Source organism: Cantharellus anzutake (assembly GCF_015039405.1).
Source record: "Cantharellus anzutake strain C23 chromosome Unknown EI90scaffold_28, whole genome shotgun sequence".
Taxonomy (NCBI): Eukaryota; Fungi; Basidiomycota; class Agaricomycetes; order Cantharellales; family Hydnaceae; genus Cantharellus; species Cantharellus anzutake.
In genome coordinates this window covers 28350-99048 of record NW_024066978.1, presented here as the reverse complement: position 1 = coordinate 99048, position 70699 = coordinate 28350, and the positions used below count along the sequence as shown (strand labels likewise).

General features: G+C 49.2%; 9 protein-coding genes across 9 annotated transcripts; 8 read left to right on the top strand and 1 right to left on the bottom strand.

Annotated features, from left to right (window-relative positions):
* Nucleotides 1-14591: 14591 nt before the first annotated feature.
* Nucleotides 14592-15096, top strand: EI90DRAFT_3124555 (uncharacterized protein; the record flags this gene model as incomplete). The annotated part of the gene is made up of 2 exons (XM_039063730.1): nucleotides 14592-14873; nucleotides 14929-15096. 2 exons carry the CDS (start codon nucleotides 14592-14594, stop codon nucleotides 15094-15096), a joined length of 450 nt encoding a protein of 149 aa, XP_038915319.1.
* Nucleotides 15097-19316: 4220 nt separating this feature from the next.
* EI90DRAFT_3124554 (uncharacterized protein) lies at nucleotides 19317-20167 on the top strand (the record flags this gene model as incomplete). Its single annotated transcript, XM_039063729.1, has 3 exons — nucleotides 19317-19412; nucleotides 19473-19714; nucleotides 19900-20167. 3 exons carry the CDS (start codon nucleotides 19317-19319, stop codon nucleotides 20165-20167), a joined length of 606 nt encoding a protein of 201 aa, XP_038915318.1.
* Nucleotides 20168-20368: 201 nt separating this feature from the next.
* EI90DRAFT_3124553 (uncharacterized protein) lies at nucleotides 20369-20708 on the top strand (the record flags this gene model as incomplete). Its single annotated transcript, XM_039063728.1, has 2 exons — nucleotides 20369-20425; nucleotides 20481-20708. 2 exons carry the CDS (start codon nucleotides 20369-20371, stop codon nucleotides 20706-20708), a joined length of 285 nt encoding a protein of 94 aa, XP_038915317.1.
* Nucleotides 20709-25818: 5110 nt separating this feature from the next.
* Nucleotides 25819-26393, bottom strand: EI90DRAFT_3124552 (uncharacterized protein; the record flags this gene model as incomplete). The annotated part of the gene is made up of 3 exons (XM_039063727.1): nucleotides 25819-26019; nucleotides 26077-26275; nucleotides 26332-26393. 3 exons carry the CDS (start codon nucleotides 26391-26393, stop codon nucleotides 25819-25821), a joined length of 462 nt encoding a protein of 153 aa, XP_038915316.1.
* Nucleotides 26394-34250: 7857 nt separating this feature from the next.
* On the top strand, nucleotides 34251-35598 carry EI90DRAFT_3016873 (uncharacterized protein; the record flags this gene model as incomplete). The annotated part of the gene is made up of 6 exons (XM_039057039.1): nucleotides 34251-34301; nucleotides 34324-34653; nucleotides 34718-34921; nucleotides 34942-34971; nucleotides 35027-35212; nucleotides 35272-35598. 6 exons carry the CDS (start codon nucleotides 34251-34253, stop codon nucleotides 35596-35598), a joined length of 1128 nt encoding a protein of 375 aa, XP_038915315.1.
* A 6319-nt stretch (nucleotides 35599-41917) lies between these two features.
* On the top strand, nucleotides 41918-42571 carry EI90DRAFT_3124548 (uncharacterized protein; the record flags this gene model as incomplete). The annotated part of the gene is made up of 3 exons (XM_039063726.1): nucleotides 41918-41999; nucleotides 42051-42155; nucleotides 42210-42571. 3 exons carry the CDS (start codon nucleotides 41918-41920, stop codon nucleotides 42569-42571), a joined length of 549 nt encoding a protein of 182 aa, XP_038915314.1.
* A 1844-nt stretch (nucleotides 42572-44415) lies between these two features.
* On the top strand, nucleotides 44416-46574 carry EI90DRAFT_2838148 (uncharacterized protein; the record flags this gene model as incomplete). The annotated part of the gene is made up of 5 exons (XM_039053673.1): nucleotides 44416-44489; nucleotides 44551-44758; nucleotides 44811-44965; nucleotides 45644-45687; nucleotides 46357-46574. Coding segments are annotated over 5 exons (699 nt in total), but the record flags the coding sequence as incomplete, so codon positions are not given.
* A 19758-nt stretch (nucleotides 46575-66332) lies between these two features.
* EI90DRAFT_2836740 (uncharacterized protein) lies at nucleotides 66333-66560 on the top strand (the record flags this gene model as incomplete). Its single annotated transcript, XM_039053661.1, has 1 exon — nucleotides 66333-66560. A coding segment is annotated over one exon (228 nt), but the record flags the coding sequence as incomplete, so codon positions are not given.
* Nucleotides 66561-69494: 2934 nt separating this feature from the next.
* Nucleotides 69495-70318, top strand: EI90DRAFT_3155042 (uncharacterized protein; the record flags this gene model as incomplete). Its single annotated transcript, XM_039065969.1, has 5 exons — nucleotides 69495-69513; nucleotides 69568-69602; nucleotides 69648-69737; nucleotides 69787-70203; nucleotides 70262-70318. Coding segments are annotated over 5 exons (618 nt in total), but the record flags the coding sequence as incomplete, so codon positions are not given.
* Nucleotides 70319-70699: the final 381 nt, after the last annotated feature.

The following is a 70699-nucleotide window of genomic DNA, read 5'->3' as shown; positions in this document are numbered from 1 at the left end:
CCTAATCCGCAAATCAAGCAGTCCAGATGGACTTCGTCGAATTGGGGACCTTTGCATCCTTGTGAGGTGAGGAATCCGTGAACCACTGCCAGAACAACTCCATGTCATTCTCCCCTGACCATTTCTTGTCAGGGAAAGCCGGCCCATTCTTTAGAGCTTCTGGCTTCACTCCCTCTGGGTAGGGGGTGATGTCAGGGCCCGGCCTCAGACTCGGAGGCTCCCTGACCTCAACCCCCATCTGACCTGACCTCACACTATGCAGGGCATGAGATGTATAGTAAAAAGGAAGAGAATATATACACTTGCCTATGTGGGGCATGAGATGAGAAGAAGGGTAAAGGTCTCATCTCCCCGCATGGTTGCTATATAAAGGAATGGGTCACATGCCCACAACTATACAGCTCCTAGAGTTGTGTAGTGTGACCCGGAGGGAACATCCAGGTGGCAGTGCCCAGTAAGCATGGGAACGTTCTGGGCAAGTTGCTTGCCCAGAATTGTGGCTGTGACCTGTGGGAACATTCTGGGCAAGCTGCTCACTCAGAAAGTTCCCATGCTATCCTGTGCATGTGTGTACACAACACACAAAGGCAACAACAAGGCAACAATCAAAGACTAAAGGGGGTAAAGTAGGTGGGGAGTCCGGGGCACCCTGAGGCAGGGTGCTGAACCCTGACAAGTGAGTATTCTCACTTCAGCCATTCTTATGGCCTTTTTGTACCATTTTTCCAGGTACTCTTCTTGCTTCCCTGCCTTCGCAGGGTCGCTATCCAATGGAGATTTCTCCTTTGGAGGGGTTTTCGCTGGAGGGAGTCTTTCTCACAGCGTTTCTTTCATTTCAGGCGATTTCACCTGAAATTGTACCGGAATTCTCTCATTGTTTTGAGAGAGTGTGGTTGTGTTACCTCTCTGTTCGAGAGGCTCGTCAAAGGTGGAGGTTTGGCTGAATGCAGGATAATCGCCCACATGCAGAGCTGGCTCAGATACCCTCTTCCACGATTAGAAAACCACTTCTATTCACGCGATGACTTGGTATGGATTTGGTATCCAAAAATAGTGCTAATTCGTACGATTCCGACGATATCAAGAACGTCCCAATCGGTGGAGATTTGATGGAGTTCTGTGTTGGAGAAGTTAGGCATGGCAGGTCACAAGTATGGGAATCTCAAGCAGCAACCCAGAATTCCAGCCTCACTCATTCCCACGGCGTCTAATAAATTGGTAAGAATGCTCATTGGCTGTGTGAGAGTTATCTCCGGCTACATTTCCAATTTCGGCTCATAATTCCGTAAATCCATTGAGAAATTGCTTATTTTCTTTTATTTTCATATTTTGCATCATTTCAGTTATTGATTGATATTCTTTTATTGTTACTGTTACTTTTTATTATTTCGCCTAATAAGGTATCCAGGTGCCATATGGTACCAATATTTGCCATCTATTCTTTCTAAAAATAATTATTAGATATAATCCTGTACATACCGGATTTTTGAAAGGAAGTTCTCCCCTCCCCCAATTCCTTTAAGGTGCTAGGACGTGCTAGAGTGGGTGTGAGTGAGTGGAATTCCAACAGTAGGAATAAGGGCAGTGATCTAGCTCACAATGAGTGAGTAGTGGACACTGTGAGCCCGGACCTTGCAGAAATCCTGGAGAACCCACCACGGAGTTAAGGATCGAGAGTGTTGTGAAGGCTAGTCAAGAATGGAGAGTTTGGCCCCATGAGCTTAGTCAGCATAGAGAGCCACGAGCCCTCTTTCAACGTGCCCATTCTCCTCCTGATTTCTGAGCAGTGCCTCCTTTTGGCATCATCTTCTCCTATCCTTGGGAGAAGAATCTCTTTTGCATCTCTGTCGAGTTGCTGATGATACTCCAATGTACTTTCACTGGTTGTTCTTTTCATGAATTTTTCATGAGTTCTGGTTTTTTCCTGGCCCATGGCCCAGGGTGCTATTATGGCTCATTTCCTCGATCTTTTTTTGGATCAAGTTTATCACATTTATTATGCGCAATTCCTGGTTTTCCAGGAGGGAGTTTGGCTGGGCGAGTAATGACTCTCCCCAGTTAACATTGCCGCTTCTGGGGGTTCCAGAAGGGGTTCTTGGAGTAAAGACTCCATGCTCGCTTTGTTTAGGCAAGGCTGTTGCAGAGGGCACTTCCCTTTCATGGAGGGGTCTGTTTGCTGGTTGTTCCTTACTTTTCCATAAGGCTTCCTCAGTGAACTCCCTCATTTCGGTTCACCTCCTCTTCATGATCTCAGAGACCTCCTCTGAGGTTGGCGACCTTGCCTTGTCTGGCATGGCGTGGGGTAGTGTAAACAGCAGAAGTTCTTTTTGAGCTTCCGTGCTCTGAGAGATCCTGCTCTCAGGGCATTTCTTTGCACCTTCTTGGGCCATTAGCCTGAGAAGAAGTTGGTCTTTGTTTTCTGTCCTCCATTCGGATGGGACCTGGAACAAGTCCAGTAGTTTGATAGCCAACATGGAGGTTCTTTCCTCTGTTTCCCTTTGTCTGCCTTTGGGGCTTGACTTGGGGAAATGGGGGAGGACTCCAGGTGATAGTGGGGCCCTGGAGTTTCCTGAAACTGTATCTAATCAGCTTTTTGGGCTGATTGTTCAGCACTTACATGTTTATCATGCAAGTCAATCACCTCCTCTGGAGGTGAGAGATCTTCCCCAGCTTGGGTGAGATCAATGTGTCATGGAGATCTAGGGGTATTGGGCCCCACACTTACTCCACATAAGTTTTTAAAACCTTCAGGGACCAGCCCTGAGGTGGTTGTTCTTTCTGGATCACATTGATCCTCGTCATCATCTGATGATGGCTGTTGCTTTGAATCTCCCACAATGGGAGATTGCGGTTTCTTTATAAACTGCTCATTCTTTTTCATCGTCGCTGCAGAAGTGACCTTGCCCTTGTGGGCATGTTTTGGCCCCATGGGTGCTACCAAGTCAAGTTATTGTGATTTGATAGTTTTGGTGGGTTGTGTTGTAAAACACACCTCATACACTTAAAAAAGTGTGAGGTCTCAGTGGGATTGCTCAGCACACAGAGCCATAAGTGATATGATGGTGTGTATATTATGGTGTGTGTAAGCAGTTAACCCGGAAGTTACTGCTTACCCACGTGACTATATGTACCTCATAATTACATATGGCTTGGGGTTCAGGGCTATTGCCCTGACACAGTGTTACAAAAATGGGGCCAGAGGTGCCCATTTTCGTCCATTCAAGGCACAGGGAAAGGGAAAAGGGAAGGGAGGTGGTTCATTAGGGTTTAGAGATGGTTTCACAGATGGTTTAACATATTGTTTAACAGGTAGTGTGGCAGCAGGTTTTTGTTGATTAATGATTGGTTCAACTCTATTACTATAACCCATAAGAGTCTAAAATGGGAAATTCCGATTTCCATACCAACCAAGGCCACTGCCACAACTCGTCACCGCCCCTGCCACCTCCATGACCACAGCCCCACGCCCCCCAGTCCTGCCACCTTGTCAGGGACAGCTCTGAAAGTGGCAAGGTCCTGGCGCAAGGGACTCAATGGGACAGGTGTTGGCTATGTGTAGTGGTGGTCCTGTCATGGGGTGAGCATCCCTGACCACTTAGTCTGAAGTGGGAAGTTGAACTATCATTAAAGGGGAGAAGCTACAGGACTTACCTGAAGTGGGAAGTTGAGAAGAAGGCTGCTGCTTCTGTTCCCACCCCAGGCACTATTATATCCATGCGGTTGGGGTCACGTGGGGGGAGCCACGTCATCTCCACACACAGCCACACCTCCCTGGGTATCTCCATGGGAGATCTTGGAGGTGTGCTGCTCTGTAGGTGGGGATGTGCGCAGCAGGTGTGGCGATTGGGGGAGCAGGGTTAGGTGTGTAATGATACACAGAGAAAGGGAAGTCGACCATGGAATAGAAATAGAGAGAAGGAAGAAAAGGGGGAAAGGGGGAACAGAGAGTGATAGTGGGGAAGCGGAGTCAGGCAGTGTGGTGGCGCGGGGTCAGGTAGGGTGTGCCCTGACAAGTTGCTGTCATATCCATACATACCTGATGTCAGAGACCAGATCGAGACGAAGGAATGTCTCCATGGTGGAGGGCTTCAGCCTCAGCGACTTATGCCAGGAGCGCTGTGCCAAGTTACACATCTGTGCCCTAATTTACTTACTGGCAACGAGAACTAAGGGGGGTCAACTCTAGTCGATTTTATTACTGAGGTGTAACCTATGTACAAGTTAAGTATATATAGTTACAGCGAGGGTGGGCCTGTGAATGACAGGGCCGAGCGGAGTGGAGCTAACGGGGTTAAACATTAGTCAATTGAATATTACTGACAAGTCGGGTTATGGGGTTAGTGGAGTGGTAGGCCCGAAGGTGGGCTTGCAAGGCAAGCAAGTGTATTGCCCAGCAGAGGTGGGAGTGCACTAGCGGACATTGGAGCTGTCCGGAAGCCTTCGGGGCTCCATACTTAGGGAGGCGTAGGTAATATATTGAAAAGAGGGGGTGGTGACCATCCAGGGAAGCGGAGGTGGTTGCAGAATACGGGAGCTCTGAGGTTAGTGAAGAAGGAGCGGAGGTAGTCCAGAGAGATTGGAGGTAGTGGAAGTCGATGGCTGTGGATGGATATTGTTAGAACGTGCGGATTCAGACGACTCCAGAATGGAATCAGAGACTTAGCATGGAAGGACCTTGGCCTCAGCGACTCAGGTGGAGCGCTGTGCCATTGCTGGTCGTCCTGGGGGTCCCTAATTTCGGATCTAGCAGAGGGAAAGTCTCTTGGGGGGAATTCAGGTCGATTTCGGACTGAGGTTACAAGTTACTATGTACATTGTATATCAGGAGGGGTCCGGAATCAAAAGGAGCGAGGGTAGGATGAAAGGAGACAAAGGGAGATGGAAAGAGGAACAACACCGAGGGTCAAGGGTTTGACTCAATGGTGTTTCTCAAAGGAGGAATGAAGGGCCAAGGCCCAAGGAAGAAGGAAGGAGGTTGGGAGTGGGGAATGGCTAGCTGACTGAATAGAAAGGAAGCAGCAGCCCAAATAGGAATGAGGGAGAATAGCGGAATTGAAATGGACAATGCAATAGTTGCAAGGTCCGGAGTAAGTCCGGAAAGTCCGAACTCGGAGGTTAAACTCCGGAATATTGGCAAACGTAATTAAATCGAATGAGCTAACCAATACAATGGGTATAAGCAGGGGTGGGGTCAAAGTCCGAGGTCGGAGCTAAGACCGGAGGTTCTGGAGACGGAGACGCAAACAGGATTCCGGAGTGGAGGTCCGGAGTCAGGAGCATAGGTGTTGCATACTCATCTGGAAGGTGTCGAGGTTGGGGTCGGACCCGGAATGTTCCGGAGTCGGACCGAAGGTGGTGTTGGAGAAGTAGGACTCCGGAAGTCAGGTTTGGAGTTCCGGGAGCCCGGAGCAGAGGTCGGGATTGTATGGATATGACAGATATGACAGTATCCCCTTCTTAGGCCTAACCCATGAAGGCCCAGAATTAGTAAGGTGAGGGGAGCTGTACTTACAGAAAGAAAAAATGAAAATGGAAGTGAGGAGTGGTGTTAGAGATGGGCGGAAACGGACGACTCCGGAGTGGAATCGGAGACTTAGCGTGGAGGGACCTTGGCCTCAGCGACTCAAGCGGAGCGCTGTGCCATTGCTGTTTGTCCATTTGGTCCTTAATTTCACAGTAGGTGAGCAGGAAGTCTCTTGGGGGCATTTCAGGTCGATTTCGGACTGAAACCAGACGAGTATGTACAAGCGCCGATATATATAAGGAAGGGGCAAAAGCACAAGGAGAAACAAAGGGTGACCGAATCGGAACGATGACATCCGAACGGGAACAAAGGGTTAGAGGGAGCGGAGCGGTACCGAAGGTCATAGGGCAAGACCTGTGATACATCCGAAAGGAGGTAGAGTGGGCGAGGCCCAGAGGGGCAGGAGGATGAGGGGAAGTGGGGGTGATGACTAACTGGCTAGAATAGAAAGAAGCAGTAGTCCAAATAGGGATGAGGGGGAATTGCGAGAAATACATTACAAACGGCGAGAGTGCCGGAGGCGGTCCGCGAAGCTCGGGGGTTGCGGAGCTTACGGAGGTTACGGAGGCGGGGTTGGAAGTCCGAGGAATATTGGCAATGGTGTTCACGTAGTATGAGGTCACCAATGCAATGGACTAAGACCGAGGTGGAGTCAAAGTCCGAGGTATGGACTATGACGGAGGCTCGGAGTAAGGTACGAACGGTGTCCGAGGGTGAAGTACGGAACAGCGGTGGATGGTCGTAACTTGGCGGAAGGGTGGCGGAGGAATGAGAGAGGGGACAGGTAAGGAAGAGTAGTCAGGTCCGAAGGTGGATATCGGAACGGATGGAGAAAGCGTAGGGGATGACGGGGGGGTGGAGGTGTGGTGAGGGGGGAGCGGAGTTGTAGGAAGGGTGGCGAGTAGGGCGATGTTCGGTCCGAGATGAGTATCGGAACGGACGGAGAAGGGGTCGGAGAGGTAAGAGGAGGGGTGTGTTGCCAAGACCGAAGGTGAGTATCGGAAAGGCAGCGGTAGGTTATGACTCCGGAGGTGAAGAGGGTGGAGGTCCGGAAGTCGGGTCGGGGTCGGGTATGCACGGATATGACAAGTGGAGAGAAAGGGAGAGATGGGAGAGGAGTCAGGGTTCCTAAGGAGCTTCGGGACCAGGCTTGTCTGGGTACCGAGAGTGGAATGCTTTGACGAGGTCGGAGGCGTGATCGAGTTTTCCGGCAAGGAGCCATTGTGTCTCCTCATCGGTCCCTTCATAGCCTAGCCACTTAACCAGGTAGAGCAACATGTTGCATCTACGTCGGTTGATCTTGGAGTCGAGTATCTCTTTGATCTCAAACTCCATCTCGCCTTCGATTTCTATGGGAGGCAGAGGTGGCTGGTGGCAGTTTGGAATGACGTTCGGGACAGAGGGTTTGATCTGCGAGACATGGAATACCGGGTGAATGGCTCACATGTTTTCCAGCAGGCAGAGAGTGAGGGAGTGGGTTCCAACGTGGGCAATGATCTCGAATGGGCCGAGGTTTTTCTCAGAGAGCTTTTTGGAAGGTTGGGTGGAGCAGAAATACTTGGCCCCTACATAGACCGAAGTTCCTACCTCAAAAGCTGGGGCAGGACTCCAACGGGAGTCTGCTGGGCCCTGATAACAGATCTGAGCGAGGTGCATTTCCTCATGAAGGAAGTGATGGAGGGAGTCAAGATCTACAGAGTACTCTTGGGCACGTACTGATGTTAGGTCCTGCTCCAAGTGAACGGTGATGTTCGGATGGTAGCCTTTGTTGGCGAAGAACAGAGAAATGCCTGTGGTGGCATTCGGAGCATTGTTGTATGTGAACTCCACGAGAGGTAGGAGTTCGGACCAATTGTCCTGCTGGTAGTTACTATAGATACACAGGTACTGCTCAAGTGTTTCATCCGTTCAGTCTGTCTGTCTCCTTCCGGGTGATAACTGGAGGTGAAGTGGAGGCAGATGTTGAGGGCCTTACCAAGTGAACGGAAAAAATGAGAAACAAACTCTGGACCCTGGTCAGAGGTGACGTGGGAAGGAACTCCATGCTTGGAGAACACATGGAGGAGGAAGAGCTTGGCCAGTTCTGGAGAGGTGATGGTATCGTGGGTAGGAATGAAAATGCACTGTTTGGACAGGCAATCCACGATGACCAAGATGGAAGTGAATCCGGAAGAGGAGGGTAGCTGTTTGATGAAATCCATGGAGATGGAGTTCCAAGGACGTTCAGGGATGGGGAGTTGTTTGAGTAAGCCGTAAGGCTTATGATGGGGGACTTTGGCATGGGCACAAGAAGTACAGGAGGAGACGTAGCTCTTGACAAAGTTACAGATGCCTGGCCAGGTATACTCATGATGTACTAGATCCAGAGTCCGGTTTTGACCGAAGTGTCCGGAAAGTTGGTGGTCATGTTTGTCTCGCAAAACGTGGAGACAAAGATCATTGGAATCCGGAACGTAGATGCGGTTGTCCAGCCTTAACAGGCCTTCGGCATCAACGGACCAGTGGGAATTGGGGAGGTTGGGGGAAGCGAGATGAGAAGAGATTGTGGTATTGGAGGAGAGGGAGGCTAGAATGTCTTGATGGAGAGCCTCTGTGTCGATGAGTACAGCTGCTTGGATTACTGTGGCAGCTAGGAATGTGGCTCGTAAGGACGCAGTGAGCTGCTCCAAAGTGAAGACTGGTCAGAAGTTCTGCAGATTGACGTGAGTGTAGTCCATATCCCCTTCTTTGGGATAGATGTCCCAGCATCTAGTCAATGCATCTGGTTTTACTCCGAGTCTTCCGGGATGGAATCAGACAGTCATGTGGAACTGGGAGAGGAACTCTGACCAGCAGGCTTTCCGCTGGGTCAAGAGTTTGGTGGTGGAAAAATACTCGAGGTTCTTGTGGTCGGTGACAATGTCGATTGGAGTTCCTGAACCTTCAAGGTAGTGATGCCATGATTGGAATGCATCATGAATGGCAAGCAGTTCCTTATCATGGGTGTTGTAATTGAGCTCCGGCACCGAGAGTGTTCTAGAGTGGAAAGCAACAGGGAAAATCTCTCCATCATTACAACGGATGGACAGGATTCCGGAGATTGCATAATCGGAGGTGTCAGTTTCTACAATGAGGGGGGCATCGGGTACCCAATGTGTCAGGATAGGGGCGGAAGCGAAAGCTTCTTTCAAGGTGTTGAAAGCAGAGCAACAGTCATCAGAGAATAACCAGGGGGCTCCTTTACGCGTAAGGCACATCAAGGGGACCACAATGTCAGAGTATTGGTGGATGAAACGCCGATAGAAGTTAGTGAAGGAAGGACTGGACATCCTTGACTTTATGGGGTTCAGGCCAATCTTGGATGGCTTTAACCTTCTTGATGGACATGGTGAGTCCGGAGGGAGAAATGCAGTATCCGAGATATTCCGTAGTGTCCATATGAAATTCACATTTCTTTGGATTGGCATATAGGCGGTGTTTGTGGAGTCTCCTAAGAACTTCTCGGACATGCTGCTGATGTGAAGCCATGTCTTCCGAGTAGGTAAGGATGTCATCTAGGTAGACTACCACAGAAACGTCCAAGAGGTCGGCAAAGATCGTGTTGACAAATTGCTGGAAGGCCACAGGTGCATTCATGAGACCGAATGGCATGACAAGCCACTCATAGGAACCATAGCACGTGCAGAAGGAAGTCTTCCATTCATTGCCTGCTGCAATGCGAACCAGGTGGTAGGCATGCTGGAGGTCGAGTCTGGTATAGACTGTGGCATGGCTAGGTGGGTCAAGGAGGTCTGAGATGCAGGGAAGTGGGTAGCGATCCTGTTTGGTGATCTTGTTCAGCCCTCGGAAGTCAACACAAAGACAGAGGGATCCGTCCTTCTTGCAGACAAAGAGGACCAGTGCCATGTGAGCAGAAGTAGTGGGACGAATAAACCCAGAGGCTAGGTGTTCATCTAAGAACACCTGGAGAGCCTCGAGTTCTGAAGTAGAGAGAGAGTACATAGTACCCAAGGGTGGTGAAGTGCCTTCCTCAAGGTCGATCTTCAGGTCATGCTCACGGTGCGGTGCCAGCATCGAGGCTTTGCTCTTACTGAACACATCCACGAACTCGTGGTACTCCATCGGAATGGCCGAGAGGTCAACAGAGTCGGTGTGGGATGAGGCAGCCCTCAAGCGGCTTTCCTCAGAAGGGATGGTTAGGCTGAAGGATACCGATCCTTCAAGTAGACAAGCCTTCGTGAATGCAGAACAGCTGACGAACTCGATAGATGGTAGCAGAGGAATGGGAGCCTGGGGCTGAGGTGCTGGCAGAACATCAGATGGTTGGATGTCAGACAACAGCAGTGGTACCGGAGATGACGGGGGAGAGCTTGGAGTAGCTGTCTTGGTAGGTTCGGAAGTTCGGAACGTAATACTGCTTGAGACCCAGTCAATGAACGGATTGTAGCAGGTAAGCCAGTTGTGTCCTAGGACTAGGGAACATGATCCATCCAGCGATGTGACAAAGAAAGTCATGGGGGTGATGTTTCCAGAAGCGAAGTGGAGAGGAATATCAACGGCACAGGTTATGATTGAGTTGGTGCTACCATCAAATAGGCATAGTTGTAGGGGTTTAATCTGATATGTCTTCAAGGCCAACATCTTTACAAATGTGTTGTTGATGAAGCAGTCTGAAGACCCAGAGTCTATGAGTGCGGGTATGTTCTCATAGGTGTGGAAGAGTTTATTTTTTGTCCTATCATCGGACGGAGAAGAAGAAGAGACAGGAGAAGAGAAAGAAGAGAAACGGAGAGAGGTGGAACGATCTACAGAAGTAGGAGGAGGGGGAGGAGAGAGTGGTACATCAGCAACACTATCTACAACGGGTAGAACATCAACCAGAGGGTCAACATTGAGAGGAGAAAATAGACCATTTGAAAGAGAAAAAGAAATGGGAATATGGAGGGAGGATAAGTCGGAGATGGAAGATGTGTTGAAATGCACTTCTTTGAGCGCACAGAGGGAAGAATCGCAACCCCTGGTCTGTGTGGAGTCCACAGGGGTGCGGACTAATTTTTTGCTTCTGCGGAAGCGGATCCTTGCTCCTCGGTCTGGGCTGTATGGGCCTTAGATGTGTGAGAAGTGTCAGAGACCGGGTCGAGACGAAGGAGTGTCTCCATGATGGAGGGCTTCGGCCTCAGCAACTTATGCCAGGAGCGCTGTGCCTAGTAAACACGTCCATGCCCTAACTTACTAACTGGCCACCAGAACTGAAGAGGGTAAACTCTAGTCGATTTTATTACTGGAGTGTAACCTATGTACAAGTTAAGTATATATAGTTACAGTGAGGGTGGGTCTGCAAATGGTGGAGCCGAGCAGAGTGGAGCTAATGGGGTTTAGACATTAGCTGATTGAATATTACCGACGAGTCGGGTTACAGGGTTAGCGGAAGGGCAGGCAATAACCCAGAAACAGAAAGGAGGGATAGGCCCAAAGGTGGGCTTTGCAGGGCAAGCGAGTGTATTGTCCAGCGGAGGCAGGAGTGCGCTAGTGGACGTCGGAGCTGTCCAGAAGCCTTCGGGGCTCTGTACTTAGGGAGGTGTCAGGGCCCGGCCTCCGTCCGGGGGCGGCCCTACCTCAAAGCTGGACACTTGCGGTGTCCCAGGCAGCCAGGTGCTGGATCCTATCCCAAGCTCCTCAAACTCACTAAGCGGGGATTGAGTTGTCATGTATTATGGAAGGTAGCTACAACTTGCCTAAGCGGGGATTGAGTTGAGAAGAAGGGTAAGTTTCCCTATTCCCCGCTTGGCTGCTATAAAAGGAAATGTACTGTACAGTTCGTAGCGTGATTATGGGTAGAAGCCGAGCATGTTCCCGCGATGCGGAAAAGGTGTCACATGGGTTAAGGCGAGTTGCTCGCCTTGACCCACGTGATTTTTCCCACGGGTTCGCATGCGGGCTGTAGTTGCGAAAGATGGGAGGATGAGGGAAGTGGGGGGAGGTTAGGGAAGGTGGTTCTGGGGTTGTATGGTCAGGTGTGGTTGCCCTGACAGGAGGCGTAGGTAATAAATTGAAAGGAGTGGGTGGTGACCATCAAGGGGTACCGAGGGGACTGCGGAATATGGGAGCTCCGAGGTTAGTGAGGAAGGAGTGGAAGTAGACTGGAGGAATCAGAGGGATCGGAAGTCGATGGCTGGGGATGGATATGACAAGGAGAAGACTTGGGACAGTCCTTGACCATGTGGCCAGACTGACCGCAGAACATACAAAGTTTCTCGTTGAGACGATGCTTACACTCTTGTGGCGTGAGCTTGCCATTGTCTCTGAGTTTTGATGAAAGGTCCGGCTTAGCGGAGCTGGCCTCGGACTTCTTGCTGTCCTTCGGAGGCTTGCTACCGGAAGCGGAGTTGAACGAGGAGGAGGAAGGAATGGGGTCGGAATGAGAAGTGGCAGTGGACTTGTTGAAAACGTTAGAGGAGGAGGGTTTTGTGTGCCATGTCACTTCAGATTTACACTCCCAATAATGTGCATCGAAAGTTTGTGACAAGGTGCGGAGTTCCGAAAGAGTAGAAGGTTTACCTACTCTGGCAATATCGTCCTTGATACATTCCGGCAATCTGTTATAGAAAAAATGACGGAGCGCGGCTTCCCCGTAACCATGAAGTTGAGAAGCGTGTCAATTGAACTCAACAACATACTTATTGATGTGGTGCCCATCCTTCATGTCCAGGGTCATTAGTTGAACTTCGGCGTCGCCCACAGGATTGTGAGGACCGAAGTTTGTTTGAAGTTTGTTGACGAACTCTTGATAGTTATTCATCCATTGCAGACAGAGTGTAGAATTTTCATCGAATAATAGATCCGGCTTGAACCAATCAAGGGCCATTCCCTTGAGGTAGGACTGCACGAAGATGACCTTGGCACGGTCGCTAGCAAAAGCAAGGGGTCGGTCCTGGAAATTCAGTTCGCATTGGACCAGAAATACTCGGAGTTCTCGGGGATCTTTTCCATCGAACTGTTCAGGCTCATGGACCTTGGTCTGGCGAGCAGAGGATGGTGGAGGTGGTGCCGCTGGGCAATTCACTTGCTTGCCCTGCAAGCCCACCTTCAGGCCTATCCCTCCTATCCGTTTCTGGGTTATCACCTGCCATTCTGCTAACCCCGTAACCCGACTTGTCAGTAATATTCAGTTGGCTAATGTTTAACTCCGTTAGCTCCGCTCTGCTTGGCCCTGCCATCTTTAGTTCTCGTTGCCAGTAAGTAAATTAGGGCATGGACATGTAACTTGGCACAGCGCTCCTGGTCTGAGTTACTGAGGCCGAAGCCCTCTGCCACAGAGATGACTCCTTCATCTCGATCCGGTCTCTAACAGTATCCCAAGCACTCTTATTGGACCCTATTTCCAGAATGAAACCCTGTCAGTCACCGACTTTCTCAAATTTAAGCCCCCATCACTCCAGGGAAATTTACAGATAATATCTGCATGTGTCATATCCATCCCTGGCCATCGACTTCCACTCCCTCCGATCCCTCTGGTCTACCTCCGCTCCTTCTTCACTAACCTCGGAGCTCCTGTATTCCGCAATCACCTCAGTACCCTCGATGGTCACCACCCCCTCCTTTCAATTTATTACCTACGCCTCCCTAAGTATGGAGCCCCAAAGGCTTCCGGACAGCTCTGACGTCTGCTAGCGCACTCCCACCTCCGCTGGGCAATACACTCACTTGCCCTGCAAGCCCACCTTCGGGCCTATCCTTCCTTTCCGTTTCTGGGTTATCACCTACCATTCCGTTAACCCCGTAACCCAACTTGTTGGTAATATTCAATCGGCTAATGTCTAACCCCGTTAGCTCCGCTCAGCTCGGCTCTGCCATTTGCGGGCCCACCCTCATTGTAACTATATATATACTCAACTTGTACATAGGTTACACCTCAGTAATAAAATCGACTAGAGTTTACCCCCTTCAGTTCTGGTTGCCAGTTTAGTAAGTTAGGGCATGGACATGTTACTTGGCACAGCGCTCCTGGCATAAGTCGCTGAGGCCGAAGCCCTCTGCCATGGAGACATTCCCTCATCTCAACCTGGTCTCTGACAGCATGTCTCAGTCATTGCCCACCATCCACCCGAGAATTGACAGAGAGTGACCTCTGTAGCATGCTCTGCCCTCCCCACCCAGTAATCAAAAGTCTAATTTATAACTATAATCCCAATGATCCCAACCCTCCTTGCTCTGTTAAAATTGGCACACATTATGTCCCTATCAACATTCTACGAATCTGGGAAGTCCTATTTCAGATACAAAGTATCCGAAAAATGTGGAAAGAATCAGAGGCACATGTTGAGGCATTGGCGGGTTGTCAGCCTACTCACCATGTTGCTGTCATCACCACCCAAAAGCGGCTCTTATCATGCAGCTGGAATGCTAGAGTCCTTGGATTTTCAAAATCAACATCGAGTTCCATTGGGGGACTGCTCCATCACCTCACCTTCTCATGCCTTGTGACCACCAATATCTTGTACCATATCCAACTTCTGGAAAGGGCCTTGGATGCCAATGATGTAAAGGCTAGACTTTTCAGCCCTCTTGACATCCAGTACCTGACAGGGTGTGCCATGCAACCAGATGGGAATGGGTTGAAAAGATATCGCCATGACCGTACCTGCACAACTCTCCACCAATTTGGCTCTGAGCTTTCATCTGGATCCATTTCTCAATTTGGTGGAATTACTCACATTAACAACCACTGGATCACATTTGTCATCTCCTCTAGGGAATTGACCATCTTCATCGCTGATTCCTTACACTGGTCAATTGTCAGGGGACGGACCCTGGGTCCCCATGACCCCTCTCTATGGCCCACAGGCTAACCTGTAACAGCAGCCCATCTCAGGGCATAACACTACTGTGGGTAAGAAAGTGAGAAGAAGGTTAACTTCTCACTTTCCCACAGTGGCCCCAATATGGCGAAAACTTCTGGGGATACCCGGAAGTCACATGAGGTGGGATCCGGGGTCGGATCATGCGGCACAGGAAGTGCGTGGGAAGTGGAGCGGGTCCGGACGCGGGTCCGGGTCCAGGCTAAGTCAGGGTATGTGCCCTGACATCAATGGGGAACAATGGGCCACCTGGCAGAGTCAAGGAGGCAGCCGCTACTCTTCAGTGGTGGCTCAATGCATTGTATTTGAGTTCAAATCAATCAGTCTCTCCATTCCAGATTGTGAGGCTGCCAATTGCTTACCAGAAGGACTTCTCCTCATGCAGCATCTTTGCACTCAATGCACTGATGCACCATTTCATTCCATCCCAATACTCCCTTGGCACCAGCAATGATATGGTGATGATACGCATCAAGCTTCTTGTGTCAATCCTTGATCATCATGCTGCACATGTAAGTGAATTGAGTGCAATGTTGACAAAATTGAGACTCACCACCTTATAACCAGGGAACACCTGGCCCTGAAGCGATCACACCAATAACAACAGCTGCCCCAGTGGTAGCAACCCCAGTGGCAGCCATTGGAGCAACAACAATGCCAGTGAGAGTGACGGTGCCACCAGTGGCAACAATCCCTGTAGCAAAGGCCAGCCACCAACAATGTTTACCCAAGTAGCAACAATGCCAATCAAGGTGATCGCGATGTCAGTACCAAGAATGGAGCCAATGGCAGTAGAACCTACTGCACAGACAGGTGCCCTGGCCCTGACGACCATTTTGCCCAACCCCAATGCCAAGAAACCAATTGGAAAATGGAAGCTGGACCTCACCTTTCAGGAGGGGAATGAGGGGCATGGACTGCTGCTGTCATATCCATACAATCCCGACCTCCACTCTGGGCTCCTGGAACTCCAAAACTGACTCCGGAGCCCTACTTCCCTTCCATCACCTTCTCCTTGCTGACTTCCAAGAGGTTATCCCACCTCCGGCTCTGACACCACCTTCGGTCCGACTCCAGAACATCCCAGGTCCAACCTCAACCTCAACACCTTCCAGACAAGCATGCAACACCTATGTATGCTCCCGACTCCGGAACCTCTGGTCTTAGCTCCGACCTCGGACTTTGACTGTTACAAAAATGGGGCTGGAGGCGCCCATTTTCGTCCGTTCTGGCGCAGGAATAGGGAAGGGGGTTGGACATAAGGGTTTACAGGTTGTTTCACAGATGGTTTAACATGTAGTTGAACAGGTAGTGTGGCAGCGGGTTTTTGTTGATTATTGATTGGTTCAACTCAATTACTATACAAATCATGTGACACAGAACCCATAAGAGTCTAAAATGGGAAATTCCCATTTCCATAACATTGACCCCACCTCCACTTATACCCATTGTATTGGTTAGCTCATTCCATTTAAGCATTGTCCTATTCAATTCCGCTATTCTCCCTCATTCCTATTTGGGCTGCTGCTTCCTTTCTATTCAGTCAGCTAGCCATTCCCCACTCCCAACCTCCTTCCTTCCTCCTTGGGCCTTGGCCCTTCACTCCTCCTTTGGGAAACACCATTGAGTCAAACCCTTGACCCTCGGTGTTGCTCCTCTTTTCCTCCCTTTGTCTCCTTTTGGAGTACCCTTGCTCCTTTTGATTCCAGACCCCTCCTTATATACAATGTACATAGTAACTTGTAACCTCAGTCCAGAATTGACTTGATTTCCCCCCAAGAGACTTTCCCTCTGCTAGATCCGAAATTAGGGGCCTGTCAGGGGACGACTCCCGGGTCCCCATGACCCTCCCCTATGGTCCACAGTCTCTGGTCTGGCCAGCCCTATCCAGGGCACAATCCTACTGTGGGTAAGGAGATGAGAAGGAAGCTAACTGCTCATCTTCCCACAGTGGCCACAATATCAGCAAAACTTCCAGGGATACCCAGAAGTCACATGAAGGGGTAGGGACCAGGCCTGGAGCATGTGGTGCGTGGAGCGTGCATGCATGCAGGAAGCACAGCGGGTGGAAGTGGGTCTGGATGCGGGTCCGGGTCCGGGCTAGTCAGGGTGTGTGCCCTGACAGGACCCCTAGGACAACCAGCAATGGCACAGTGCTCCGCCTGAGTTGCTGAGGCTGAGGTCCTTCCATGCTAAGTCTCCGATTCCACTCCAGAGTCGTCCGAATCTGCCCAATCTAATAGCTGCAGTTTTTCAGCCATGCAAGTCGTGAGGAATATGAGGGGCAATCATTGGTTGAACTCAAGAGAATTGCTGAAAGATCTGAAGAAGCATGGGTGCAAAGGTCATGTGCAGTGGAAAAGAGGGAGGAGAGGAGTCAGACATTGGCTCGTGAATGACAGCAGCGACACCGAGCGAAGGTGGTGGCAAGCAAAGTGGAGGTGGCAGCAAGCAAAGCAGAGGTGGTGGCAAGTAGGGAGAAGGTGAAGAATGTCAGTTCGCTGAGATCACCACTGTTTCTAACAAGGAGAAATTGTTTAGTGCACACCTGACAACCAGAATGCGATCTCAATTCCTGTTGCTGAGAGATGTCACAGCCCAAGCGCCGAATTCAGGAATGGCTGCAGGAGCACAAGCACCAGAAAACCATCCATAATTCTACAAATGTGGTTGGGCCTCCTGCACAAAGGGTGCACGAATTGGCTAAGGCAACAAACTGGTTCCAGCTGATCTTCTGGACAATAATAACTCAAGTCACAGAAAATATTGGCTGGCAGATGAGTCCAACTGAGATAGCGAGGGGATGTCAAACAAGAAGCATAAGGCTTTTTCAATCACTGTGTGCTGATGTTGTTGGAAAATGGATCAACTGCACTGGATCACATCCATGCTGGTCCACTGAAACACTGGCAAAGGTTGAAAAAGAGAACTGCCCAGGTGGCAATATTACACAGAAGGGGATATTAGTAAGTTGTGAACTGCTAGTAGAACTTTGTGAACTTATCTGAGCCATCTTAGGCATCATATCCTGAAACGGTTGCAGCAATCAAGCAAACATTGCAAAGCATTCAACAGGCCAGTGCTGCACTGGACGCTCAGCAAATCCATGGTGTCATCATCGCACAAATCCAATATACTCAGCCCGAGATCCTAAGAACTGTTGTGAAGAAGGATGGGTGCATTTTTGCTGTGAGCATGGCGTGGGTTAGGAAGTTTCTTGAACAAGAGATGAATTGGAGCCTGCATCAAGCGACACATGCATTGCAGAAGATTCCCTCTGATGCCACAGAGAAAATCCATGCCTCATTACTCCACCAAGCTTACTCCGTCTGCCACTATATGATCCCTTGTGAGCTCTGGGTGAACTCAGACCAGACACAAGTAATCTACCAGCAGAACTCAACTTCTACATATGAAACAAAGGGGTCTCGTCAGGTTTCCACAGTTGGTCATGATGAGAAGCGTGCCTTCACTCTCAATGTGGCCATCTCTGCAAGTGGAACCCTTTTACCATTCCAGGCGATTTTCTGAGGCAAAACTTCAGTCAGTCTCCCCTCAAAAAATGCACTGTGCTATGATGAAGCCATGGAACTTGGCTTTATTTTTGACATCTCTGTCAAAGACATGGCAAGGAGGGGCAGTGTCCCTGGACCTTTCCCCAGAAGGAGGTGTCAGAGTCCGCACGTCAGTTCGCGTGTAAGAATCTCCCCAGGAAACTAGTCGTTGTAAAAGCTGGGGGGCCAACCCAGCTGGTGATAAGGCCTTATATACATGAGTTCCACAACTCATAAGAGCGCGGCTACATTGGGAACACATGGTAGCCGATAGAGAAGCGACATGAAATAGGAGAATAGATCATGCGGATAAGGGGGCGATAACGGGTGAGGGATGACACGATAGTGGAAATAGCGCATTGAATACAGCCTGCGTTCTAACTACGGCAAATCACATGCAGATATTGGCTTACGGGTACTCAACCTATCCGGATAGGGGTCCGGGCCGGCCGGATAACCGTCCGTGCCCTGACAGGAGGCCAGAGGTGGAGAACAGGTGGAAGGACCATGGCCTCAGCAACTCAGAGAGAAGCGCTGTGCCTACATTCAGTAACGCTTAAGAGTTTGGTCCTTAACTTCAGAACGAGGGGTGCGAACTCTGGGGGATAGTCTTGTCGATTTTGCACTGAGGTGCCATCAACTACAGTACAGGACTTATATACATAATAGAAGACAAATGAGAACAAAGGGGAAAACCCAAGAGAGACTTACCCACTTTCCGGGTTGGTGAGCACGTGAGAGAATCGCCTTATTGAGCATTGTGGAGTGGGTAGGTGAAGGGTGGAATTAGCGACAGCTACTGGAAGTGGGAAAACCTTTGCAGGGGTGGCAGAGGTCCTAGGAGGTCCGTAGTAATATTGGGTAGGTAGAAATATTAATAAACATTTAAGATGAGGATAAGAGGTCTGGAGAAGGTACTGGAGATCACAGGTGGAGGTGAACCAGAGGGTATGGCAGAGGTGCGGGGGAGGACGGACCGGAGGTGGACCGGAGCTGTGGTGGAGTAGAGCGGAGGTGAGGCAGAGTTGGTATGGATATGACAATCTCCGGCGGTTATACTTACTGGGCTAACATCAAGACAAGAAAACATTTGTAAAATCTATTCTAGTTCCATATTTCCAAACTCAAAAACAACGGCTAGGTCTTGATCCACATCAGGAGTGCATCTGGCAACTTGATGTGTGGCCAGTACATGCATCTCTGGAGTTCCACATTTGGATGCACGAGAACCATCCCTGGATAATACTGGACTATATTCCAGGTGGTTGCATGGGTCTTTGACAGCCTTGTGATGTTGGTGTACAACATCCTCTGAAGCATGCTGTGAAGTGAGCACAGCAGTCTGCTGCTATAGAGGAGGTGTACTCACAGTTACAGCAGGGGGTTGGCTCATGCGATATCATGCTCAACACCAAGCTTGGCATACTAAGGGACCGTGTCCCTGAGACATTGATCTATGCTTTCCAATGTATGAATCGGAAGGATAGAATCGAGAAAGTGAGTTGATGAGAACAATCCCCCATTTCCGTGTACACAGTACTAACTACCTCGATCTAGGCATTTGAACTTTGTCAGTCAGGCGAATACAATCCATCCTGCACCAGTTTAACCAGCCGTAAACTATGCCAACTCCTTGATAATCTCCACTGGGAGAATCCCAACCTTGCAAATGCTATAACAGCCCCACAAAAGCAGCCTCATGATAGCAACACTCATGGCTCTAATTCCACCATTCTGAAAGGTTATCTTACTATTTTGGGGACAGTAACGTTCCATTCCCCCGTTCACCTCAGGCCTCAGTAGGTCTGTCTAAACATAAGCTTTGATGAGCTGTATATTCAATGGGGTAGAGGTAAAAGGCTACCGGACCTTTACAACTACTCCGAGGTATATATATCTAATTTACATATCTTGGCACAAATAAATAAAGAAATAATAGCATCACTATAATCAGAAGTAAGGTTAATCCCTTACACATTCCCAGGATGGAATTTACAAATTCTGCAGAGGACAGGCCTGATGTGACGGTGGATGAAGTTTTCAACTATATGGCAGGGAATTGGGTACCTGATGGGCTTGAGGTGGTGAACAGCAGCTTGCATGCACTACCAACCTGTGCTGAGGAAGCCGAGCCTGATACTCTTGATGAGGCTTCACCTTCCTCTAGCCTTCAGAGCCGGGATCTTGGCTGGGGAATGCAAGCTAGACAGGCATGCAATTTGGATGAAGAAATGAAGATTTTTCACTTTTGAATGTATTTAATTTACAAAAAAGGAAATTTGAAATCAATTTGCATAGCCACCGAGAAGGCAGCCCAACTGCGTGACATGGATTGCTTGACCACCTGCCCAGTGTGACACGTGATGTGGCTGTGTTTTGGGCCGGACCGGCAGGCCTGCATGATGCGTGACCGGTTGAGTATGTTAATCTAGGTGTAGCTTCAAATAATCAACATGGACTCACCTTCTCCAACTGGCTTGGATGTCAGTTGTGGATCAGACGACGAAGATGTAAGAACCAACCTATTGCTCTGCGATTTCTCTGATACCTGACGTACATTATCAGATGATCAGCCAGAAAGAAAAAATTTCCGAATTCATTAAGGATCTTGTACACATGGCTGATATCCTGACCAAGCAATCTGAGCTTGGTAGTTCCAAATGGGCGAAGGCTATTACTTCAACGCCCCTATTCACTGGCATGGCCCCTACGATCCACAATTATGTCAAAGCTATAGATCTCCATGGAGCATGCCCAGGAAGGACATGGCCGAAGAATGCTCTCGAAAAATGACAATCTCCATACACACTTTACCACCAGATCTGATGTCTGCCATGTCATGATTGCATGCTGCTTATTACTGCCTTTTGTTTTTTATTTCACACTTATTAACATTCTAACATTTGACATTTTTTTCATTTATCCTCTTCCCAACCACTTCATGCTCGAGTATTGCCACCGATGTACCATCTAGACTCACTGAGTCGCACCATAATAGGTGGGTTCTGTTGTGTTTTGTTCAAGGATACAAGGATTGACAAAACGGGGTTTCAGCTTGATTGCTAACAATCCATTTGATACAGGCTGTGACGCCATGCTCGAGTTCTTCTTGCCTTTGATACAACAAAACCTATCATCTCCTACTTCACCCACTACAGCACTCTTCCTCCACATCATCGGCTTGCTCTTCACACGAATTGATCTGGACTAGGGGTGCCACGGTTCTGTTCTGTTCTGTTAGATTGGGTGGATTCGGATGACTCCGGAGTGGAATCAGAGACTTAGCATGGAAGAACCTTGGCCTCAGCAACTCATGCGGAGCGCTGTGCCATTGCTGGTTGTCCTAGGGGTCCCTAATTTCAGATCTGGCAGAGGGGAAGTCTCTTGGGGGGAAATCAAGTTGATTTCAGACTGAGGTTACAAGTTACTATGTACATTGTATATAAGGAGGGGTCCAGAATCAAAAGGAGCAAGGGTACTCCGAAAGCAGACAAAGGGAGCTGGAAGGAGGAACAACACCGAGGGTCAAGTGTTTGACTCAATGGTGTTTCCCAAAGGAGGAGTGAAGGGCCAAGGCCCAAGGAGGAAGGAAGGAGGATAGGAGTGGGGAATGGCCAGCTGACTGAATAGAAAGGAAGCAGCAGCCCAAATAGGAATGAGGGAGAATAGCGGAATTGAATAGGACAATGCAATAGTTGCAAGGTCCGAGGTAAGTCCGGAAAGTCCAAACTCGGAAGTTAAACTCCGGAATATTGGCAAACATAATTAAATGGAATGAGCTAACCAATACAATGGGTATAAGCGGAGGTGGGGTCAAAGTCCAAGGTTGGAGCTAAGACCGGAGGTTCCAGAGACAGAGACGTGAATGGGATTCCGGAGTGGAGGTCCGGAGTCAGGAGCATAGGTGTTGCATGCTTGTCTGGAAGGTGTCGAGGTTGAGGTCGGACCCAGGATGTTCCAGAGTCGGACCAAAGGTGGTGTCGGAGCCGGAGGTGGGATAACCTCTTGGGAGTCGGCAAGGAGAAGTGACGGAAGGGAAGTAGGGCTCCGGAGTCAGTTTCGGAGTTCTGGGAGCCCGGAGTGGAGGTCAGGATTGTATGGATATGACAGGTTCGGTTCTGGAGCGATTTTTTGAGAACCGGAACCGGAACTGGCTTGAAATTTGATGATAATGCCGAACCAGAACCGAACCAGTATGTGAACCGAACTGAACCATTATTTGGTTCTCTTGCAGTTCGGTTCAGTTCTGGAATGGTTCGAACCAACTTTGTTAAATGTGATAATTTCAATGAAATATTATATTTTTGGCGGAACATTCTAAGTGTCCATAATGAGGCCCACCCGCTCTGTGCGTTCCATCATGAGATTTGCCTCATAACCCTGCCACTCTCAGACCTTTGCTGCATCTAATGCCTTCCTTGCCTCCCTCTCCTTGAAGTAGTTATGCTGCATATCGGCCTTTGCGATTTGAATAGCCCTGAGATGCTCAGGAGTGAGACAGTTCCGACTGTCAGTGTCAGTGTGTTTAGCGGCAGAAAATGCCCTTTCACATGGAATAGAGGATGCTGGGACTGAGAGCAGATTTCGGGCGATGGAGGTTAAGACAGGATATGTAGCGCCTTTTTTCTGAAAATTAATATAGATAAGTTCGAACTTAAAGCGTAGTTGAGACAAAATACTGGTGCCGCTTACCATCCAAAAGTCGAGGATGTCTGTTCCAGGCAGTTCAAGTGGGTCGTTGAGATAGCATTCAAGTTCCCCACAAGGATCATCACTTGATACTTCCTGAGCCCATCAAGCTTGGCTGGCTGCAAGACGGCGAGAGAGACCAGAAACTTCATCAGCTGAAGTGGCAACTGGCAGTGCATATACACCCTTGCCCTGGTTTTTTCCAGCTGTATTGAAGGCAGCAGACCAGGTTGCATATATGGAATGATACTCAAGAAACTGGTAATAGTCTGTGACAATCAATACTCTGGATGAATGGTGCGACTCACAATGTTGTGCACGCTCTGCATTGCAGTGGCTCAATATTGAGGTGCAAAGTAATGGTTGATGTATGAATCCTTTGTCATTGGGTCGATAACTGGAGTGGAGTGTACATAATGAGTGAATGACATTATCCTATGACCATATTGTGCAACATACCTGTGCTGAGAACAGCGAGAGGTGACACATCTGTTTCATCATAGTACTTCCCCAAAAGAGCAATACCGGCATTGAGAGCATTGTAAATATGAGTGTACTTACGCCCTTTTCTCATTCCCTCCCAACTTGTAATGAGCCCCTCTGTTAGAATGCGGGGATTTGGACGACTCCGGAATGGAATCGGAGACTTAGCATGGGAGGACCTTGGCCTCAGCGACTCAGGCGGAGCGCTGTGCCATTGCTGGTTGTCCTGGGGGTCCCTAATTTCGGATCTAGCAGAGGGAAAGTCTCTTGGGGGGGAATTCCAGTCGATTTCGGACTGAGGTTACAAGTTACTGGGTACATTGTATATAAGGAGGGGTCCGGAATCAAAAGGAACAAGGGTAGGACAAAAGGAGACAAAGGGAGATGGAAAGGGGAACAACACCGAGGGTCAAGTGTTTGACTCAATGGTGTTTCCCAAAGGAGGAATGAAGGGCCAAGGCCCCAGAAGGAAGGAAGGAGGATGGGAGTCGGGAATGGCTAGCTGACTGAATAGAAAGGAAGCAGCAGCCCAAATAGGAATGAGGGAGAATAGCGGAATTGAAATGGACAATGCAATAGTTGCAAGGTCCGGAGTAAGTCCGGAAAGTCCGAACTCGGAGGTTAAACTCCGGAATATTGGCAAAGGTAATTAAATGGAATGAGCTAACCAATACAATGGGTATAAGCGGAGGTGGGGTCAAAGTCCGAGGTCGGAACTAAGACCGGAGGTTCCGGAGACGAGACGTGAACGGGATACCGGAGCGGAGGTCCGGAGTCGGGAGCATAGGTTTTGCGTACTTGTCTGGAAGGTGTCGAGGTTGGGGTCGGACCCGGAATGTTCCCGAGTCGGACCGAAGGTGGTGTCCGAGCCGGAGGTGGGATAACCTCTTGGGAGTTGGCAAGGAGAAAGTGATGGAAGGGAAGTAGGGCTCCGGAAGTCGGAGTTCGGAGTTCCAGGAGCCCGGAGCGGAGGTCGGGATTGTATGGATATGACAGTATCCCCTTCTTAGGCCTGAACCCTTGAAGGCCTTAGAATTGGGGGCTGAATGTCAGGGACGCGTCCGGGGTGGAGGGGGCCCGGCTGTAGCGCCCGGCGGAGGGACCCTCTCGGGGGACAAAGCGGGCACGCGTACTGACGGGCCCGATCTGGGACTATAGTCCCTGGCCACTTAGACTGAAGTGGAAAACGTGAATTGTTATTAAAAGGAAGAACTACACTACTTACCTGAAGTGGAAAACGTGAGAAGAAGGTTACTTCTTCAGTTCCCACTTCAGGTACATTTATGTACATGCGGCTTGGGTCACATGACGAGTGCCATGTCATCTGTGGGGAGAGCCGCAGCCATCCGGGTATCCCCGCAGGGGATCCCGAGGGCGTCCGCTGCGTAGTGGGAAGTTGTCCGGGGTGTCCGAGCCGGACGGGTCAATAGTACAATGATACAAGGAGGGTGGTCCATGTAAACAGAAAGAATAAACAGAAAGGTGGTCCGTGTAAATAGAAAGAATAAACAGAAAGGGAGAGTGAAATAAAGGAGGAAGAGAAAAGAGGGGAGGGGGAGGAAAGGGAGGAAGGATGGGTAGTGGGGAGCGGGTGAGCGGGTGAGGTGGGCCCGGGTGGGACCGGGTCAGGCGGGTGTGCCCTGACACTGAATGTTCTGACTACAATAGCGACAGAGGGAGTGGGAGAACACAGGAGTGAGATGAAGGCTGCCAGGTGTTAGCAAGCTTTTGTCAATCAACTCAAAGAGATTGGGGAGAGTGTTCAACCAACGAGAGATGGAGGAGAAGGGAGGTCTGGAAGGGTCCGGAGGCCGGTGGAGTCAAAGTCCGGAAGTCGGGTCGGGGTCGGGTATGCACGGATATGACACCCTCATACATACACTGAGAGCAAGCGCAGTGCACTTGAAACTTTTGATGTCCCAGAGAATGACTGCTGCACATGAGCAGCAACCTAATGTGTGAAGGCAGTTACAATATACTGGATAGAAGATAATATGAGTGAGAAAACACACCTTCAGTGCATCTATGATTGTTTCCATATTATTCCAGTCACTATCGCTAAACACCCATGCACCGTATTTGGGTGTACAGCCTTTTGCTCTTGGTACAGAATCTTTGTGATCTGCATGTTCAAGGAAATGGGTAATAGCCTATTGTCAAAAAAGTAAGATATGTGGAATACTTAACAATGCTAGTGTTCTCATACTGGTCACAATTCAGTAAATCGGTCCAGAAGCATTAGCCATGACCCCCAGCACGTGTTTCCATACATCAAGAGTTCCAGTGTCTTAATAGATACTTTCATGCAGCATTCCTTTAAATAGAGCTTTGCACCAGGGGACCTGCGGATCTGTCAGAGACCAGATTCAAGACGAAAGAGTGTCTCTGTAGCGGAGGGCTTTGGCCTCAGCAACTTCTGCCAAGAGCGCTGTGCCTAGTGACACGTCCGTGCCCTAACTCTAGTTGATCTTATTACTGGAGTGTAACCTATGTACAAGCGGGATATATATATGGTTACAGCGAAGATGGGTCCGCAATTGGCGGAGCCGAACAGAGCGGAGCTAATGGGGTTAAGCATTAGCCAACTGAATATTACCGATGAGTCAGGTCGCAGGGTTAGCGGAAAGGCAGGCGATAACCCAGAAATGGAAAGGAGGGATAGGCCCGAAGGTGGGCTCTGCAGGGCAGGCGATTGTATTGCCCAGCGGAGGTGGGGGTGCGCTAGCGGACGTCAGAGCTGTCCGGAAGTCTTTGGGGCTCCGTACTTAGGGAGGCGTAGGTAATAAATTGAAATGAGGGGGTGGTGACCATCGAGGGGTACCAAGAGGATTGCGGAATACGGGAGCTCTGAGGTTAGTGAAGAAGGAGCGGAGTTAGACCGGAGGGAACAGAGGGACCGGAAGTCAATGGCTGGGGATGGATATGACAGGATCTGCCATTGTCCAATGTTAGATTGAGATGTTGTCACTGTAGCCAAGGAATAACTCACATGAAAAATTAGAGCACGAACACGAGTCAGCAATGGCCCAACTATAGCACCTTCCACCAGGGGGATCTCAAGGCCAGTAAGGTTGATCTCATTGTCATTCATGGTATCACTCTCATGAGGTTCCACAAGATTGTCAGTGTTGCTGATAAGAGCACAAATGAATGCTTGTTGTGCCAAGTTCACGATGTGGCCCATGCATCTGAGTGATGTGTGATGTAAGCTAAAAAACCTGGTAGGCTGCAAAATGTCACATACCTGACACGATAATGGGATGCATCCCATCGGGTGTTGTGTTCCTCGCTGAGAATCTCGCTCATCACACACATTGCTGCATCGTTTGTAGATGCATTGTCAGAAGCAATATACAGTCATTTGCCTCCGAAATGCACACACCTCTGATGTACACACTGGCAATTTCTCAACGACAACTGGGCCGTTTCACTCCATTTTTTTTGCATAACATTCCACTAGATAATGCCTTCACAGATGCCGAATATTAACTACATTGGCTTCATGGTTATTTCAGGAAACACTGAAATATGCATTTTTAGCAAATTAGCAATTCAATTGATCCGTGCTACAGTGTACTTGAGCCTCACTTGTGGCATTGTTGAAGAAGGACAGGAGAACAAGTGCCAATGGGAGTGGATAAATACTTTGTTGAGCATATTTGATCTGAAATGGGCACTACATGCAGCATAAAGTCACAGCAGCCATAGTGCAGCATATAAAAACAGAAAGCGGGTCATGGAAGTACAATAACAAGATGTGGGGCCCAATTCAGCGTCTACAGTGGTTCCATATGCCTGATCAATAATTAGCAATGATAGCACGCATCAGCAACTTGGGCAATGGCCTTTTCCACACCTGTGCACTTCAGAGGTCATGCCTCAAAATCATCCCCCTTGGAAGATTCATTATAACGCCATGGAAACTCCATATTTTCTTCCCAAAATTTGCCTGCACGGAGATGAGATGATGGTCTTTCCCTTAATAATTTTTATTATTTTTATATATATACGAAATTCTATCTAGGTGCTAAGCATGAAAAGTGTGCATTTCGGAAGCAAATGACTGTACCCAATCTAATCAGATTGAGTCATCAGTAGGGAATGGGTCGATTGGGCACTTGCCTTTATTGTTGGTATCATTTTGGTAATCTCTGCCAATAAAACTTTTGCGATGTTTTCACTCATGTGAGGTTCATCAAGCTCACGGAAGGACATCAGCTCTGAGTGAACATTCCATTCATTATCCAAGAAATGACATGTCACACCAAGGAAGCCTTGCATAGTCACGGAGGTCCATGCATCAAATGCAAAGTGGATAAGGCTGGGGGCTTCCTATTACTGAACAATATATAACTTTTAAGACAAAAGACCCAATGGGGTGTACCTTGAGTTGATTCTTTGTGACCACCTTTGACCATGTGATAACAAGCTGGGTCATTTTCGTTCGGTGAGGAAGGTCTTTGTCCTTGTAGCATGGTGACCCATCAATGCCGGTACAAGCTTGAAACTTCATCAGATCACGAAATGAGTCTGAGTCGACTAAATCAAAGCCCTGAATAGCATATGTCTTAAATAATCAATGTTGATCAAGAATACTCAAAATATACACACAAGGTCATGCTCAATGATCAAATCTTCAATTTGTTGCACTAGGCTTCCACAGACCATGAGACCTCATCCCCAGCTGGGCGATAGAAGTGGGTGATTCGTCTTTGCCTGTTCCTAGGATACATAGTAGGTTGGACCCGAAATGAATTAGAATTCAACTGAACACACACTCACTCATTTGTGATGAAAGCGCTCCTTTGCTCCTGCTGTACCACATCAGGTATTGCTCTCTCATCAGGTGGGATTCCAAGAGTGTTGCACTGTTTCAGATAGAGTTCCCAGTGTTCCCCCCCACAACGACTAATATGTTTGTGGAGTGTGCTTGAAGCAGAACTGGCTGAGAAACGTGGTGTCAATAGTTTTGACTGGCCCCCTTTGTCGTAAGCAGATCTATTGCATGTATATTGATCCCTAGTTTGGAATTATAGACATTTTGGGACTCACTGGCACACCCGGCATATCCGGTAACTGTCTTGTCCCTCATGAACAACCTCAGTAAACACGGTTTTGAGGTCTTGTGTCTGCCGTGCTTTCTGGGCCAGCTGGATTGCTTGCGCAACATGTGCATCTTCAGATGCAAATTTCTCCTGGTCCTCAAGAGCCCCAGGTGCAGCCTCATCATCCCCATCTGTTCTGACCAACTCAATTTCAGGCCTGGACATGGGCACTGAGCCCTTTGCTGCACTGCTAGTTCGGGCCCACTTCAACGCCTTCTTCCCCTGGCTGGACTTGTTGCGCTTCTTTGGGCTATGCTGTTGCTCTTCATCTGATGCTGATTCCCTGGATGTTGTGACATAGCCAAGCTCCACTGTCTTTGTGGGCTGTCTCAAGTTCCCCAGTAGCCCAAGATTGTTTGGTTGACATCCGACTGAGAATGCTTCCAGGGTCCGTTGCCTCAAACCAGGCTGGTTGGAGGAGGGTTAGCCCTTCGTTGTCATCCTTCCCTTTCAGGTGGTCAGCACGACGGGAGAGTGCATCCGGTTTTCCCATGAGCTTCCCGGGACGGTGGACAAGGGTAAAGTGGAAGCGAGAGAGGAAGAGGGACCACCTAGCCTGGCGTCGATTCAGCCTCTGGGCCGTCCGGAAGTATCCCAGGTTATGGTGGTCGGTATAGACCTCGACTTTCTCCTCCGCATCTTCTAGGAAGTGTCGCCACTCCTCAAGAGCCCGGACAATCGCGAGCATCTCCTTGTCGTACACCTCGTAGTTACGCTCCACGTCCGTGAAGCTTTTGGACATGAACGCCACCGGGTGGAACTCCCCATTGGGTTGGAGCTGGGAGAGGACTGCACCGGTTGCGAAGTTGGAGGCGTCACACTCGAGCCTGAAGCAGCCCGAGTCAGTGGGGAAGGAGAGGACTGGGGCAGTGGTGACAGCTTCCTTAAGGGCTCGGAAGGCATTGTCTTCGTCCGTGCCCCAGTTCCAAGCCTGGGTCTTCCGGGTCAGCTTGTGGAGTGGGCGTGCCTTTTCAGAGAAGTCCTTGATGAACCGGCGGTAGAAATTTACGAACCCCAGGAAGGACTGCACCTCCTTCACCTTGGTTGGGGTGGGCCAGTCAAGGACTCCACGGATCTTTACAGGGTCCATCGCAACGCTACCCTCTGAGATGACGAGGCCGAGGTAGTCGATCCGGGTCCGTTCAAATTTGCACTTCTCCGGCTTCAGGAACAGCCTCCTCTTCCGTAGCGTTTCCAGGACCTCCCGGACGACCTTCCGGTGCTCCTCTAGGGTAGCCGTGAAGATGAGGATATCGTCCATGTAGCAAATGACGACCTCCCGGTCGATGAAGTCCCTGAGGATATCGTTCATCATCGTTTGGAAGGTTGCGGGGGAGTTACACAGCCCGAAGAACATTACCATGGGCTCGAACAACCCTCGGTTGGTTGCGAACGCTGCCTTCCACTCGTCCCCATCCTTGATCCGGACGTTGTTGAACCCCCAGCGTAGGTCCAGGGCAGAGAAGTACTTAGCACTCCGGAGGCAGGCGAGGACGTCTGAGATCAGCGGGAGTGGGTACGAGTTTTTTATGGTAATCTCGTTCAGCTTCCGGTAGTCCTGTACTAGGCGTAGTGACCCATCTTACTTTTTGACAAAGAAGACTGGTGCCCCCATTGGGGACTTGGACGGTTGTATGCGCCCGTTCTGCAAGTTCTCGCACAGGAACTCGTCCAGCTCTTTCTGTTCCGGCTGCGAGAGGGGGAAGGTCTTTCCCCTGGGCAGCTTGGCGTCTGGTACCAGGTCTATGGCGTGGTCCCAGGGCTTCCGGGGGGGAGCTGGTCGAAAGCTTCCTTCGAGAACACGTCCCGGAAGTCTTGGTAGTGCTCTGGCACTAGCGTCTCAAACGACGCGGGTTCTGCACCCGGGTTGCGGGCCTCCTGGGCCATCCGCTGAGAGGGGGTCGTGGTGGCTCTTAGGTCGTGTCCCCAGCCTGGGGGGATGATTGCAGCATAGATCCCGTCCCCAGGCTCTAGGGCAGGGTCTTGGTCCTCTTGTGCTTGTGGCTGTCTGCAGGAGGACGGGCAGTGAGACATGACGACCTTCTGCCATGCCCAGTCCACCTCTGGGTTGTGGTGTAGCAGCCATGAGTGACCAATGATGAGGGATTGCCGCCCGAGGTTTGCGACCACGAAGCGGGCTCGCTCTGTGTGCCGCCTGAACGTCAGGAGGGCTTCCAGCTCCTCAGTTATGGCTCCATTCTCGTTCGGGGTCCCGTCGACGTTACGGACGGGGATAGGTTGCAGGAGTGGGGTTGTCTCAAGCTTGTGCTTCCGGACGAATTTGGGGCTCACGAAGTTCCCGGTGGCTCCTGAGTCCAGGAGGGCCAATACAGACACGGACGCGAGTGAGGTTAGGGTGGTCAGTTTGACCGTGAGGTTAAGCGACCAGGGGGATTGCTTGGAGAGAACGTAGATAGCAGGCGGGGATACTGCCACTTCGGGCATTCCCTCTGCGGTCCTTCTACTCTCACGGGTTGAGGATGCGGTTTTCCTCTTTTTCTTTGCAATAACTCGGTGAAGTTTTGGCATTGGCGCTGACTTACGCACGCTGTGGTATTTACACGAGCTATCCTCTATGGGCGGCCGGGATGCATCCCTCACCGGTCGCCTTCCTGAAAATCCCCCTGAGTCTCTGTTTCCGGCTCTGCTTCCTCTGCCTCTGGTCCTTCAGTCAACTGCCTTTTCAGCCCTTCCATCAGCGCCCGAAGGTCTTCAGGGTGGAGGCATCGTGCCCGGTGGACCTTGGGGTGTGGGCAGTCTCGTTGGATGTGCCCTGGGGTGTTACAGTTGTAGCACCGCCTCTGGTCAGTTCTCGAGCGGTCGAGATCCATTGGCTGTGGGCCCGCTCCCGTTGTGGGGCAGGCTCCTGGGGTAGGAGGTGGAGGAGCGGGTGCGAGTTGAGGGGGCGTGGGTGTGGGTCGTGCGTGAGGTGGGGTCGCGGTCAACAGGGGTCGGGTTGACGGGAGCGGGGGTTTGGGTGGAAACGCACGCAGTTGGGTGGCTTGGAAGCGTCGCCACTGGTTGTCTAGGAGGGTGGCCTCGCGTTTCCACTCTGCCCAAGTAGTGGGCATGGGGCGGAGCCGGTATATGCTCTCCCGGAGGCGGGAGTTGATGGCCTGCTCGAAACGGTCAACCAGTCCCACATCGCCTAGCCTCGAGGCAGGCCCCAGTATCTCGAACTCTTGGATAACCTTGTCCACAGAGTCGCTTCCCTGTCGGATGGCTGCCAGCTTCTGTCTGGCCGTGGCCTCCCGGTTTGGGTCCTGGAACATGGCATCGAGTTCAGTGTTGAACTCGTCCATGGTGAGGGAGGGGGATCCAGCTGTCAGCAACGTGATTGTGCGTTGCATTGCCCATGCCCCTGCAGGTCCTCCTTTCATGTAGGATAGCACAAAAAGGATTTGGGAGAGGGCGGTGGGGAATTCAGCCGCACGAACGTGGAAGTAAATCCCGCACTCGGCCTTGAAGCGGTCCAGGTCCTCGCTGGCTCCTGAGAAGGGAGTGGGGGGGCGACCTTGGGTGGTTTGGGTCTGGGCGCGGGAGCGGGTGCAGGGGCTGGCGCGGGAGCGGGTGCTGGAGCAGGTGGGGGTGGGGGATGGTTGCGGGCCTGGCTCTCCACAATGGCTTGGAGCTCCTGGAAGCGAGCTAGCAGCTCCTCATACTGCTCTTCTGACACCATGGCTGGGGAGGCAGGGGAGATAGGGGAGGCGGGGGAGACAAGGTTGAAACCTTCTTCTGCTGTCAGGGACACGTCCGGGGTGGAGGGGGCCCGGCTGTAGCGCCCGGCAGAGGGACCCTCTGGGGGGACAAAGCGGGCGCGCATACTGACGGGCCCGATCTGGGACTATAGTCCCTGGCCACTTAGAGTGAAGTGGAAAACGTGAATTGTTATTAAAAGGAAGAACTACACTACTTACCTGAAGTGGAAAACGTGAGAAGAAGGTTACTTCTTCAGTTCCCACTTCAGGTACATTTATGTACATGCGGCTTGGGTCACATGACAGGTGCCACGTCATCTACAGAGACGGCCGCAGCCATCCAGGTATCCCTGTGGGGGATCCCGAGGGCGTCCGCTGCAGGTGCACATGCTGGGCGTAGCGGGAAGTCGTCCGGGGCATCCGAGCCAGACGGGTCAACAGTACAATGATACAAGGGAAGGTGGTCCGTGTAAATAGAAAGAATAAACAGAAAGGGAGAGCGAAATAAAGGAGAAAGAGGAAAGAGGGAAGAGGGAGGAAAGGGAGGAAGGGGAAGAGGGAGGAAGGATGGGTAGCGGGGAGCAAGTGAGCGGGTGAGCGGGTGAGGTGGGCCCAGGTGGGCCTGGGTGGAACCGGGTCAGGCGGGTGTGCCCTGACACCCTCTTCCTTCTCCTTTCTTTATTTCATTCTTCTCATCTTCCTCTTCCTGTTTATTTCCTTCTATCTACATGGACCATCTTCCTTTGTATCGATGTACTATTGACCCATCCGGCCCACACACCCCAGATGGCTTCCTGCTGTGCCCAGCACGTGCGCATGCAGTGGACGCTCTCGGGATCCCCCACAGGGACACCCAGATGCCTGTGGCTGTCTCCGAGGATGATGTGGCACTCGTCATGTGACTCAAGCCGCATGTACATAAATGTACCTGAAGTGGGAACCGAAGAAGTAACCTTCTTCTCACATTCTCCACTTCAGTCTGAGTGGCCAGGGACCATTGTCCCGGATCAGGCCCACCAGTACACACGCCTGCTCCACACCCCACGACAGCCTCAGTGCCAGGCATTACCCCCGGGCCCTCTTGACCCTGGATGCGTCCCTGACAGAACCCCTAGGAAATTGCAACAACCTCGTCCACTTAGATGAGTACCTCACATTACAAAATGTAAGGGAACCGGAAAATCTCCCTATCAAAGAAGATAGGGAACTCTCAGCATCACTACGTCCCCAAAAATGGAGATGGAAGAAGTGAAGCCAAAGGGTGATTGCCCACAGCCAAGAGCATGGGAAGATTCTGGGCAAGCAACTTGCCCGGATAGCCACACCATGTGCTAGACATCAGATGGGCTAGGAGTAACCTACCTAGATCACATGAACCACAGGTTCATGTGTAAAACAACACACACTTGTGGCGGATCCCATGCACACAAGAACCTAAACCCCTCCCACCACCATGAGAAACAAAACAACAAAAATGTGGTTCTCTGGGGGAGGCAACCCTCGATTTGATCCGAACAAGCTACCAGACATTGAGATACAAAGCAAGGCTCCCCAGAACAACAACAACACCAGGCACAGATAAGCACCATGGACTATACAACGCAAGCGGCACAAATGAGTGCCACAAACCAACAACCATCCACGATGCCAACAGGCACTGCATACCCCCAGCCTCCTCAAAGGGGCTTCCAACCATATGCCCATGGGTCTAGGTTGCATTTCGTACTATCAATCTATCTCCAAGCCAAACACGGAGTGTTGCAATAGTTTCCTTTGCAACGACAATCTGGTTTGCTCATTGATGCTTTGTGCCGCTTTGTTAGTATGATTATCAAATTTACATGGGATTTAACACCTACATCGCTTCCTGACAGCTCATGTCGCTGTCCAACTGGGACAAAGTATCTCTCAATGAATTCAAACCGACTTTGGGCACAATCCACTAAGGGTAACATTCTGTTCGAATTTTAGTGTAGTTGGGTTGGATGTAGTTATGTGCTCAAAGATCTCTGGATCCTTAAGCTTACTGAGGAACTGTTGGAGGGAAGTCAGGGATTGAAGGAAGGTAGTCTCTTTCTGCTTCTGCTGTGAATCTTTTTGCTTCTGTTGTGCATCTTTTTTCTTGGCTGTGAGCTCCATGTTGCATGTATGGCAATTTTTTAATATTTTGGTGGTGGAATTGTTGGAGATGGTAAATTCTTCAATAGTCTTCTTTAGGCCTCATTTTGTGCAGTGCTTTGTAACCTGATTAGAGGACATGGAGAAAAGAGGTGAGAGGTGATGGATATTTAGTGGCGATAAATTTCTGATTTTAGATTACATGTGGGTTGAGGGGGTCCTAGTGATTGTCTTGTCACCTGATGTTTAATGCAGAGTCCACCAAAGACACATCTTGGCTGCCCCATCTGAAAGTTACTGACACTCGCTGATCAGACTCCCATCAGCCCCGATACTACTAATGAAGCTGATGATGGGACTGATACTGATGAGGCTCTCCCTGGTGATGCATCCACCATCAAGAGCATTGAGGCTGCGATTAAGAAACATGCAGCTCTTTATGCATTGCTTCATTCACCATTTTTGTCCAAAAAGTCCATCCAAGCAGAACTTAGTGGTGATTTCCATTCTTGGACAGCTGAGAAAACATTTTCGTCCAAAGACAATTTCAATCAATTTTGTGTCCACAAAATTCTTGAATTGAGATACCCAATATTGACAAAGGAGCTCCATACTGATTCCGGAGCTATCCCTTGGTTGGCTAAGGTATGTGACATCCTAATGACCTTCCTTACAACTTCCTCTAATTAAACACTTTCCATGCAACTAGTTTGTTGCCGATGTTGGGGCATGGAGGTGCCAAATGTTGGACTGCTTGCACAAATCAAGCTACCAGTTGTTTGGAAAGGACTTAAGTCCATCTGTGCTGAAATCAGGGCATGGTCCAACAGCTGAAGAACATCAAGAATTTCTGGGAATGATTTTGGTTCCACCAACCCTATGGATCATTTACCCTTATTTTTATTCCCAGATAGTGATTGATCTCATTGCCAGCATGTATTTCATTCACAAGTAGTTGCAGCTGTGAGCACTTTGCTTGTGCTTATGCTAACTATTACACTGACATTGCCACAATAAGGCAATTATTGTCATTATATTTGGTCCTTCTGCACTCAATGATGTGGTGTCTGCTATTCCACTTCCAGGGTCTCCTTTGCTGGAGGATTGGGAACCAGCAAAACTGTGTGCATCACCAAAGGCATTGGGTATCATGTATAACATAACCAGTATAACCCCTGGCACTATTGCCATTGTTTCAATGCTGGTGTGGAACCACTAAAATTTTGCTTGACTATCTTACACTGACCAATTATCTGAAAACAGGTCTATTGCATATTGTCTGGTGACACAGAAATGGTATCTGGTCATGGGAAACCAAGCAGAATGAACTACCTTGAGATTCTTCTGAACTTCTATAAGTTCATCCACATGGTGCTTAAACGAGAAGAAACTGCCATGACCCGTCCAATGCATGAAACCATTCATTGGTTCCAGTATATGTTGTTTGGTTCTTCTGTAGGGGAAGAACCAAATGTGTTGATGGAAGCTGGGAGCATCTCTGTGGGCCTGAATGCCCTTCTTGCTGAAATGGATCTTAATGATAGTGAGGTGGGCCCACCAGCTGAATCCCCTGTGAGATTTTCAATATAGGGAGTCATATTATGTGAATGCTAAAATTTTCCATAGGAAGCAGACCAAGTGCCACCCAGTGCTCCTTCTGAGATGCCTTGTGTGTTCATCCAAATATATATATACATGTATTGGTGCTGACACTGTTACGGATACAGAGTCCCCAACAACCATATCCATCGCATAGTCAAAGGCTTCCCCTCTCTATCGCTTCCCCTCTCTCTCTCTCCTTCGCCCTCTATCCCGATACACTACCCTCCTTACTCATTCTACTCTTTCCCCCCCCTCCCCCTCGTGCAAAGCTTTCCCCATTGGGGTTTTGGTGCTGGCCGAGGTTACTTGTGTTTCGCAGGATTTCCCACAACCTTTCCATTTGTAGATAGTCATGCGTATTGTACGGAAACTGCCGAAGGCGGTTCCTGCTAACTACTACTCTCAACAACTGTCTTGCATGTCATCCCTGTAACAACCCCTTCTTGTGACTCAACTGAACCTGTGTGACTGTACATCTCTCAACATGTCCTGTAAGTCTGGTTATGCCGAGTCCTCTAACAGTCCTCGCCGTGAGAACTCGAAGTCACGAGTCAAAGACTCGCGACTTGTATATCATCCTATGGAACTTGTATCCTATGGGACTTCATCGCTCAGCTTTCCCCCCAGTGCTTGATGGACAACATCATACCACAATCTTAGGTATCGTGAATACTCCGAGGCCCACACTCCCATGATGCCGGTATGCTCGCTACGTGAGCGCCAAGTAGCTGTCCATCCACCGTCTGTTCCCACCCTCGTCAGCCATCATATTCCCTTGCCAACGGTACGTTCCCTTTTGGAATGCCAAGTCACTGAAGGTCCCACTAGTCAGTCCTCGTTGTATGCTCATGGCATCAACCCGCCCCTGGTACATTCGCACTGTGAACGCCAAGTAGCCGATGGCAACTATATGAGGTTCTCACCCACCTTGCGAGTCGTGACCTCACACATGGTACGCTCCATTGAGGAGCACCAAGTACCCGTGGCTGACCCATCCCTCCTGATGTCTCCGACTACCTGCCATCAATTCCTTAATAGCTCACTGCATCACGAACCCTGATTGATGGGAATTCGATCATCCACTCCCATGCAAGACTGGGAACACTCATCAATTACATATCCCGTTATGGTACAGACTAGATATGACGATTGTCGTCCCTCTATAAGAATGGATCAAGGAAAGGGGAATTCTCCCCATCCTTGTAACAGACACTCTTGCAGAGAGCCAGGATCCAGATCCCCAGACTGAAGTTGTGGAAAGCTCTGGAGTTGGATTGGATGAGGGGGGTGTGACAAGGCATGGGCACAGTCATAGGAGGAGAGGTCAGAGGCGAGGTGGTGTCAGGGGCCGTGGAGGCCATAGAGGCCAGAGTGCAGGAACTTGGTAATGAATAGCCTTCTTTCATAAGGAAACCTTTGTTTGTTTATGTCTGTAAAGTTTGAGTTTGTGTTTGTGATATCTGTGTTTGCTCCAATCTTTTGTGTGCATGTATATGATCATTCCAAGCTCATGACTATGTCAGGAGATTGTCAGGGACAGGTCCAAGGGGGAAGGTGTCCCAGTATAGTGGTGCTGGGGACCTGTATCAGAGATGTGGATTCGAAAAGAGGGAGAGTGTCAGAATTGCATGAAGTCTCACCAATGATAGCTGTAGGAGCATGGCACCTTGTTCTTGACATGGTCCTGATACTTCAGAGGGCAGAGGTCTTACAGGGGATGGAGGCGAGCTAGGTGTCAGGGCACACCCACTCACCTGGGTCCACCTGTGTCCACCTGCCCCCAGACCCAGCTCCACCAGTGCCCCTTCCCCTGTTTCTTCTTTTCTTTCTGCTTCTCTTTCCCTACCACTCCTCCATCCCCTCCCCCTTTCTTCACTTCACTTCACTTCATTACATGGACAACTTCCTCTGTATCAATGTACTACTAACCCACAACCCATGTGCATGATGTGCCCAGCCTCAGGCACACCAGTCAACCCGGGTGCACTCTCATCATGCACCCACAGCAGATGCCCCTGGGACCTCCCACCGAGGCACCCGGATGGCTGTGGCTGTGTGCAAGAGTGACATGGCACTCCACACATGACCCTGGATACATGTATATAAACACAGCCGAAGTGGGAACCGGAGAAGCAACCTTCTTCTCACCTTTTCCCACTTCAGGCAAGTATCCTAACTTAATTTAGCTTTTCTTTTAATAACAATACACCTTTTCCCACTTCAGTCTAAGTGGCCAGGGACAGCTGTCCCACATTGGGCCCACCAGTACGCATGCCCGATCCACCCCCTGCTGTCAGGGGACATGTGTCCTTGTGCAGGTTGCTCCAATAGCCTAGTTTAGTTGTGTAAAGCTGGGGGAAAGGAATGTCCCCATCTTAGAGTCAGCTATATACATGTAGAGTCTGGCAATAAGGAAACCAAACAGATTGCCGATAGAATCACATGATCATAGAATGTTCCAGAACAATGCCAGAGATGATCCAGGCTACCAGGGCTGAGGTAATTGGAGTAGACAGGAATTGCCAGCATAGGGTCCAGGGTCATTGCTGATCCCTGACACCCATGAGGTCCTCAGTGCCAGGTGCTATACCTGGACCGCCTCAACCCTGGATGCGTCCCTGACACTAGGGGGGGTATTCTAGTTGATTTCGAACTCTACAAGCAATGGGTACAAGCTGTATATAAGCATTAAAGGGTTGAATAGAAAATAAGTTGCCAGATCTCATGGAGATTGTGGGTGGAGAAAAGAAAAGGAAAACAAACAAGCATGTGGTCAAGACAGTGAAGGTCAACCATGACCTTTTCCATGAGATAAAGGGGTGCAGTGAAACATGGAACAAGAGGGCATGGCACTCTGCACCGCTAGGTTGTTCAACAACAATTAGGGGAGGGAACGTCAAGACATGGTGGGGAGTAGTTGGACAGTGACAGGTGGCGAGCAGAGTGTGTGGGGAGTGTTTGGGCATGGGAAAAGGTCAGGGAGGAGGTCGTCTGACCCCAGGGAACACTGGGTCATGACAGAGAGACTCAGTTTTGGAGGGCTACAGCCTCAGCAACTCAGCCAGGAGTGCTGTGCCAAGTAACACATTGGTGCCCTAATTTACAGATGGGAGAGTCTTCTTAGGAAGGGGGAACTCTAGTCAATTTTCTGACTGAGGTTTCCAGTATCTACAAGTTTGGTATATATAGATACATGGGAAGTCTAGGTGGGGACCTGTTAGAATGGTGCTGGTATGGATGGTTCTGGAGTGGAATCAGAGACTTATCATGGAGGAGCCTTGGCCTCAGCAACTCAAGCAGAGTGCTGTGCCATTGCTGTTTGTCTTGTTTTCAGACTGTCATATCCATACAATCCCGACCTCCGCTCCGGGCTCCTGGAACTCCGAACTCCGACCTCCGGAGCCCTACTTCCCTTCCATCACTTTCTCCTTGCCGACTCCCAAGAGGTTATCCCACCTCCGGCTCGGACACCACCTTCGGTCCGACTCCGGAACATTCCGGGTCCGACCCCAACCTTGACACCTTCCAGACGAGTACACAAAACCTATGCTCCTGACTCCGGACCTCCGCTCCGGTATCCCATTCACGTCTCGTCTCCGGAACCTCCGGTCTTAGCTCCGACCTCGGGCTTTGACCCCACCTCCGCTTATACCCATTGTATTGGTTAGCTCATTCCATTTAATCACCTTTGCCAATATTCCGGAGTTTAACCTCCAAGTTCGGACTTTCCAGACTTACTCCGGACCTTGCAACTATTGCATTGTCCATTTCAATTCCGCTATTCTCCCTCATTCCTATTTGGGCTGCTGCTTCCTTTCTATTCAGTCAGCTAGCCATTCCCCACTCCCAACCTCCTTCCTTCCTCCTTGGGCCTTGGCCCTTCATTCCTCCTTTGAGAAACACCATTGAGTCAAACCCTTGACCCTCAGTGTTGTTCCTCTTTCCATCTCCCTTTGTCTCCTTTCGTCCTACCCTTGTTCCTTTTGATTCCGGACCCCTCCTTATATACAATGTACCTAGTAACTTGTAACCTCAGTCCGAAATCGACTGGAATCCCCCCCCAAGAGACTTTCCCTCTGCTAGATCCGAAATTAGGGACCCCCAGGACAACCAACAATGGCACAGCGCTCCGCCTGAGTCGCTGAGGCCGAGGTCCTTCCATGCTAAGTCTCCGATTCCATTCCGGAGTCGTCCGAATCCCCGCATTCTAACACAGACATAGCTTAGGGTGAAGTCTCAAGGGGGAGTTTCAAGTCAATTTTAGACTGAGGTACAAACGAGTATGTACATAGCCTATATATAAAGGGGAGACGGGAGCACAAAGAACAAAGGGGGTCCAAAGGTGTCCAAATGGAGACAAAGGGAGTAGTGGATTGGTGTCATATCTGTACATACCTGATCCTGATTCGACTTCCAGACCCCCCTCTCCACCACCTCTGGAGTCCTACCCTATCCCTGTCCACTCCAACATCCACCTTCAGACCTGACATCACCTCCCTCTCCTCACTCCTCTCACTCCTCTCCACCCTCCTCTCCTTCTGTTCCTCTTCTACCAACCTTGACGAAGCTATGACCTTCCACCACCATCCCATACTGTCAGGGATGCATCCGGGGTCGAGAGGGCCCGGGGGTAATATCCGGCACTGAAGCCATTGCGGGGTGTGGAGTGGGCGTGCGTACTGGCGGGCCCGATCCGGGACAGTGGTCCCTGGCCACTCAGTCTGAAGTGGAGAATGTGTTATTATTATTAAAGGGGAGAACTATACTACTTACCTGAAGTGGAGAATGTGAGAAGAAGGTTACTTCTTCAATTCCCACTTCAGGTACATTTATGTACATGCGGCTTGAGTCACATGACGAGTGCCACGTCATCCTTGGAGGCAGCCGCAGGCATCCGGGTGTCCCCGTGGGGGATCCCGAGAGCGTCCGCTGCATGCACACATGCTGGGCACAGCGGGAAGCCGTCCGGGGTGTGTGGGCCGGATGGGTCAATAGTACATCGATACAAAGGAAGGTGGTCCGTGTAGATAGAAAGAAATAAACAGGAAGAGGAAGATGAAAAGAAAGAAATAAAGAAAGGGGAAGGAGAGGGAGGAAGGAGGGGGGAGGGGGATAGACAGTGGGGAGCGGGTGTGGTGTGGCCAGGTGGGTCCGGGTGGACCCGGGTCAGGCGGGTGTGCCCTGACACATACCCCATACTTGGACACTGCTTGTACCTTCACTCCAAGATCCCATCATGGTTCCAACCTTGGACTTTGACTCAGATCTGAAGGTGGGGATTGGAATGGACAGGAATAGGGGTAAGACTCTGGAGGTGGTGGAAAGGGTCCAGGAGTCAAATCGGGATCAGGTATGTACAGATATGACACTTTCATTGTCAGGGCACAGCCCTCAACCCCACACACCCTCAGACACCCTTTCCCCCTCCTAACCACCCTTCCCCCATTTTTCCCCCACTGTTCCACAATGGTACCGGTATGTGAACCCGTGGGAACGTTCTGGGTGAGCAGCTCGCCCAGAATCTTCCCATGGTACCTAATGTGGAAACTTGGGAAAGACCCGACAACTGCACAGTTCCCAGGCTCCCTTTGTAGCAGCCTCACAGGGGGTTGAGAAGGTTACCCTTCTTCTCAACTCATTCCCTGTGAAGGCAAGTGTAATTACCTATTTCCTAATGCACCACAACTCATTCCCTGTGAAGCCCAGGGCAAGTCCCCTCAGCGACTTTGAGGAATTAGTGGCTGGAGAAGACTCTCCAGTGCCGCTCCTGGACCTCATTGCTACGCCCCCTCTGGACGAGGGACGGACCCTGACATTCATCCAATGCATGCTGCATGCTGCGTTGCTGCCTCCAATGTGGATTTCTAACCACTGGATACAGATTTTGTTTCAAACCTCTAAAAATCCATGGATTCTGATCTGCTAGGAGCCATAGCCATGCTGTGTTTGATCTGATGATCATCCTATGATCTGTTCTGATGGCCATGCTGTGCACTGATCTGATGATCATTCCTGTGATCTAGTTACAATCCTTGATCCAATTCCCCCAGCTATACAGTTTAGGTAGCTGTGCTGTGTCTCTATCATGTATTTAAGGGTGTGTGGGAAGAGGTCCAACCCTCACCTTTGACATCAACTGGACAACACCATCACAAAGAAACACACATCTTATTTGTTAATATGTCATCATCCATACATGACCACACCAACCTCTACTGCTCAGTGACCAAAAAAAAATTTGACCCTCAGGGCTGGAAGAAACATGTAACTGCAGGAGAAAATGGTAATGAAACACATGGGGAAGAAGATGGCAAATACAGGGAATCACCTAATTGAGGGAAAAGCTGGGCCATCTGAAATGAGTACAACACCAATTGCTGGTATCCCAGGTGTGTTGGCTCAACATGACTTCTAGTGCTTTGCTCACCTGGGTTGCTCAGTACAAACAGTTGTAGGATCAAACACTCCTGAAGATGTGTCTTCAGAACCATTGGGACCATTAGAAGATGCATCACCTTCAGAGCCATTAGAACTGGTAGCTCAAGGTATGCTGTGCCATGGTATTCCCATCACTACACTCTCATGACAATTATGAGCAGTGGCTCCTTCACAGTCACTAAAAATCGAGTTTCACCACAGTTCTGGCATTGCACCAAAGATAGCCCCATTTGAAATGGGAACATCACACTTTGATGCAAAGACTACTCCAAATACCAACCCATTTTCAAATCCTTGGGCACCCTTTGTGACCAAGGCAGACTTTGAATTCGCAGAGCTGGTGACTGGGGATAACTGCTCAATTCACTCAATAGAAACACACATTAAAATCCATATGCAAAGTCCCCAGCCAGCCATCACCTTTACTACTCATAAAGAATTTGAAAAAACACTCAACAAAGCTGCAGAGCTTCTTACAAATGTGTGCCCCATTCCAAACCTATATTTCTCACAGCTGATGTGATCCTAGTTTGAGGAGTGTACTGTGATGGTCTCAGTTGCTCCATCAGATGAGAACTCTGAAATTCGGCCTCATGTCCTCTTTCACAAAAATGTGCATCAGTGCCTAACTGACCTACTTTGTGATCCACTATACATCCATGAAGTAGAGTGGATACTTGTCAGGGCACACACCCTGACTAGCCCGGACCCGGACCCGCATCCGGACCCGCTCCCGGACCCGCATGCGTGCCCCGCCCCACATGCTCCGTGCACCGCATGCTCTGGGCCCGGTTCCCACTTCTCATGTGACTTCCGGGTATCCCTGGAAGTTTTCGCCATATTGGGCCACTGTGGGAAAGTGAGAAGTTAACCTTCTTCTCACTTTCTTACCCACAGTAGAGTCATTGCCCTGGACAGGGCTGTTCATAGGTTAGGCTGTGGGCCATAGAGAGGGATCATGGGGACCTGGGGTCTGTTAGAATCGGGCGGACTTGGACGACTCCGGAATGGAATCAGAGACTTAGCATGGAAGGACCTCGGCCTCAGCGACTCAGGTGGAGCGCTGTGCCATTGCTGGTTGTCCTAGGGGTCCCTAATTTCGGATCTAGCAGAGGGAAAGTCTCTTGGGGGGAATTCATGTCGATTTCGGACTGAGGTTACAAGTTACTATGTACATTGTATATAAGGAGGGGTCCGGAATCAAAAGGAGCGAGGGTAGGACAAAAGGAGACAAAGGGAGATGGAAAGAGGAACAACACCGAGGGTCAAGGGTTTGACTCAATGGTGTTTCCCAAAGGAGGAGTGAAGGGCCAAGGCCCAAGGAGGAAGGAAGGAGGTTGGGAGTGGGGAATGGCTAGCTGACTGAATAGAAAGGAAGCAGTAGCCCAAATAGGAATGAGGGAGAATAGCGGAATTGAGTAGGACAATGCAATAGTTGCAAGGTCCGAGGTAAGTCCGGAAAGTCCGAACTCGGAAGTTAAACTCCGGAATATTGGCAAACATAATTAAATGGAATGAGCTAACCAATACAATGGGTATAAGCGGAGGTGGGGTCAAAGTCCGAGGTCGGAGCTAAGACCGGAGGTTCCGGAGACGGAGATGCGAATGGGATTCCGGAGCGGAGGTCCGGAGTCAGGAGCATAGGTTTTGCGTACTTGTCTGGAAGGTGTCGAGGTTGGGGTCGGACCTGGAATGTTCCAGAGTTGGACCGAAGGTGGTGTCCGAGCCAGAGGTGGGATAACCTCTTGGGAGTCGGCAAGGAGAAGGTGATGGAAGGGAAGTAGGACTCCGGAAGTCAGGTTCGGAGTTCCGGGAGCCCAGCAGAGGTCAGGATTGTATGGATATGACAGGGTCCGTCCACTGACAATACCCCAGAAGACATACAAGTCAACAGGTGGAGGTTGGATGTGATTTATTAGTCAGCCCTGGACTGCTAATGAATTCTGGGACATCACAGTATGCTTCTTATTGTTGGCAATTATCTTGCAATAACCATTCCCTGGTAGAATGATCTCCCAGAACAGAATGATGGAACACCTTCAGTGTTGCTGGCACTTTCAGTGTATTCTGACAAATCCCAACTGTCCAGCTTTGGGACAGTCAAGGCATATCCAGTCATCTTGCATGTTCTCAATGTCCACAGCAATATCAGGAACACAATTGGATTTGGAGGTGGCCACTTAATTGGACTCCTTCCTCATGCAGAGTATATCTAAATGTCTTTTTTTGGCTCTAATTGTATCCTTCCAGGTTGAGGAAAGAGCAGAAGATAAATTTGAATTTGCAACATATCGCTGGAACCTGGTCCATTGCAGCCTTGCTGAGGTGTTTGAATCTCTCAAAAAACCCAGTCAGTTTGGGACCCGGCTCCAGTGTGGTGATGGGAAGATGCATCATATTCATTTTTACCTGAAGGATGCTGCTGCTGATGGGGAGGAGCAGTGAGTGACACTCCATGATTACAATTGAAGCTAATATATTGAGGGTGCTCCATTTGTTTAGAACCATGTTGACAGGCACATTGGGGTCAAATGCAAATTATCCTTGTCCCCACTGCAAGGTTCACACAAGTAAATTATCCTCCCTGACAGTCAAATGGCCTGCCCAGACATCAGAAGACAGTCACTCACCATTCCAATCTGCAATGTCTGCCTCCACAAAGAAAAGGGTGACTGAAATCCTCTCAAGTGCTGGCTTGGCTGGGGTTCCAGTATGACTCAAAATTATCCTGAATCGTTTTTTCCCTAATAAACTGAGTCTAGAATGCTTTCTGGGCTCTAGGGAGTGATCCTCATGCAATGGTTTCATATGATAAACTTCACTTCAATGATTTAGGCCTCTGGGGTGACCACATTTGGCCATTATGCCAGGGAATCATTGAAGGATATCCAAAGTTTATTAGAGCAAAATTTGAGCAGTGGTGAGCTTCTCAAATGGATGATAACTGCAAGTCACTAAAATCAGGAATTTTAGGATATCAGAGATTCCACAGTGGCCAGAATTGAACACTGCCTTTCAATGTCATTCTCAGATGGCACAAAATATAGTCACCTTCTCAAGGTGAGGAAGTATTATCCTAATATTATGCCAGGCTAATATGGTGTCAGGTTGTTCTGCATGGGCTCCATGATTTGAATGAAGCACTATATCCCCTTTCAACACTTATTCGCACTCTTGCTGTCAAAAACCCGTCGGTTATGGAAGAGGGGGTAAATGCATGAGTCCGAATGCAGGCAGGGCTCAACTAGAGGGGGGTCCGAGGGCTCCGGTAATGAACCGAAGCTTCTCAGGGAGCCCGGTTCTGCTGGATGGTACAAGAGGCTCTAAGAAGGACGCGGCCTCAGCGACTCGGAGGGAGTGCTGTGCCTCCGTTACGTCTCTGTTAGTCCTTGTATTTCTTATGTCTGAGGTGTCTTGTAGAACAGGGACAGGAATCACTCAGAGGGACTTTTGGGTGGCATTTTAGTCGAGATTAGAACTGAGGAACTACAGGTTCTAATCTACGTGTATTTATAAAGGAGGATGGGGAGGACTTTAGTCAAAGCCCGAAATGACAAAACGGGGAAAACACCGAAAGGTACCGAATGATACCGAGAGGTACTGAAAGGTTCCGGACGATATCTAAAACGGGGAACCGAGGTGTCGGGCCAAGGAGGGCGGAGTTGGAGGCTGGAAAATGAATGGGGAAGACAAATGGGTAAGGGGGGTTAGCCGACTGAATGGTAGTAAGAAGGTAGTCGTGCTAAGAATGGGAGATGACTAATAAGTGATAGCGTGAAGGAGATCACCGAAGGATGCGGTTAGCTCCGAAAGCGGAGTTGCATGTCCGAAGGATGTTGGGTGACTCCAATAAATGAAGTGGGTGAGGGAATGGTTTAAGGGCATGTCATGGGATGTCGGAGGTCCGTCAGGATATCAGAGCAAATCCGGGGTCTCCGAATGTTCCGACTCGGGACCGAGGTTCCGGGATGGGAGTAGCCAAGGTTCGGTGTGCTGCAACCAGGCCGGAGCTGAGACAGTCAGGAGGGAAGGTGACTTGGAGAGTGGGGAGGCATGGTGTAGGGGATGGTGAAGTTGTTAGGAAGGTGTGATGCAGTGGGAGTGTGTGGGGTCGGGATTCCGGGATATGACACTTGCAGAGTTCTCAGTCCTTATTTCTCTTGAGGTGCATACTGATGAAACTCTTGAGTGGGGCCATCAAGTTGTGCAGCAGCTTGAAGATGCAATGAAACAGGTATGAACTCAGCTCAAACACAGCTGACAACAAGTCTCACTCTTGTTAGCCATTTATCATCCCTGAAACGCTAGTGGGGACAATTAAAAAGGTGTACACTAAGCCACTGTCACCCAATGGGCAGAAATCTTGGTCCTTCCCCAAAGCCCATGCTGTATCCCATGAATTTGATGATGTTTTCCAGAAAGGTGCCCTCATCCATGTCAGTACCAAACCAGGTGAAAAACATCATGGGGAATACCAGCAGGTATATCTGTCAAGTAACAAAAAAAATGTCAACCAGCATGTATGTAAAGTTTCTAGCAGTATCTTGGGTTACTTATGTTATTTTGGATCCAGATTGTACTCAAGGACCAACTAAGGCAGTCCTAAAATTAGTGAGGTGGAATGTTGAGCATGCAGAAGAGTATGATGCTCAGCAGCAGATGCACATGGAGTCCCATGAAGACCACCACCCTGAGGAGATAGATGAGAACAATGAGGTTGTTCATATTAAATTATGCAGCCCATGCAAATGCCTCTATGGCCTCACTCTTGCCATGGTTGAACAGGAACAAAGCATGGTGCAGCCTGCCACCTTCAAGGATTTCCGGCAGAAGACACTCCATTTCCTTGAAACAGTGTATGGGCTGACAACCATAGTTCCTAGTGCTGAGAATGTAATTTCCATCCATTTTTGATGGCCTAATACTGATTCATTCCATAGATCACAGAGTACCGCTTGCTTGAAGTTGCATATGAGTCACAAGTTCACTGGTATACCAATCATGACCTACTCCGGACCCATCCAGATTTCCATGGGGCCATCTTTTGCTTGGCTGGTCCTGATGTTTTCCGTCACACCTTCAAGTAACATTGGTAAGGTCCAACTTGCCCTCATTCACTACTACATCCCTGTCCCCCCAAGTTCCTGCCCACCTTCAGATAGAGCTGCAGGTTTCAGGCGATTCAAACTCAGTTAAGAAGGTTCCTCTGCCATCATTTCATTGGAATCTGTCATCTGTGGAGTGTTAATGGTTCCCACATTCTCTGACTCTGGCACTGCAGCGAGCACGTTTTTTGTCAATGACCTCATTGATGGTGACATATTCATTTGGATGAAGCATTTTTGAAGATGTAGGCTATGTAGATTAATTCTAATATCAACTAGATCTTGACCTCCAGTCTGTCCCCCTAACAAGGCAACCCAAACTAATGTGAAATGTGGGCCAAGGGACAACTAGGGTGTTATGAGGATGGGGAGAACTTCTCCCTTCTCGAACCGTTCTTGTAGCTGGAAGACAATCACAAGAACTTGTCTGTACCTTAACGGGATGTGTAATCGATGGGAGGTCCCAGTCATGTATGTGTCATATCCATACATACCCGATCCCGATCCGACTCCCGGACCCCCATCTCACCACCTCCAGAGTCCTACCCTACTGCTGTCCGTTGTGATACTCACCACAGACCGAACACCACTCCTCTCACCACCACTCCTCTCACCCCTCTACCCTTCCATCCCTCTCCTACCTTATCTCTGTCCGCTCCGATACTCACCTCAGACCAAACACCACTCCTCTCGCCACCCTCCTCCTCTTACTCCTCATGACACCTCCACCCTTCCGTCACTCTCCTACCCTTCTCCTGTCCACTCCGATACTCACCTTTGGACCTGACACCTCTCCTCTTCTCCACTCCTCTCCCCGTTCCTCTCTCCCCTCTCCTTCCTCTGACCCTCTTCCGCCCTGTACCCAGGCACCCTTCGCTCCAAGATTCTGTCATAGTTCTGACCTCGGACTTTGACTCCACCTTGGCTTAAGTCCATTGCATTGGTGACCTCATACTATGTAAACACCATTGCCAATATTCCTCGGACTTCCAACCCCACCTCTGTAACCTCTGTAACCTCCATAACCTCAGAGCTCCATGGATCATATTCGGCACTTTTGCCATCTGTAATGTATCTTTCGTATTTTCCCCTCATCCTTATTTGGACTACTGCTTCTTCCCATTCCAGCCAGTTAGTCATCATCCCCACTTCACCTCATCTTCCTGCCCCTCTGGGCTTCGCCCTCCCTATCTCCTTTCAGATGTACCACCGGTTCTGACCTATGACCTTTGGTACCACTCCGCTTTCATCTTCCCTTTGTCCTGTTCGGACACCTTTGTTCTGATTTGGATCCTCCTTGTTTCCTCGTGCTTTTGCCCTCTCCATTATATACTGGCACTTGTCATTGTTATAGGAATGGAGTCTCTCGCAACCATGTTGACTGAACATCAACCACAGCAGGTCCTCCTTGTCCACATCCTCCCATCTCTTTCTTACATTCTCCCTGTTCCCCCCTTCTTATACACTCACTCCGCACTAAGCTTTCCCTTATTGGGTTTTGGTGCTGGCCAGATTATTTATTCCATTTCGCAAGACTTCTCATGATCATTCATATTCAATAGTTAGCGTCACGTTCATGTACGGCTACTGCCAAGAAAGATGGAACTTAACGAATAACACACTCCTACCTTCTGTGCAATAACTGTAAACCTCCTTGTGCCAACATTGTAACGTCTGTGTAAGCTTGTATATGTCTTGGTCACCATCTATATGGGTCATCCCTACCAAGGTTGACAACTCTAGCCATGGATTGTCAAGTTCATGTCATATCCGTGCATACCCGACCCCGACCCGACTTCCGGACCTCCACCCTCTTCACCTCCGGAGTCATAACCTACCGCTGCCTTTCCGATACTCACCTTCGGTCTTGGCAACACACCCCTCCTCTTACCTCTCCGACCCCTTCTCTGTCCGTTCCGATACTCATCTCGGACCGAACATCGCCCTACTCGCCACCCTTCCTACAACTCCGCTCCCCCCTCACCACACCTCCACCCTCCCGTCATCCCCTACGCTTTCTCCGTCCGTTCCGATATCCACCTTCGGACCTGACTACTCTTCCTTACCTGTCCCCTCTCTCATTCCTCCGTCACTCCTCCGCCACCCTTCCGCCAAGTTACGACCATCCACCGCTGTTCCGTACTTCACACTCGGACACCGTTCGTACCTTACTCCGAGCCTCCGTCATAGTCCATACCTCGGACTTTGACTCCACCTCGGTCTTAGTCCATTGCATTGGTGACCTCATACTACGTGAACACCATTGCCAATATTCCTCGGACTTCCAACCCCGCCTCCGTAACCTCCGTAAGCTCTGCAACCCCCGAGCTTTGCGGACCACCTCCGGCACTCTCGCCGTTTGTAATGTATTTCTCGCAATTCCCCCTCATCCCTATTTGGACTACTGCTTCTTTCTATTCTAGCCAGTTAGTCATCACCCCCACTTCCCCTCATCCTCCTGCCCCTCTGGGCCTCGCCCACTCTACCTCCTTTCGGTTGTATCACAGGTCTTGCCCTATGACCTTCGGTACCGCTCCGCTCCCTCTAACCCTTTGTTCCCGTTCGGACGTCTTCGTTCCGATTCGGTCACCCTTTGTTCTCCTTGTGCTTTTGCCCCTTCCTTATATATATATCGGCGCTTGTACATACTCGTCTGGTTTCAGTCCGAAATCGACCTGAAATGCCCCCAAGAGACTTCCTGCTCACCTACTGCGAAATTAAGGACCAAATGGACAAACAGCAATGGCACAGCGCTCCGCTTGAGTCGCTGAGGCCAAGGTCCCTCCACGCTAAGTCTCCGATTCCACTCCGGAGTCGTCCGTTTCCGCCCATCTCTAACAGTTCACGTGTGACTCAACTCAGGTATGCACGAACACCTTCTGTTACGACTCATGTCACTCACCCAGGTACCGGGCTCTCGTCTGTCTCACCACACGGTGAGACTCTGGTTAACTCTATGGATGGATTAGTATTCGATACAAGCCTGTTCCCTTCGTCACCAGTATGCTCACATGAGCGCCAAGTAGCCACCGATCCCACCATGTGTCATTTGACCTATGAACGACTAACCCCTCCATCACCGGTACGCTCATACAAGCACCAAGTACCTGTTGACATGAACACAGACCATTCTCCAAACGAACGGTCTTATACCCCATCGCTGGTACGCCCATCTGGGTGCCAAGTATCTGTCAACCCAACCTCAAGAAGCTCCCTCAAGGAGCTGGAATCCCACTCGTTGCTGGTACACCCGTCTGGGTGCCAAGTACCCATCAACCCAACCTCAGGAAGCTCCCTCAAGGAGCTGTTATATCACTCACTACCAGTATGCTCCCTCAAGCGCCAAGTACCTGCTAGCCTCATGCCCTCGACTGGTCCAGTTTGGGATATCCCCTTTACTTGTGATCCTACACATCTGTGCATGGTACGCTCATGTAACAAGCACCAAGTATCCGTCGCAGCAGACTCCCATTCACTGCAAGTTCCCAGCTTTCTGTCAAAAGCTCTATGGCTATCGGATGATACTCATTACATGACTAGACCACCCTACATACACGAGGTCGATGATTCCAAGTCGTCTATAAGGATGGAAAGAAATAGATTACCCAGAACCCATTTCTTTAACATACATACTCATTTTAGGCCCTTGGTCTAAAATCGACCTGAAATGCCCCCTAGAGACTTCCTGCTCACTGCCTATGAAATTAAGGACCAAATGGACAAACAGCAATGGCACAGCGCTCCGCTTGAGTTGCTGTGGCCAAGGTCCCTCCTTGCTAAGTCTCCGGTTCCCCTCCGGAATTGTCCACCCTTGCCCAGTTCTAACAGTATGAGAGTAAACGATCAAATCCCCATCAATCATGGTTCACAATGGAATGAGCTATTGAGGGTTTGATTACATGCAGCCAGAAGTGCCAGGATAGATAGGTTTGCCATGGGTACTTGGCGCTCCTCAGGTGTCAGGGCAATAGCCCCAAACCCCAAGCCATATGTAATTACAAGGTACATATAGTCACGTGGGTAAGCGGTAACTTCCGTTAACTGCTTACACACACCATAAAATACACACCATAAAATACACACCTCTGTGTGCTGAGCTACCCCACTGAGACCTTGCATCAGGGGAGCATACCATGTGCACAGTTGCAATTGTACATTGTGTGAAGATCCCATATCATTGCTATTGGTTACTTGGTGTTCATAGCATGCACGTACTGGTGGCAGGTTATAATCATGAGAGCCCAGTAAGGAACAGCTAGTGGGGCCTTCGGTGACTTGGCATTCCCAAAGGGAACATACTGTTGGCAGTGAGGTACGATGACTGACAAGGGAGGGACCAGATGGTTGATGGGTGGCAACTTGGTGCTCATGCAATGAGTGTGCCGGCATCATGGGAATATGAGTCTCAGAGCACTCACGATCCTGAATACCATAATATGACGTTGTCCATCAAATGCTGGAGGGAGAGCTAGGCAATGATGTCCTGTGGGACATGGGTTCCAGTGAATGATACACAAGTCATGAGGCTTCAACTCGCAACTTCGAGTCCTCACTGCGGGAATGTCAGGGCACACCTGCCTGACCCGGGTCCACCCGGACCCACCCGGCCACACCACACCCGCTCCCCGCTGTCTATCCCCCTCCCCCCTCCTTCCTCCCTCTCCTTCCCCTTTCTTTATTTCTTTCTTTTCATCTTCCTCTTCCTGTTTATTTCTTTCTATCTACACAGACCACCTTCCTTTGTATCGATGTACTATTGACCTGTCCGGCCCACACACCCCGGACAGCTTCCCACTGTGCCCAGCACACGCACATGCAGTGGACGCTCTCGGGATCCCCCACGGGGACACCCGGATGCCTGCAGCTGCCTCCGAGGATGACGTGGCACTCGTCATGTGACTCAAGCCGCATGTACATAAATGTACCTGAAGTGGGAATTGAAGAAGTAACCTTCTTCTCACATTCTCCACTTCAGGTAAGTAGTATAGTTCTCCCCTTTAATAATAATAACACATTCTCCACTTCAGACTGAGTGGCCAGGGACCACTGTCCCGGATCGGGCCTGCCAGTATGCACGCCCGCTCCACACCCTGCAACGGCTTCAGTGCCGGATATTACCCCCGGGCCCTCTCGACCCCGGATGCGTCCCTGACAGGGAACCACCAGATGACTTGACATAACCGGGCATATAGGACATATTGAAGGTTGTACACACACACACACATGTTCAGCTGAGTCACAGAAGGGGTTGTTACAAGAGACAACACACAAGGTAGTTTGTAGCAAGTCATGGTAGTTAGTGGGAACTGCCTCCAGCGGTTTCCGTACATGACATGTGACTATCTACAAATGGAATGGTTGCAGGAAATCCCACGAAATGCAAACAACCTTGGCCAGCACCAAAACCCCGATGGGGAAAGCTTTGCACAAGGGGGGGGGGAATGGAATAGAATGGGAGAGGATAGTAGGGTATCAGGAAAGAGAGCGAGAGAGAGAGAGAGTGATAGAAAGGGGAGGTCTTTGACAATGTGATGGATATGGTCGTTGGAGACTCTATATCCATAACATAGGGGGCACAGCACTCCTTTAGAGTCACTGAGGCCAAAGGCCCTACCCTTGGGCCTTGTCCCCTCACCTCCATCATCCTCAGCCTGTTGCATCTATGTTGAAAGTTGAGCTTGAATCATGTATTTACTGTTGTTTACATCAGGTTAATAGACTTAGCAGTCTACTTCCATCACAATCTCTTGCTGGTGTAACCTTGTTTTTCAACACTCTAGCCTCACACAGTGTCACAACCCGGTGTTCCCCAGGGTCAGACAACCTCCTCCCCAACCTTTTCCCATGCCTGAACACTCCCCACACACTCCACTTGCCACCCATCACCATCCAACTACTCCCCACCATGTCTTGACATTCCCTCCCCTAATTGTTGTTGAACAATCTAGTGGTACAGAGCGCTGCACCCTCTTGTTCCATGTTTCACCACACCTGTCATGGCCATGCATTCCGGCCCGTTAGCTGCCCATCCTGATGCTGCCCGAGCCTGTTCCTGCTGTGCAAGCGTGAGCATGAGCCCCAACCCTCACCCCTATCTTCCTTGAGGAGTCCCTGCTCACCCCCCTGCTTGCCCCTAGGCTCACTGACTCCCTCTGCTGCCACACCAACCTCCCTGCCCTGAGTCCACCTCCGGCACCATGCCCAGCGGTACTCCTCTACCCTGCCACTTGGCCCATACAGGGCCACTACCATTCCCGTGCCCAACTCCGGCCCAACTCCGAGTCCAGTGCCACTACAATACCATTGCCACTATTGTGGCCCTACATTCCTTCCTTTGTTTACCTATTATTGTTTGTTTTGACCCTCGGTCATTGCTGGCCACTGTGCAGCCAACCCCACTCCTTGTCTCTATTTGCTTCCGGACCCTTCGGCCTTCGGCCCGGGTCCGCTTCTATTCATTCCCTCTTCCTATATATATCCTGTATGATACTTTATTGTACTTCAGCTCTAATATCGATTTGACCATGACCCCCAAGTCCTGACCCCAGCAAGGCAACCCCAGTCAGTCTGAAATGAGGGCCAAGAGACAGCTAGGGGGCACAGCGCTCCTTTAGAGTTGCTGAGGCCAAATGCCCTACCCTCGGGCCTTGTTCACAGCATCACAGCCATTGCGGCCTATAGTGGCCTGCAATGGCAGCCTTCGGTGCCGACCCCGGACCAGTGTCTAACAACACCCTTCTATCTTGCAGCAAAGGTCATGGTTAACCTTCGCTGTCTTGACCATGTGCTTATTTGTTTGTTTTCCTTTTCTTTTCTCCACCTGCAATCTCCATGAGATCTGGCAACTTATTTTCTATTCAGTTCTTTAGCACTTATAAACAGCTTGTACCCATTGCTTGTACAGTAGTTTGAAATCAACTAGAACATCCCCCCTAGCTTGCTTCTGTCCCCTGTAAGGCCTCTGCCATCTGAAGTATCGGGACTGCATTGAGAATGAGGTGCAAGGCTCCTCCCTGAGTTGTTGAAGCCGAAATCCCGGCCCACTTACCTAGCAACCTCTGAGATCGGTGAGGTTGATCCTCACTAAAGCTCAGCTGTGAACGGGAAGCCTTTATTACTAGCAGCTATGTACGGTCACCGATGGCTACTATCAGCAAGACTTTGCACAATTCTGACACACAGCCTTGGCCTGCATCAGCCACCCTTTGCACTGACCCCCAGATCAGTATCTAACAGAAACAGGCTGTCAGTGATTGGCAACAACCCTGGACCCTAGGCCAGCTGCACATATGCATGTGGGAACTAGGGCTCCTAGCGGATCGGATCAGTCCAGATCTGGATCAGAATCCACAGATTTTTAGAGGTTTGAAACAAAAACTGTATCTGTCATATCCATCCTCCAGCACCACCTTCCATCACCTCTGCCTCCATTCTCCTTTTGGGTTGTTATCCATTAAACCTGTAACCCAAGTTGCCAGTAATATTCAGTTACTAACCCTTGACCCTGTTATGTCAGCTCCACCCAGCCCCTGCCATTTATGGGCCTACCATCTAGACTTCCCATGTATCTATATATACCATCCTGTAGATACCGGAAACTCTAGTCAATAATCAACCAAAGTTTCCCCCTTTTCTAGTAGACTCTTCCATTCACAAATTAGGGCCCCAACATGTTACTGGGCACAGTGCTCCTGGCCTCAGTCGCTGAGGCTGCAGCCCTCTGAAAAACTGAGTCATCTTTCCCACTTTGAATCCGGTCTTTGACAGTATCCAGCAGTTAGAAATCCACAGATATGCAGATCAACCGCAGATTATTGATTATTGGTGGATAACTGACAGGGATATGGGGAAAATGGCACAAAAGAGGGTGTCAGATGCCAAATTTGGGGGTGACAGGTCTGAGTGGTTAGATAGGACTTGGGAAAAAATATGGAAACATAGGAGGGGTATCTAGGAAAGTGGGATATATTTTATCCACAGATAATCCACCTATCTGCAGATTAGAAACTGCAGATATTATCCTCTCAAAAGCCAAATCCGGATCCACAAATTTTCAGCAGATATCTGCGTGTCATCTGATCCACTAGGAGCCCTACTTGTATGCAAGTTCTGATTGTATTTACAGACTGCACATATGTATAGGTAAAGGAACAATGAATCAGTTCTCTTACTTGAGACTGAGACCGCGCATATAGCTTATTTTCATTGCAAATCCGGACTAAAAATGTTGGAGAAACACCATGCATTAACCAATCTCTATTGTCGCATGATTTGCATGTGACTTCCGATTATAGTATAGTCGCATTTATTTTTTGAATTCTTTTCTTTTTTCCTCAGTTCTCGCTGTAGAGACTGAGGTCTGTCACTTTCATTCAACTTCATATTTTAGCTCTTATCTTACTTTGTAATTAGTTGCTCTTTTAGGTCAGAATAATCTATCTCAGTTCTCGCTGTAGAGACTGAGTTGCTCTTTTAGACATTTTATTAAAAAATACTTATGTAGCACATTGGGTGTTTGTTGGCGTGCAGTATAAGTGCCATGTATACCATGCAAAATGGATTTGAAGTCCCATTGTAACAGGGTGCCCAAGCATTGAGATGCATTGCAATGCGTTGCAACGGATATCACGTGACATTGCGGATCTGTAACTTTTCCAACCGAACTCAAGTGGTGGTGGGAGAAAGAAGGAGGTGCCGCTATGGGGCCATAGATGGGAACCACTATCGGTGCCGCTAAGTGATGGACAATGGCACAATTAATGGGTGTGAATAATGGGTGCAAGAATGGTGATGGGGTGCAGGTGATAGAAGTGGTAAAGGCAGGGACTTTGCAGGGCCATGACAGATTTGCTTGTATATCAACCTGGAAATGGACAGAAACTGGGATGGAATGGGACTGGGTTGAGCACTATACCCAGTTACCACACTGGGGAGCACTGTACCGAGATCTCACAGGAGCCATGAGAGACCAGGGTTCTCAGAGCTAGGGGAGCTCTTGCTCCTGCTGCTCCGAGAGGGGGCAAGGACCTCCTGAACTCTCATGCCTCCCTGTGCTCCCTTAGCTCCAGGAGAATGCTCTGAGTTTGCTGATGATGTAGAGGCCTATTGTCATATCCGTGCATATCCGATCCCGACCCGACTCCCGGACCTCCTTCTTCACCACCTCCAGAGTCCTACCCTACCGCTGTCCATTCCGATATTCACCTTCGGTCCTGACACCACACCTCCTCTCACCCCCCTTGCCACCTCCACTCCTCCGTCCCTCTCCTGTCCTATCTCTGTCCGCTCCAATACTCACCTCAGACCAAACACCACTCCTCTTGCCACCCTCCTCCTACTCCTCCTCCCACTCCTCCGCTTCCTCCCCACAACACCTCCACCCTTCTGTCACCCTCCTACTCTTCTTCCATCCACTCCGATACTCACCTTCGGACCTGACACCTTTCCTCTCCTCCACACCTTTCCTCCTTCCTCCTTCCTCTCTCTCCCCTCTGGCCCTCTTCCGTCAACCCCCCGCCAAGTTACGACCTTCCACTGCTGTCCCATACTTCGTACTCGGACACCACTCGTACCTTTGCTCCGAGCCTCCGTCATAGCTCCTACCTCGGACTTTGACTCCACCTCAGCCTTAGTCCATTGCATTGGTGACCTCATACTACGTAAACACCATTGCCAATATCCCTTGGACTTTCAACCCTGCCTCTGTAACCTCCGTAACCTCCGCACCTCTGAGCTCCATGGATCACCTTTGGCACTTTCGCCACTTGTAATGTATCCCTCGCGTTTTCCCCTCATCCCTATTTGGACTGCTGCTTCTTCCCATTCTAGCCAGTTAGTCATCATCCCCACTTCCCCTCATCCTCCTGCCCCTCTGAGCCTCACCCTCCTTACCTCCTTTCGGACGTACCACAGGTTCTGCCTTATGACCTTCGGTACCACTCCGCTTTGGTCCTCCCTTTGTTCCCGTTTGGACGCCTTCATTCCAATTCTGATTCCCTTTGTTTCCTTGTGCTTTCGCCCTCCCATTATATATATTGGTGCCTGTACATACTCGTTTTAGGCCTTAGTCTAAAATCGACCTGAAATGCCCCCTAGAGACTTCCTGCTCGCCTCCTATGAAATTAAGGACCAAATGGACAAACAGCAATGGCACAGTGCTCTGCTTGAGTCGCTGAGGCCAAGGTCCCTCCTTGCTAAGTCTCTGGTTCCCCTCCAGAATCGTCCGCCCTCGCCCAGTTCTAACACCTATGATGTGGAGATGGTGGACCTGAAAGCAGCAGCTGATGGAATCAGACACACCCCAGATGATGGTAATGTCACTAAAAAAACCCTCATGCATTGTCATATACGCAGACAACACAGGCATGCTAAAACAGGTTCAGGGAAAACCGCACAAAGCACAGGAACTTGCCAGGGAATTCAGGACAACCATGTGCAAGATCCTAGCCGACTTCAATGAGGCTAAGATTGCACTCCACTAGTGCCCAGGCCACTTCGGTATCCTGGGCAATGAGAGAGCAGACCAACTAGCTAGGGAGGGAGTACAACTCAGGCTAGCCCAACCTAACTTCAAATCTCTCTCATATGTGGAAAGCCTCCACAAAAGAGAGATGGCCGAAACCCGGACCTTTGCTGGATAAACACCCCAAACTCGCTGAGATCAGGATTCTATGCAGCCAACCAAATCACACCAAAGCTCAGACCCACAAGGTGCTTTAGCAATCTCGACAGAAAGACCTTCAGCTGAGTCATCCAATTCCGAACAGGGCATGCCCACAGTGGCGAATACTACCACCAGTTCGGAATCACAACAGAGAGCAGAAGCTGCCAATGCGGCAAACATCACAAACAAGGAACCATATCCTAACAGAATGCCCCCAGACAAGCAGACATAGACACCTACTCAGTTGAGGCAAACAAACCAGATTCGACATCCTTGTGGCCAAGGTGAAAGGGGTGGAAAGACTCGCAACATTCATCAAGAAGTCCAAGACAGGCGACAAATTCAAACCCAACACAGGATGCCAAAACACAAGGAGCACCAACCCTGGTTAAACGAGACAGAGATGCCAAACACTCGAGGAGATGATGAAAGCGGTCATAGCGGATGAGAGGAACAGTCTCGATTTTTATTTTTATTTATTTCTCTCTATCACTTTTACATCAATACCAAGACAATACCCACAGACACTACAAATCCCGAGGACCACTAACTCCTGACAACACCAACCAGATCGCTATGGTGACTAAACCTAAATCCACCCCATGGGACATGATGCAAGTGTCAGGGCACACCCGCCCAACCCGGCTCCACCTGCCCTCACCCAGTATCCCACCTATCTCCATTTCCCCACCCTCCATCATTGTCCTCCATTTCTCATCCTTCTTTCCTTTTATTCTCTATTCTATTTCTATCTACATGGATGACCTTTCCCCATTCTATGTATCATTGACCCACCCATGACACGCACATGACACACCCAGCCCCGGATGACCCGGACGGCTTCACAGTGCAACCCAGCATGCACGCACGCAGCACACACCCTTGGGATCCCCCACAGGGACACCTGGGTGACTGCAGCTGTATGTGGGGTGACATGGCAACCTCATGTGACCCAAGCCGCATGTACATAAATGTACCTGGAGTGGGAACTGAAGAAGTAACCTTCTTCTCACTATTCCCACTTCAGTCTGAGTGGCCAGGGACCATCGTCCGCATTGGGCCCATCAGTACGCGTGCCCGCTCCACACCCTGTGAGGGCCTCATTGCTGGGCATCACATCCGGGCCCCGATCCTGGATGCATCCCTGACAGCAAGGAGTTCACCAGAGTCATGTGCTAAAGAAAAAAATGTATGGAAAATAAATTTTTCATTTTAGTCTGTGAGGTCTCAGTGGGGTAGCTCAGCACACAGAGCTGTAAATGATACAAAGATGTGTATTTTATGGTGTGTGTAAGCAGTTAACGGAAGTTACCGCTTACCCACGTGACTATATGTATCTTGTAATTACATATGGCTTGGGGTTCAGGGCTATTGCCCTGACATTCTCCCCCCTTGCATTGCATTTGCGATGCATACAAGGTTAATATGAAGAGAATAAAATTAAAAAGGGAGTTACATTGAGTTTGGGAATATCAATGAGTGTTTTATTTTCGCCACTTTAAAGTGGATGATTTATACATGTTGGTGAGAGAAATTGAGGGAATAAGTGGGTGTGGGGCCATCACTTTGAAGTGAATGGTGATACATAGGTATCACAAAGGGGAAAGTAATGAAGAGAAGGAGTTTTTCGAAAATAAAATTTGACCCAAAGATTATATGTCTTTGGTGTCCCTCCTCACTTGTTCCATGATTCGTGTGTAAATGGTGTTTACACATGAGTGGTGGTGGATGTGGGTTTGACAAAGTAGAGATTTCCGCAATTGTTACTTGTGGTTCCTTGCATACAATATTGTGTGTGGGGCCTCAAGTTGGGGGAAGGTGTTTTCACAGGTGCCTCAATGGCATATTACCATGTCACTTTCCCTTTCCTCAAGGGTAGAGTTATTGCCCTGGAGGAGGATTTTCCTCTTGGGTTGTTCATCTGGACATCCATATTGCTGCATCGGATGCGATGACATAGCCTGAGCTATGTTGTCGAGCTGTGGGCTCAACGAAGTGGGCGCTCCCTGGGTGGGAGCAGGTTGTTGCGTTCCTGAGCTACTTGGCTCAGGTGTAGAGTATGGTAAGTTTACCGTTCTTCCCATGGGGAAGGGTGGTCACTGGCCTGTTTGTCCAGCACAGAGACTTGCATCCCTTTCCCAGTATTTGGAAGCTTTCGCTTCCTGCTCTGCAGTTCTTGCAGCACGTTGCTCAGGAGTCCTGAGTGGTTTGAACTGGGACTTTATATAGGCAGCTTTGCCTAGACTTTCCCAGGAGATTTTTCCCTTGTTCTCTGGGGAATTGTACTCCTCCACAAGTCTTGCAATACTCGGGGTCCCAAGAAGTATTTCTCGGTTTCCTTCGCTTTTTTGCAAAGGACTCTATATACCTTGCTGCTTTTAAAGGTGGCTTCAGCCTGTTCATACCAATGTACGAATTCTTTCCCACTCATGCTTGTCCACCAAGCGTATGCAGCGTTGTGCACCACTTCTGACCCCGCTATTCTCCTCATGGGGAAGTTGGGGTCGATTGTTATGTTGACTGGAGCCTTGAATTTACTGAACTCATTGAGTTCGGTGGTCTCGTATAGCATGTGGACACTTCCCTGCAGGGTAGCTTGCCCATAGGGTGCTGAGGTACTCAGTGGCCTGCTGCCTCTGGCAGTGGTCCCCATTTTGGGGTCTGCTGTCGGTTTCCCACCGCTCTCCCTCTTCCCCTCGACATGGGTTTGCCCATCTGAGGGCAGGCCCTTATGCAACACGGACAGGGTCACCTGCCCACAGGGTGGCAGGATAGTCGATGCCCTGGCACTGTATCCCCTCCCCCTGACCTGGGAGGCCCCCATCATGATGGGTTTGGCAGCGAGGTCTGCCAGTGCATGTGCCTCTTTGAGCTCGCATTTTGATCTCCTGTCAGGGCACACCTGCCTGACCCGGCCCCACCCGGCCCCACTTCACCTGGTACCCCACCACCCAGTCTCCTCCTACCTCCTCCCCCCTTCCTCTTTCTTTCTTTCTCCATTTCACTTCCTCTTCACTTATTTCACTTTCTCTTTATTTTCTCTTTATTCTACACAGACATGTCAGGGCACACCCGCCTGACCCGGGTCCACCCGGACCCACCCGGCCACACCACACCCGCTCCCCGCTGTCTATCCCCCTCCCCCCTCCTTCCTCCCTCTCCTTCCCCTTTCTTTATTTCTTTCTATCTACACGGACCACCTTCCTTTGTATTGATGTACCATTGACCCGTCCGGCCCACACACCCCGGACGGTTTCCCGCTGTGCCCAACATGCACGCATGCAGCGGACGCTCTCGGGATCCCCCACGGGGACACCCGGATGCCTGCGGCTGCCTCTGAGGATGACGTGGCACTTGTCATGTGACTCAAGCCGCATGTACATAAATGTACCTGAAGTGGGAACTGAAGAAGTAACCTTCTTCTCACATTCTCCACTTCAGGTAAGTAGTATAGTTTCCCCTTTTAATAACAATAACACATTCTCCACTTCAGACTAAGTGGCCAGGGACCGCTGTCCCGGATCGGGCCCGCCAGTACGCACGCCCGCTCCACACCCCGCAACGGCTTCAGTGCCGGACATTACCCCCGGGCCCCTCGACCCCAGATGCGTCCCTGACAAGACAACCTTTCCCTGTATCAATGTACCATTGACCCACCCGCAGCATGCTCACAACGTGCCCAGCCCAGGCACCTTGGGCGACTACAGCTGTATGCAAGGATGATGTGGCACCCATCATGTGACCCAAGCCGCATGTATATAAACATACCTGAAGTGGGAACCAAAGAAGTAGCCTTCTTCTCACCCTTTTCCACTTCAGGTAAGTAGCATAGCATTCCCCTTTTAATAATAATAACACCCTTTTCCACTTCAGTCTAAGTGGCCAGGGACTGTCTCCTGAGCCGGGCCCACCAGTATGCACACCTGCTCCACACCCTGCGAGACTTCTAGTGTCAGGCATTGTAGGCGGGATAATCACCCACATGCAGACCCGGCTCGGATATCCATTTTCACCATGCAAGAATCATCTTCATTCATTCCATAATTCGATACAAACTTGGTACCTAAAAATACTCCTAATTCCTACGAATCCGTCGATGTCAAGATCGTCCCAATCGGTGGAGATTTGGTGGAGTTAAGTGTTGGGGAGGTTGGCCACGGCGCGGGTCACGGGATCTGGTCATGTGCGGGCGTGGGAAGTTCAATTTAGGCAAGCGGGAAGTCAGAAAAGCATGCTTCACACATTCCCAAGGCATCAAATAAATTGGGAAAAATGTTCTTTAGCCGCGTAAAGGTTATTCCCAACCACATTTCCAGTTTCGGGTACTAATTTGGTGAAATCATTGATAAATTCTCGATTTTCTTCATATTTTCACAATGCCCTTTTCAAATATTTCGCTTACGATGGGGTCCAGGAGCCATATGGCACCAATATTTCCCATCAATCATTTCTAAAAATGTTTATTCTTTATAATCCTGTACATACCGGGATTGAAAAATCAAGTTCTCCCCTCCTCTAAATTTCTCTAAGGCACTAGGACACGTCAGAGTTAGTGTGAGTGTGTTAGAAGTTCCTACAGTAGGAGTAAGGGCAGTCGTCTAGCCCACAAAGAGTGGGTAGTGGACACTGAGCCCGGACCTTGCAGAATTTCCGGAGAATTTCCCGGAGTTTTAGGATTGAGGCCAGTGGAGAAAAGGGTTTTAGTGGAGAGTTTCCCCCACGAGCTTGGTTGGCACTGAGAGCTGCTAGCTCTCTTGCAGCGTCTCACCTGGGCCTCCTCTACCCCAGACATGTCCCTGACATCTCCCTCTGAAGTTTGGAGATCAACTTCTCTCTCTGTGTCTTTCAGAGAGGCGAAGATGCCCTCGGCATCTCTTTGTGCTCTATTGTACTCACACCTCCAATGGGTGCAATTATTGCAGGCATCATCTGACACCCGTGAGTTATCAGACTGTGCCTGTTTGGATGGCCTTGTCAGGGGCGCACGTTGAAGGAGAGAATGAAGGTCAGTTGGGAGGTTCAAACGAGACCACCACCAAGCTGTTCCCTGGTTCTTTAGTTAGGATGGGGAAGTGTACTAGTGTTATTTATTGTAAATATAGTACCAATCCGAGTGTTTTGGCTAATTCTATTTTTATGGGTTAGTTTTAAAGTTCCCTGGAATTGACTTACAGATAAACCGAGCCCTGCGGAGCTGTTTCTTTATTGAAATTTCTTAATTTGTCTAGGTGTAATTCCGTGTAGCATTGTTTTAATTTGGATTTAATCTTCTACTTGGTGAAGTTTCAAAGATTCTACTCAGTTAATGGATTTAGATTGTGTCTGGAGTGTCCCTTGAGTTTGTTTTATTTTTGTCTTATTTTATTGCTTGTTTTAACAGTAGCAAAATAACTGTTTTGTGCTTACACTTTGAAATCTGGAGTGTTAACCAGCTCTCCTGTTGAAATATCTACTTAATATTTCTCTCCTTTATTGCTGCCTTTTACTACAGTGGCAATCTTAACTGTATATCACTTTTTCGCACTGGAGTGACAACCAGAAATGCTTGAGAAAAATAATACTCTATTTTCTTACTTCTCTAAGGGGGGCGAAAAGTCAGAAAGGGTCTCCCTTTTATACTCCTTGGGTCGCCTTCCTTTTTCACGCTCTACCTTCTATTTACAGGATTTATTTACAGTGTATTTTTCTCAAACTGAATAAAAATGAAATTTTCATGCTATAGTTCTACTGCGCTTGTGCTGCGCTGAACTGCGGTTCTACTGCGGTCAGACTGCGCCTAGAATTCTCATTGTCCTCCCTCGCCTAAGCTATTTTAATGGTTAATTGGAACTTGGCTGCACTGTATTTGTCGCAGTTACCTATTTCAAATTCCCTATATATACCATTAAATTTGCTATGACTCGATGATTCTGAATTCAAACTCATTACTATGCGTATGGCTGTGCTGAGACCTTCAGCTGATTTATTCCAATTTTATTTAGTGACATTTAGTTAAAATGAGACTGAAATGATAAATGAGTGAATTATTCAGGTTTAAAACTGAAAGAAAAAGTTGCTAGTAGTCAAGAATTACTCAAACGAATGTGTTATAGCTCTCCACTTCATTAGAACATCGTTCCCTAAAATTCCCACCATGGTCCATCGTAGTTTAGTGGTTTTCGTGAATTTCGTTCATATTCCCTGATTCCCCTTTGTATTATCACATCCTAATCCTCCATATGTATTGTTGGTTGTTATAGTAGGTTGCCCTTGAAGATATCATATTTTTATCTATTTTATTTAGGACTCTGGACCTCTTGAAGCTGTCTTCCCACGCGTTTTCAGGTTTCTAACTTCATGTCCTTGTATCTCATTCATTTCTGGATGTTTTCTCACGTTCTTGGTATCATAAATTTTCATTTATTCCCACCTTTCCAATGGTACTAAGGCTGTGTCCTATTTCCTGGTATTCGTTGAGTTAGCAAAGATTCGTGTGCACATTCAGTAATCATGTGTGTCGTTCCCATAGTCGTTCGTATGCAGGAGCCGTTTTCGTTTAATTGTTCAGGATTTATGATATGTGCGGGTGTTTATTTCTTTCATATGGGCTTCTGTGATTTATTTCAGATTTTTCCCTCATGATCTAAGGTTGTTTTGCACTTTCTGTGCTTTGTTTTGACTGGGCTCTTCCTTATTTGGACGGAAATTGGTCTTCGCGATCTGCCGAAGTGCGGATCTCGGTTCCGACGGCTGGTTCCCTGTGCATCGCCACCCTCATGTGTCATTACACATGATGCGGATTTCTATATTCCCGTCATGGGTATAACTTCACAACGGCTGGACCGTTTGGGCTGAAAATTTGCATAACTATAGTTCCCCATTTTTAATAATTTCTGTGTAAATTTCGTTGTATGTTTTAATTATGGATCCTATGCAAACATCGTCTTTTCCCTGAGCTCGGACTTTTGATGTCGCTATTCCCGTTATTGGATATCTCATTAACGCATGATCCTTTTATTATGAAACTTTGGGAGGATTAAGTTTAGATCCCTTCCTTTCTAATGGGCTATCAAGCTTGTCCCGGTCGTTACCAGTTAATCTTCGCGCTTGCCTTTTAGACATTGTCCTCGTTTTGCAGGAGTTTTAGTCATATCTCCATCGTTTATGTGTAGTTTCCCCTGTAATTACTCTCATTGGTTCCGTTTGGGGGACATCTACATTTCCTATTATAAATACGACTTTGACTTTTGCATTAGTTCCTGAGGAATCTTTGTTCCGTGGTACTTCCATCCTTGGCTACGTGTGTGGACATGGGAAAGTAGTTTCCGTGGAGGTTCTCTGATTATTTTTATAGTCAAATCTTGGTCGATTGTCCTAATTCTTGATTTAATATTTGCTATAAATTTCCCTGAGAATTCCGTCTCGTTGATGGTAAGCTTGAAGTATTTTTGCTATTTTTCTTTCTTTCGATTTATCATGTATAGTCATAATAATTCGTAAAAATTCGTAAAATTCGTTAAAATTCAGGTCCTTCTATTTTCTCATATCTACTTGTCGTATGAGGTTTTTGTGATTTATCTGGCATATTTCCATAATGGGTTTCCATAGTGTGGCCGTTATTTCTCCTACAATGTCCATTCATGCTAGAGGTGTCCTGGTAACCTAGTCGATAACAAAAGTGAGGGACAGGCCCAACTCACTATGGCCCTGTATATACACATAGGAACTGTATAGACTACCTAATCGATACAGTGGGCTAGGATCGGATCGGATCAGCAAGGATCAGGCGGATCAGGAAGTCAGGGGCGATCGGATCTCTCCAGATCAGATCAGGAATATCCTGCGCGCTACTGTCCACACGGGCCCGGAGTGGTACTCTGACAGGCCTGGATGAGGAGCCACTGTCACTCCCTCATCTCCCTCCTATGAGGGACTTCATCTTTTTCAGCTCCTGACAGAGTTGACCTGTCTGAGCAGCTACCACTGATGCAATGGCTGATTCCCAGCCTGCATTTGGCTGAGGTGTTGTTGGACCTGGGCCAAATTGGCCAATCCAGGGGGTGATTTGGCCAGGGAAGTTCCCTGGGGAGTATGCCTGGGGCTGCAGCAGAAAATGCTGCCCCTGGAATGGCGCTTGTTGTGCCATCGGTGCAGTTTGCACCTGGTGCTCAAACTGAAGAGGAAACAAGCACTGGATGGTGCAAATGATCATGATCAGGGAAGCAGTCCGAGAGATGGTACGTGCAATATTGCTTCTGATCCTTATAATTAAAGATGCCACAATAGATTTAGACGCCCACATTGGGGGTGAAATTGATGACAATGACAATGTCTCAGAGGATGGAGATGATCCCCAACTAGATGAGCTAGAAAATGTGCTTTTGATGCTCAAAAAAGCCAGATGTGGTATGCAGAGTGCCGGAAATGGTAGGGACAGTGATGCAGAGGAGTTGGAATCCCAGTCGGATGGTGAGGACTGTGATGATGCCCCAGAGTATGAGTTGGAAGCAGGGGAAAAGTGCGTGACTGACCCTGCATATGAGTTCTGCCCCGAGGCACACCGTTGGCAACTCCTTTGGACATTCACTCAACACCTCTGCTGTCAACCAATCTTCCCATCACCCTCCAGCAACTTCGAGAACTCTAGGGACATCCAACGTGCCTGTGTCTATGACATGTATGTTTTTTGCCAGGAGCGTGGTCTGACAGAGGCTTGGGCCTATCTTTGGAATTCTTGGTACAGCAAATGGGATCTCTGGGCATGATCCTCCTGTGAATCTCATCTCTCTTGTGTCCGCACAACCATGATCACTGAAAATCACTGGAAGTGTCTAAAACATGGCTATCTTTGATTCAAAACACGCTCACTGCCACCTTGGACAACCACTATGTGGGCCTTTATAGGGGGGACCTCAGGACATTTGCATGGGGCCTAAAAGGCCTTTTTCACTATAAACATCCTAGGACATCCTGGCCATTCAGTTTCATTCATTTGTTGCAAACATCCTCAGATGTCCTAATTCAGTTTGCTTCAATGGTTGCAAATTGTCCCGGAATGCCATACTCATCCATCCCATGGTCTGTGCGCATGCTGACCACTGTCTAGAGGGATGTCAACACTGTTTCCCACGGTCTGAACACACTTTACATAGTTGAATAGCCCCTTTGAATAGCTTCCAGAATATATATTTTGAGACTGAATTGACCAATAAATTATTGAGAAAAATGCAACACGAGTCTTTTGATGGTGGCTGTCCAACTTATTTAATGTCTGTGCACAATACTGGTCACTGTCTGAAGGAGTGTCAGCACTGTTTCCCACGGCCCCAACACACTTTACACAGATAGATAGCCCCTTTGAGTAGCTTCCAGAATTATATTTTGAGACTGAATTGACCAATAAATTATCGAGAAAAACACAAAATACTTTTTTGGATGCAAGTCTTTGGGTTAGTGTGGCTGTCCAACTCAATGTCTGTGCACAATGCTGGCCACTGTCTGAAGGGGTGTCAACACTGTTTCCCACGTCCCCAACACACTTTATGCAGATGGATAGCCCCTTTCAGAATATATATTTTGAGACTGAATTGACCAATAAATCATCGAGAAAAACACAAAATACTTTTTTGGACACGAGTCTTTTGGGTTAGTGTGGCTGTCCACCTCATGTCTGTGCACAGTGCTGGTCATTGTCCGGAGGGGTGTCCAGACTGTTTCCCACGGTGTCAACACACTTTGCGTAGTTGGATAGCCCCTTCAAATAGCTTCCAGAATATATAATTTGAGACTAAATTGACAAGCATTGGTCAATTCAGTCTCAAAATATATATTCTGGAAGCTATTCAAAGGGGCTATCCATCTGCATAAAGTGTGTTGGGGACATGGGAAACAGTGTTGACACCCCTTCAGACAGTGGCCAGCATTGTGCACAGACAGTTGAGCAGCCTGAGGATTGTCATGGGAAATCAGATTCAATTGCGGCATTATGTTTTGAATGTCTACCCTGAATAATACAAATTTGATTGAATCACAGAAGCATTTGATTGAATTTGATTGAATTATAGAATCATCCCAGGACATCCTAGGACATCCACTAGTAAATACCCCCTTTTAGGCCCATTTGAAGGCCAACCGGCCCTGTTAGAATGGGGGCTGAACAGACGACTCTGGAGTGGAATCGGAGACTTAGCGTGGAGGGACCTTGGCCTCAGTGACTCAAGTGGAGCGCTGTGCCATTGCTGTTTGTCCATTTGGTCCTTAATTTCACAGTAGGTGAGCAGAAAGTCTCTAGGGGGCATTTCAGGTCAATTTCGGACTGAACCAAAACGAGTATGTACAAGCGCTGATATATATAATGGAGGGGGCAAAAGCACAAGGAAACAAAGGGGAACCGAATCGGAGTGAAGATGTCCAAACAGGAACAAAGGGTAGAAGAAGCGGAGTGGTACCGAAGGTCATAAGGTAGGATCTGTGATACTTCCGAAAGGAGGTAGGGAGGGCAAGGCCCAGAGGGGCAGGAGGATGAGGAGAAGTGGGGATGATGACTAACTGGCTAGAATGGGAAGAAGCAGTAGTCCAAATAGGGATGAGGGGTAAACACGAGAGATACATTACAAGCGGCGAAAGTGCCAAAGGCGATCCGCGAAGCTTGGGGGTTACGGAGCTTACAGAGGTTATGGAGGCAGGGTTGAAAGTCCAAGGGATATTGGCAATGGTGTTTACGTAGTATGAGGTCACCAATGCAGTGGACTAAGACCGAGGTGGAGTCAAAGTCCGAGGTCGGGACTATGACGGAGGCTCGGAGCGAAGGTACGAGCGGTGTCCAAGTAGGAAGTATGGGACAGCGGTGAAAGGTTGTAACTTGGCAGAAGGGTGGCGGAGGAGTACCAGAGGGAGGAGAGAGGGGAAAGGTAAGGGGGAAGGAGTGGCGGAGAGGAGGGTTGTCAGGTCTGAAGGTGGGTATCGGAGTGGACGGGGGAAGCGTAGGAGGATGATGTGAGGGTGGAGGTTGGGTGAAGGAGGAGCGGAGTAGGAGGAGGAGGAGTAGTAGGAGGGTGGCGAGAGGGGCGGTGTTCGGTCCGAAGTGAGTATCGGAGTGGACGGAGATAGGGTAGGAGAGGAAGGGAGGAGTAGAGGTGGCGTGGGGGGGTTAGAAGGAGGTGTGTTGCCAAGACTGAAGGTGAGTATCGGAACAGCAGCGGTAGGGTATGACTCCGGAGGTAGAGAGGGTGGAGGTCCGGAAGTCGGGTCGGGGTCGGGTATGCACGGATATGACAGGCCCCCCCTCTATAGGCCGTTATTAGATGGCTGACTAGGCTGCTCACTGCTCGATCAGACTGTTTACATCATTGTCTATTCCACCATTAACTCCTATATTCATACATCCCACTTTCTTGAGCCTGACTGGCGCCTTGGCAGGAGCCGCCCCCTCACAACTTGGCAGCGAGCTTTCAAGTCTGCTTGGAATGAACTTGAAAAGAGGCCCATCAGCGGCCGCAACTATAATACCGACATCAAAGACTGGACCTGCCACTGCGGTGCACAAGCCACCAACACATTTCACCTTTGCAAACACCTCATACATTCTGCTGGGAAACCTCGGGAGGATATCCACCGGTGTCGTGTTATGCCCCTGTATTGGCATACTCACCTCCGGAACCGTGACCAAGCTGCCAAACAAGGCAGCATATCTGACAGTGATGACCAGAACCGAGAAGGGTCCGACTTAGTCTAGCTAGCCTCACATCAAGTGCACTCACTCATCCTTAGCAGATCCGACTCAAGATTTGGATCACTCAGCTAAAAAGGTAAAATATGACACTTCAATCACTCATGCTGACATCTTGATTCAGGTGTGCATGGATGTCAACACCAATCTCACCCCTGCTGGCAATGACAAGGTTGTGAATCTCCATGGCAGCGATTTATCGGATGAGGATGAGGTGAGGTGGCGTTATTTCTTGCATGGTTCTCACACTTACGAGTTCAAAGATTGCCGAGCTGCAAGCTCATTTCAATGAATTGGGGGACTATCTCATTGAGGCCAGAGAAACTGTCCTCCAACAAGTTGAGAAGGATGAGGGTGTTTGGATGTGGGGTATGGCAGGTCATGATCTGACTCAAAAAGCAGGGCCGATTGTCGAGGAATTTGTCAGAGTGATGCACAAAGAAGAGCAGAGTGGAATGGTTCATACCTGGCTCTGGGGCAAGAGCCGCCGTGGCCGACAAGCCAACCTTGCAATGTTAGGTTCCCATACCTCTAGTGACTGGGATTCAAATCCGGCTGCCTCTTGCTTCGAAGGTGACGACGATGCTGCTGATCAATCTGTACCTATTTTTTCAAAGGCACTTTCACTGTTCACTTTCATCCACCTTCGGCCGGTAATAGCATGTCATTTTGCTTCTCGTGATATGATGTGAGCTCCTCTTAGCTATCCTTGCCCACTAACTCTGGACTTGTTGCAGTCCCGTTGACTATTTCATTTTCCCACTATTTTGCCACAATACTGTGTATTTCTTATCAAATCCCCAACTCCACAATCAAATCAGTCACTCCTTGAGTCCGATTCACACCTTGCGACATATGCTTTCTCTGACAAAGGAGTCAGGCAGGTTCTGAGAAAGAACAAATTAAGAGTCGTGAAGGTAACCTCGAGTGCAAGAGATAGGACAAACTGAGGTTGCTTCTCTGCAGGATCTTCCTCTGCTGGGTCCGTGGAGAAAGCTTAGATGGGTGCAGAGAGATGCAAAGGGTCCTGATCCTCATCAACAGTGAATGATGTTGTTGAATATATCACTAGTCAGGTATGCAGTGTGCGCATGCACAACATCCCATGACTACTCCGACACCACCTCCCATCTCGTCCGTGCGCCATCCCAGTTGTAGCATAGCCCCATTGTACTA